Here is a 72,089-nt window from a genome sequence, read left to right as displayed (position 1 = left end):
TTGATAGAGTCTCGTGGGCCTTCCTCTAGCAATGCATGCATATCTACAACCTGGGGGAGCGGTACATCAGGATGGTGATGGCATTGTATGGGGACCCAAGGGTACATATAGAAATAAATGGATCACACTCAGAACCCCTCACCCTACAGCGCGGCACCAGACAGTGATGCAGACTATCCTGTTCCTAGAACCCCTGATCAGAGACATTAAGGCTAATACCGAAATAAAGGGGATCAGCATAAGGGATGTGGAAATTAAGTTAGCCGCCTATGTGGATGACGTCCTCATTGTAACAGAGCAGCCTGAGTCCTCTTGTAGTGTAGTTCCTATATTCCCAATAGGCTCTGCACATTGGAATAGTATATCCTATACATATCACGTAGAACTGAGGTCGACTAGGTCTCTATAGAATATAATAAACTTAATATTGAGTGCTAGATAGCTCAGAGGTCACTAGAAACTTTCTCGAATTCACAAGAAGGGATTCGTTTCTGACAACTGCAAAAACATGACAACATTGTTTCCCAAGAATAAATCTTATCTCTATAGTTGCTGAAACAATAGATAAGTATTTCACTCAGTCAATCATGCATGCTTTGTTTCACCAGAGGTGTAGAGAAAATAGAAAAGATGGGCGTTTTTCAATAAAAGGTTTATTGAACAGTCTTCTTTCTCATACAAGAGAAGTGAACTGCTACAATTGTTATGCAGGCTGCAAAGTATAATGCGTATATCGTAAACAGTAATATGAAGAGCACTGTATGGTTTCCAAGCCATATAAAATAACATACATAAATAACGAAGGCTAAAAGTACTCAACTGGTGCTTCTAAATTACGTCTACCTCAATGTACCTAACCTAAGTCTAGTACCAGGGAAGAAGTAAGTAATGTGTAGCATAGGTTTAGTTTTTCTTTGCCAAGAATCTATCCAAGATTTCTCTTAGGGTCTAATCAGCTTCGTACCTTGGTTTTAGAATGAAGGAGGTCTGGTATCTCTGTCTCGGGACTCGATTTCCCAACACCCCGCAAGGGGAGCTCGGAAACACTAAAGCTGGATTCTCGCTGAGAGAAAGGCAGCCTCTCTGTCAGTGCGTTACCTGGAGGGTCGAAGTATTTCGGCACTTGCTGTAGCAAGCTGTTTCATGCAAGTAGATGGTTGAACTGCTCCAAAACGCTGTGTGTTTGCTAGAGCAAGTGAAGGCATATTTACACTTTGAAGGTGCCTAGTTTGACCTAAAGTAGGACATAATAACATCATCAAAGAAGCCCAAGGGAATGGTATTTCTTTGAAAACTCCATGGTTCTTTGACAAATCAATATTCAAGCAAGGGGAGGTTCCCTAGCAGCTTAAGCCGATTTTCTAAGAAATGGTTGTGGCTTTTCAGAACTGGTGGAAGTAGCCATGTCTGTATTTGGACTGCATGGGATATGTCTAAATATGGGTATGACTTCTATGCCTATATTAGGGCAATGTGAATTGTACCTATATAAGGGCATGAATCGGGAAAATTACACCCGGGTCCTAAAACGCGACACTTTATTATGTTCAATATTACTAAATTCTAAGTAAAAAACATATCTAAAGCATGATGTGTAAACACCGCACCCAAAATACATGCAAAGCATTCGAAATGGTTGTACACATTTTTAAAGCAATGAGTCATTCAAAGCATATAGTATGACATTGTAAATGCTATCTGAATGAATAATGAAATTCAATTTATGAAATGGCTCCTAAATACAGAACATATAAGTGGGGAACATATGTATGCTCCGCTCCCAGTCGCACTGCTTCGAGGATGATTGATCCACTTCTGAAATCCATACATGATTTACTCCAGTTTACTCCATTTTTAATCTAAGTTTATCCGTTATATTTTGCCAGTTTCCTTTACGTATTCCACATGCATAGTTTATCTCTCGCCTTTTGACTGCTTCCCATATTCCAAATGTGCCCATCCGGACCTCGTTTAAGAATACGATCCCAACACAAGATTCTTCCAAAACAGCATAACTTTATTGGCACTCAATGCATTTCGGGCTTAAATTAGCCCTTCGTCAGGGGTAACTGCAATTTAAACATCGCAGACAACATTACTACATCATACTACGTCAAACTTTATCCAAAATATAACGGATAAACTTGGATTAAAAATGGAGTAAACTGGAGTCAATCATATATGGATTTCAGAAGTGGATTAATCATCCTCGAAGCAGTGGGACTGGGAGCGGAGCATACATATGTTCCCCACTTATGTGTTCAAACTTTATGTCAACAGGGCAAGGCATATGCCCAGTTCACGCACACAATTTATTGTGGAATCAGAAACGCAGGATTAAAAGTGATAAACAAATGGTGTGCACACCACCCCCTTTTTTTATTTAAAAAAACGAAGCCCCGGGGGGTGGCGGTCCCCGGGCTGCGGGGCGGCCGTGTGCCCCCCTGCATACTTCATAATGAAGCCCCAGGGGGTGGTGGTCCCCCGGCTCAGGGGGCCTCTGGCCCCCATCATACATTTACAAGCCCAAGGGGTGGCGGTTCCCGGGGCTGTGGGGGGGCCATGTGCCCCCCGCTATTATAATTACTTTGCCCCGGGGGGTGGTGGTCCCCAGGGCAGTGTGGGGGGGATTGTGGACAGCCCCCACACTTTTTTTTACTATGACCCCAGGATTTGGTCCCCCAGGGGGCTAATTTGAAAAAAAAGCAGACTGCTTTTTTTTTTTTAAAGAGGTACGCGATTTAAAAAAATAAATAAAAATGTTTTGGCCTTGGGGGTCCTTGTGAGACCCCCTCAGCAGGCCTAGGGGTCAGCGTGTTTCTACCCTGCCCCCTTTGCGTGTTTTGCACATTTGTTTTACTGTTTTCTTGTGCCTCAGTTCTATCGAGGCACAAGATGACTGCCAACACTTCCTGGTTTGGAGTGTTGACAGCCAATGACCATGCAGCTCGTGCTCGGGAAGGTACAAAGTACAGTACAGAGTATGGTACAGAGTACGTTACAGAGTACGGTACGCGTACCCCACAATAAAAAAATAAAATTTATTTGGGCCTTGGGGGTCCTTGTGGGATCCCTGAGCAGGCCTAGGGGGTCAGGGTGTGTCTACCCTGCCCCCTTTTTGCATTTTCCATGTTTGTTTCTCTGCTTTCTTTTGCCTCTTGGGAAGGTACAGAGTACAGTACAGAGTACAGAACAGAGTACGGTACAGAGTATGGTACGCGTACCCCATGATTTTAAATCAAAAAAAACAAAAAAAATGCGGGACCCCCCTGAGCAGGCCTAGGGGGTCAGGGTGTGTCTACTCTGCCCCCTTTTTGTGTTTTCCACGTTTGTTTCTCTGCTTTCTTTTGCCTCTCGGGAAGGTACAGAGTACAGTACAGAGTACAGTACAGAGTATGGTACAGAGTACGCTACAGAATACGGTACAGAGTACGGTACACGTACCCCGTGATTTTTCAAACAGGCCTGCATGTTTTCCACCTTTGTTTCCCTGCTTTCTTGTGCCTCAGTCTACCGAGGCACAAGATGGATGCCAACACTTCCTGTTTTGGAGTGTTGACAGACAGTTGACATCCAATCAGCATGCAGCTCGTGCTCGGGAAGATACAGAGTACAGTACAGAGTACAGTACAGAGTACGGTAAGCTCCTCTAGATATTCTTATGATTTTACTTATGATTTTCTCAGGAACTACTGAACGGATTTAAACCATTTAACAAGAAGGCCCATCTGCGAACAGAACTCCACCTTTTTGCCAAATTTGGTGTAATTCCGTTCAGCCGTTTGGGCTGTAGCCCCGGCTAAAGGTCCTATGGGAAATTGCATGGGGAAAACACGTTTTGGGACCCCCCTTTTTTCTCGGCCCCCGCTTTACGAATCCCCCCCAAACTTTCAGGGAAGAAGCGGAGCGGAGCAGGCCATCTTCTTGGAGAAATTCCAAATAGAATGTTGCAGATTTCCTATGGAGCCTAGGTTTTAACTATAACTACCTACTGGCGACCGCCAGTTGGTAATATATATATATATATATATATTTCGAAAGAATGCTGATACCATCCATCCGTTGAACTTTGGATTGTGCTAGGCGTACTCTTCCTCCTACTTTGGCTAATATTTGTTCTAACTTTGGTAACGCTGATAAGTGGAAGATACAGTAAAATGGACACAGCAAGTAAGAACATCAACTTGCTCCTGAAGCCACATAAATCCTCTCATCATGAACAAAGAGACTTGTCATCAGTGAACATCACAGCCGTTCCCAAACCTGGTGGTATAGCCTGGGACAGAACTGATTATGACATTTTCGGTCCTGCAGAACTGTTGAAGATTCCACATCAATTCAAGGTTTCCTTGAGTGACTTTGTTTCACCCAGCACATTTTCTGATGATTGGGATTTTGAGACTGTTAATAATATGATGTCGGACTTAGAGATGTTTGCAAAATTTACAAAGCATGATTACTTAGAAGGTTCATCGGATTTTGAACAAATGTATTGTTATAATCATTATGGTCATCATTATTTGCACAAATCTGCAAACCCTAGAAATGTTTATACTTATAATCAATGGGAACATTGTCCAACGCCACCAAAGGGTAGCTCGAAAACATTCTATGAAAAATGTCCATACTTCTCAGGTTTTAATGTTTCAAATCCTTTAAAAATGTCAATAAGACAGGAATGAAAATGATGTTGACTAATACTATGCAAATTTATTCTGCGGCCTTTTATGCTCAATTGTCTACTTTAGGCTTTGACTTTTGGAAAGTCAACATTGAGACAAAAACTGTCTGGGGCACAAAGTTGAAGTTGAAGTTGAAGGGTTTTGTAAAGCGCTCTACTACCAAGCGGTTTCTTGGCGCTGCAGTAAGACAGTCCTGAGGGAAAACCAGAGGGAAACTACAATGGGTAAGCTAAGGAAAAGAGATGAGTTTTAAGAGTTTTACGGAAATCCATGTAGGTGGGAATGGATCGGATAGCAAAGGGAAGGGCATTCCAAAAAAGAGGGGCGAGAGTAGAAAACCTTGTACCGCCAAGATTTTTCCTTCCATAGCGGGGAACGCTAAGGAGGATTTGGGTAGAGGAGCGGAGGCTTCTGCCAGGGACATAGGCACTGATCTTTGATCTAATAAACACTAGGGCAGAGCCCGCCAGGGACATGAAGATCAGGCATCCCATCTTGAATAGGGAACGTTCCAGAATGGGGAGCCAGTGAAGAGTCATTAACAGGGAAGTAGTGCGATGGGATTTGGGCAGCCTATAGATAAGGCGAGCTGCCTGGTTTTGGATTAACTGTAGGCGACGGCGCTCGTAAGCAGGAATACCTACGTATAGGCCGTTGCCATATCCAGGCGGGATAGAATCATAGCCAAAACAATAAGTTTAAGGGCTTCAACAGAAAAATATCTGGAAATTTTGCGTATGATTCTAAGGGACAAGAAGCAAGAAGAGACCACCGAGCTGATCTGGGGGCGCACTGAGCTGATCTGGGGGCGCATAGAAAGATCTTGACTAATTTTAATGCCCAGGGTTTTCATAGATGCGGAGGGTCGGGGAGGGGAACCAAAGGCTGGGGGCCAGAAGGCGGAAGACCAGGGCTTAGATGTGCCGCCGACAAGGACCAACTCCATCTTGTCGGGGTTCAGTTTTAACTGATTAAGGTTCATCCAGTCGAAGATGGCAAGTGCAGGGATTAGAAGCCTTATTTAGAGCCTGCATCATCCCAGAACAAATCATGTTTTTAAATGACACTGTTCAACAAACATCTTGTCTTGGCTTAGCTAAGATAAAAGATTTAAACAGACCATCTACACCAACACCTACACCTGATAGTAAGAACACTTCAGAGGGGGTGGTCGACGTAAAGACAATTTTACTTAAAAACAGAACTGATCCTGATTGGAAACAATGGTTAATCTGGCCCACAGACACAAACAACTGTCAAGATAGATTCCTGAATAAACCACAATGGTTCATTTTCACTAGGCCGGATCCAAGATCTCCGGAGACAACATCCAGGGATAGTAACATCATACAGTGTAGGAAAACTGTGACTTGAGTGGCTACAAAAATCCACACTAACAGATATAAAACAACACTTAACTTTACTTAAAGATGGCGTTGATCTGAGGAACTTCTTACAACCTCATCATAAACGTTTCATATGCGCCAGTATATAGGTTGCTTATAATGAAGCATGGAAAATCACGCAAATGGAAACTGCAGAACGAATACAAGATATTGATCGTATCAATTTAGAGAAATCACTCTCTGTAGTTGACAATGGGTTAACAACTCTGTCATCCAGAATGTATTCTTTGGACAGTATTGTATCCTCTGCCATAGAGATAATGGAACAGGACGTGCTCATGTTACAACATGGACAATCACAATTGCGTACTATAATGCTGCTAGGATGGACGTTGCAAAATCTTTGTTCAGGCTATGTGCCTTGGTGTCTAATCAACACCACGTCATTGTTTTCTGGATTTAACCTTACAAATAAACAAATCTCTTTGGCACAGAGGGGAGCAGACTATACGGTGCTTAGCATAGAGAAACTGGAAAGATTACCATTAACTGTTTCTGAGAAACCAGCGATAGAATTGACAATTCATGTCACCATTACTTTGCTAGTGACGATTTTCGATTTTCAGTATTGCTTGAAACAAATACCAGCAGGCCTGTATGAAAGGTTGGGTAAAGAATACATCAAGTCAACCAGGGATTTAGCATATACACACAAATGTTGGAGTGGGGGAAAAAAGTATTTCTTAGTGGTACAAATTTAAAAAATGCACTTTTATGTCAGGGTATTAATCTAAAGGGAAGCCTGTGACAGTTCTTCAAACAACTTATCCTGCCACCTGCAACGTTCTCCAGGTGCAGTGATAGATCCAATTTTTGGGCAACTTTCTAATGGAAGTTATTTAATGTTGAATGATCACAGCTGCTGTTGCATGTTGCCAGGAAAAGCCTATCTCGTAACTGTGTCAGCCAGGGTCAATTGCTGTATGCAAGTTTTGTTTCCTAAAAGCAAGGCAGGTGGGGAGTCGCTGTTATGGCCTTCACTGAACATCTCTTCTATACAAATTGATACTTTAAGCAGAATGAAAGCCATTCTTTTACAAAAAACTGTGCCACTGACCTCGTCCAAAGAGACGTATGATCTGCAAGTTGCAGGGCTCAAGCCCCCCCACATGCCACGGGGACCGCCACCTCCACGTGGCAATAATATTTAAAATAGGGGGGTCCATGATGGACCCCCAACCCCGGGGACAACCACCCCGGGGCTTTACAATTGTTGGGAGGAGGGCCACGCGGCCCCCCTCCTGGAGCCCTCGATGGCCCTGGGGACCGCCACCCCCCAGGGCCGGCTCCTGCAGTGTTGCTACTGCCTATGGTTGGGCGGGAGCCAAACTGCTTTGATTTTTGATAGAGAGAGCAGGAAACCTGCTCTCTCTTTCAAATATCAAAGCAGTTTGCTTTTCTGCATGGAGAAAATCAATGCCGGCTCACACAGGATGCGGGGAGCTGGCAGGGACTGTGGGGGGCTTGGGGACCCCCCCACGGTCCCAACAGAGACGGCATGCACTGGGGTATGGGGTCCCCGGGGCCATATGTTGCCCAGGTGTGGGGCCACTCAGCCCCCTCCACCATTAAAATAAAAAAAAGCAGGCATGCCCCTGGGGATGGGGTCCCTGGGGATGGGGTCCCCGGGGCCTTAAGGAGGCATAGGAGGGGGCTATGCAGCCCCCCTCCACACAAAAAAATAGAAACGTTGGCCATTCCCCATGGGATGGGGTCCCCGGGGCCGGAATTTGCCACGGGAGGGGGGCCATGCGGCCCCCTTCGCATAAAAAAATAAAAAAAGAGAATTAGGGGCAGGCCCTGGGGGATGGGGTACCAGGGCCCAAAAAAAAGAAAAAGAAGGGGGGCTACACAGCCTCCAGTATGGGCCAGGGGGCTCCCTTGCAGGGAGGTGTAATGAGGCCACGCCCATTTTTACACCTCTCTGCAACAAAGCCCCCAGGCGCATACAGGAGGTTCCTGGTGGGCTAGTTGGCCCCCAGGGACCCCCAGTATGCAAGGGAACTTAATCCCCAAACTTAGAACACGCTACAGGGCGCATTTGCACAGTGGTGAAGGTAGGGGCGGGGCTTGAGGTGATGTGTTTGCAAACATGCCCTGTGGCGCGTTTTAATTTTGGGAATTAATTCCTCTTCAATCCAGAGGTGCCCTAGGGGGCAACTAGTCCAACAGGTATCTCCAGTAAGCGCCACGGAGCTGTGTTGCAGAGTGTTGTAAAAAGGGGGCATGCCCTCTGACTCAACTTTTGAAAACAAAAACTATGGACCTGGAACAAAAATTTAAAAAAAATGTACTTCTGTTGGCATTGGTGGTGCTCCTGTCTCTTAACAATCAGATCCACTGACTGTTCTCCGTAGCAAAGCAATTCATTGCAATGCTTTCAGAGGAACTTTATCTCTGCAAACTGGGGAACAATTACAGGACTTGCAGTGTTTACAGGTGATGGTGATGCACTTGAGGTGCTCGCCACTGCAGGTGGTGGATTATCCTGCAGGCTGCGTGTTGCCTCCCTCGCATAGTTCACTGCATGCACGTTTTTCACATGCCCATCAATACGCGCAGTCCCGAACGAGTATTTTTTTGTTGGGTTACCTCGAGAGAGTGTCACATTGCATAGCTTGCAGGTGACCTTTGGTGCATTGACCTTCTTTTGATGCTCCAGAAAGGTAAAACATTTCAAGATGAAGGCTTCCTTTTTCTTTTTCTGAGGAGGCTCCGGTAAAAAAGTATTTTCATCAGATGAGTGGCCTGAGAGTGTTGGAGACCGATCAGCCATATTAATGAAAAACAGTTCTACAGGACTTCACCACCTAAGAAAAGATCCTGCTCCTCAGAAAGTCCAAGTAGAATGATCAAAATGGGAGGGGTCTTTCAACAATTGTAGTAAGAAGTATTATGAACCAATCAAATCTCTTCTTTTGAAGTCACATGGCTTTGCGTACACTTACGGTGCACTTACGGTGCTCTTACGGTGCGAGTACGTACGACGTACCGCCGCGATTTGCGTAATCGCTTTTAAAAGCAATATACGCTTATTAAAAGTTTAAAAAACTTGTTTCATTATTATCCTACATAATGTCTTCCCTCAATATGTACATTAAATACATAAATATATGTTTTTGAAAAATTAGAAACTTTCGCGGTGTACACGTACGGTGTGTTGTACATGATGTCATGTGGAAGCGTAGATGAGACGCTCAACGTCAAAGTGTATGCGTAAAGTATGCTCTGATACGCGCATAGGACAATGTACAGTACATCGTATCGTGCGATTACCATATGCGTACGGTGCGATTACCCAAAAAAAAATATATATATATATTTAGAATAAAATGTTAATATATTTAAAAAAAAAAATTATTAGAAAAATAGTTTTGTTATTATTTTACATTAAAAATATAAAATATAATTTATAAAATACAAAAATATAAATATTTATAATAAAAATGTAAGAAATTAGTATAAAAGAAAGAAATATAATAATTAATACATTTAAAAATTATCATTTAAAAAACCTTAGAAATTCACTGAAAAAACTATAGGTTTCACCCGCGTTATAGTTAAAAATTAGCATTTAAAAAACCTTAGAAATTCACTGAAAAAACAATAGGTTTCACACACATTATAGTTAAAAATGAGCATTTAAAAAACCTTAGAAATTCACTGAAAAACCATAGGTTTCACACATGTTCTAGTTAGCTGGACATTTCACTCATACAAAACCATTGAAATTCCCCCATTATTCATGGGGGAATTTCTACTAGATCATTCTACTTGGATAGTTCAGCTAACTATAACTCGCGCGCCCGCAATGCACTGCTGATGATGTCACGTATTACATTACTCATGACATGGTCAGTGACACCACTCATGACATCACTGATAACATCACAAATGATATCACTGATGACATCACTGATGACATTATCCAGTGAATGTGTGTTTTTCTGAAAATTAAATATGTTTTATATATGTATAGCTCAAGGTCGATGGAAGACTAAATGTGTATATAAGTGTCTAAACAGATGATTTTTTTGTGTAAAATTGATTGTATAACTGACTTAAGTGTATCTTAGTGAATACATGTGTTATCGAGTAATGTTTAAATATTTAAATATCTGTATCATGTCTTACTTTGTGTATAAGTGGCTGCATGGCTTGGCGAGTAGCTTCATGAGTGTCTATATAGGTATTAGTTGTTTTTTGGAGTATCAGTATGAGTGTCTGTATGCTTCAGTGGGGGATATTACTTAGCGCATAGATGCATGAATGAGTGACTCACTGTTTGTATTGGTTTGAAAGACAGCTTGTGTACAGGACTGTATAGGTGGATGAGTGTGTGTATGGGTGTGTTAGTGAATGAATGACTGTCTCAATAGTGTCTTTATGAGTAAGTACATATGCTTTATTCTAGCTGGACATTTCACTCATACAAACGACCACACCCAACAGCTGCCACGTCACTGCAGGGGAAGGTCACTGAGGACCAACTGACGACCACCCTCGCCCGGAGACCACCCACCAACCCCACCGACCCAGACACCGCCGCAACCAACCTCACACAATGGATCAACGACTGCACCAACACCCTCGCCCCTCTCAAGACCTCCACAACCAGCCACACCATCAAGAAAGCCGCATGGTTCACCGAAGACCTCCGGACCTCCAAGCACACCTGCCGGAAGCTGGAGAAGAAATGGCTCCACGACCGAACACCAGACAGCCACACAGCCCTCAAGAGCGCCACTCGCAGACACCACCAACTCATCAGGAGCGCCTTCAAGGACCGACTGGACAACAACGCACACAACACCAAAGAGCTTTACAGCATCGTGAAAGAACTCTCCAACCCCAGCTCCAAAACCAATGACATCCCACCATCACAAGACCTGTGCGACTCCCTGGCCACTTTTTTTCACCGCAAGATCACCGACATCCACGAAAGCTTAAACTCTGACCGAACGAATACCACCTGCACCAACCGCCTGACCACCTGGTCCTGCATCAGCGACGAGGACACCATCAAAACCATGAACTCCATCCACTCCGGATCCCCATCGGACCCCTGCCCTCACCACGTCTTCAACAAGGCCAGCACTACCATTGTGCCCCACCTCCGGAAAACCATCAACCACTCCTTTGAGACAGCCACCTACCCGGAAATTTGGAAACATGCCGAGATCAACGACCTTCTGAAGAAACCCAGGGTGGACCCCAAGGACTGCAAGAACTTCCAGCCCATCTCCCTGCTCCCATTCCTGGCGAAAGTAAAAGAGAAGATCGTCAACAAACATCTAACCCGTTACCTTGAAGACAACAATATCCTGGACCCCTCCCAATCCGGCTTTCGCAGCAACCACAGCATCGAGACCACCCTCATCGTCGCCACTGACGACATCGGGACCCTGATGGACAAAGGAGAGACAGCCGCCCTCATCCTCCTGGACCTATCAGTAGCCTTCAACACAGTCTGCCACCGTACCCTATCATCACGCCTCCAGGACGCCGGCATTCAAGAGAAGGCCCTGGCCTGGACCACATCCTTCCTCTTCGAAAGAACCCAGAGCGTCCGTCTCCCACCCCTACGCTCAAAAACCACCGAGATAATCTGCGGCGTTCCACAGGGATCCTCCCTCAGCCCAACGCTGTTCAATATCTACATGGCTCCTCTCTCCCACGTCGCACAACAACACAACCTCAACATCATCTCCTATGCCGACGACACCCAGCTGATAATATCCTTTACCGAAGACCCCCACACCGCCAACGCTAACCTCCACAGAGGAATGAGGGCTGTAGCCGACTGTATGAAGGACAGCAGACTGAAGCTGAACTCAGACAAGACGGAGGTCCTCATCCTCGGACCCGCCCCATCGGCCTGGGATGACTCCTGGTGGCCCCCCTCACTAGGCACAGCCCCGGAACCACGGACCACGCACGCAACCTGGGGGTCATCCTCGACTCCACCCTCTCCATGACCAGGCAAGTGAATGCCGTCTCCGCGTCCTGCTTCATCACCCTCCGTATGCTCCACAGAATCTTCAAATGGATCCCTATTGACACGAGAAAGACCGTCACCCAGGCCCTCGTCACCAGCTGACTACGGGAACACCCTCTACTCAGCAACTACCAACAAGCTCCTGAGACGACTACAACGAGTCCAGAACACCTCAGCTCGACTGATCCTCAATGTCCACAGTCGCAGCCACATCACCCCCCACCTGAGAGGCCTGCACTGGCTCCATGTCAACAAGAGGATCACCTTCAAGCTCCTTATCCACGCACATAAAACACTCCACAACACCGGACCTACCTACCTCAACAACCGACTCAGCTTCCACACCCCCTCCCGAAGCCTCCGCTCATCCAACCTCGCCCTCGCCACAGTCCCCCGCATCCAGAAAACCATAGCCGGCGGAAGATCCTTCTCCTACATTGCCACCAAGACCTGGAATACCCTCCCAACCAACCTACGACATACTCAGGACCTACTGGCCTTCAGTAGCGGCACCCCTCCTAGCACCTTGAGAACCTAACGGGTATGTAGTGCGCTTTAGAAATGTATTGATTGATTGATTTACTTGACTAATTTATATTGGCTCCCAAAATATATTGGATAGTGACTAAACTGTGTGAATATCTGTATCACATTGTCAGTTGTTGTGTAAACTGCTGCACCAGTTGGTTACTACCTATGTGAAAGTCTATATTAGTTATTGATTAGGTAACTGAGTAATTGTATGGGAGAGTGAATGTGTGTGTTTCGGTGGGGGGGGTGTGAATGCCTAAAGATGTGTGAATAGTTGATTCAGTAGGTATATGATGTGAAGACTACATGTTATAACAGTTGTTTGGGTGAGTGAACATCTTTATGGGTGTGGTGATGAGCAAATATATCTCTCAATGGTATATGTCCAACAAACTAGAAAAATAAAAGGCAGTGTATGTGACGGATGTTATATATATGTATAGGTGGAGAAGTGTGGCTCACTGGTTAGAGGAGGTTGACCTGGAAGCAGAGGTCAGCCCAGGACCAGGGTTCAATTCCCGGCTCGGCGGGGTCTTGAGCCCTAAAATGTCCATGGACTCGACAATTCTCACTCCGGTGCCTACTCGATTCACGGGTTCACACTGTGCGACTCTTGGAAATAGCTTGCTTAATCTCCACAACGGCCCCTCGCGGCGGGATGCCTGGCTTTCACCTTGCGGATACCCTGCTGGGGTTATCCCACAGGGGAATACCAGGACGGGTTCTCTAAGCAAGCGCTTAGAAACCGCTCGGTGATTTGCGCTATATAAATTCCTGTACATTTACATTTACATTTACATTTACATAAGTATACATGAGACTCAGTGATTGTATGAGTGACTATATGGATAACTGATTAGTTGTACCTCACTATAACATGTCTGAAACCTATGGTTTTTTTCAGAGAATATCGAAGGTTTTTTAAATGATAATTTTTAAATGTAATAATAATTACATGTATTTTTCATTCAGATTTTCTACAGTTTTTTAACTTTATTTTTACATATTTTATTTTTAAACTACATTATATATTTTTATTATAAATGGAAATAAAAACATTTTTTAAATATTGAAACTGAAATATTGTTTTTTTGTTGAATGTATAAGTGCAGAACTATAAGTGTGTTGGTTAGTTAGGGTACAGCATGCATAGTGGATAGGGGTTTGAAGCCGTCATTGTGCTAAAGGCTGGCTCAGTGCATAAGAACTTAGGTACTGACTGAATGATTAGAGTACTACAAGGAGAGTGCCTGGGTGAATTTATAAGTGTTTGGCTTTTGACGCAGTGAATGGATTAGTACATGGTGCTGAATAGGTCACAAGAGGAGTGCAAGGGGAGTGACAGGGTGTTTGCTGGAAGTGTATGGATACTGACATAGGAATTGAAGGTGTGAAAGACAAGTGTGTTGGTGGTTAGAGAACTGCATGCATAGTGGCTAGGCATTTGAAGCAGTCCATGTGCTAAGGACTGGCTCACTGCATGAGTACTTGGGTACAGACTGAATGATTAGAGTACTGCAATGAGAGTGCCTGGGTGAATGTATAAGTGGTCGGGTTTTGGTGCATTAAATAGATTAGTACATGGTGCTGAATGGGCCACTAGAGGAGTGCAAGGGGATTGACATGGTGTTTGCTGGAAGTGTATGAATAGTGACTGGGGAATTGAAGGTGTGAAAGGCAAGTGTGTAGGTGGTTAGAGGACTGCATGCATATTAGGTAGGTGTTTGAAGCAGTCCTTGTGCTAAGACACGCGCATTGATTGTGCTGCGCGAACCTGACCTTACGCTTTGTGTATATGATTGAAATTTGCACAGAGAGCGCAACCACGAGATTTTATCCATTGTGTGTATAGTTGTGTGTTTTAACTGCACAAAGGCACTTTGCTTTTTAAAATTGTACTTAACTTGTACTTAACTCGACTCGCAGACCTCTCTGAGGCAATTCTTGCTGTCCCTGACACCCCGGTCCACTGCAAGCACTCGGCTTGATTGTTGTGGAGGGTGCAGGGCGTTACCTTTCTTCCGGGTTCCCTCCCGGTGACGGGCAGCGGTTGGTGGAGAGTGTAGGGAGGTGGTGCTGATCGATAGCACGGCCCCGACAAAGCCCCAGGGAACCAGGCATTCGCCCTAAGACACGCGCATTGATTGTGCTGCGCAAACCTGACCTTACGCTTTGTGTATATGATTGAAATTTGCACAGAGAGCGCGACCACGAGATTTTATCCATTGTGTTTATAGTTGTGTGTTTTAACTGCACGAAGGCACTTTCCTTTTTAAAATTGTACTTAACTTGTACTTAACTCGGCTCGCAGTCCTCTCTGAGGCAATTCTTGCTGTCCCTGACACCCCGGTCCACCGCAAGCACTCGGCTTGATTGTTGTGGAGGGTGCAGGGCGTAACTTTTCTTCCGGGTTCCCTCCCTGTGACGAGCAGCGATTGGTGGAGAGTGTAGGGAGGCGGTGCTGATCGATAGCACGGCCCCTACAAAGCCCCAGGGAACCAGGCATTCGCCCTAAGACACGCGCATTGATTGTGCTGCGCGAACCTGACCTTACGCTTTGTGTATATGATTGAAATTTGCACAGAGAGCGCGACCACGAGATTTTATCCATTGTGTGTATAGTTGTGTGTTTTAACTGCACAAAGGCACTTTCCTTTTTAAAATTGTACTTAACTTGTACTTAACTCGACTCGCAGACTTCTCTGAGCCGATTCTTGCTGTCCCTGACACCCCGGTCCACCGCAAGCGCTCGGCTTGATTGTTGTGGAGGGTGCAGGGCGTTACCTTTCTTCCGGGTTCCCTCCCGGTGACGGGCAGCGATTGGTGGAGAGTGTAGGGAGGCAGTGCTGATCGATAGCACGGCCCCTACAAAACACTGATGTCACCTAAGACGCGCAGCGATGACGCACAGCAAAAGCGCCGTATCCGCGCCGAAGTCCGGGACAGGACGGGGCTCGGGCAGAGGGCTATGTCTCACTCTCAATGCCACTACAAAGTTGGTCGTCCGCCCAGCTGAAAGCACTCGAACCCAGCAAGCATGTCGACTGTACCTTGCTAGACATTCCACATACGGGTAAGGCTGTCTGCCCTAATTGCGGTCTGTCACTGTCTTCCTTTCAGCCATATCCTCCACGTAGAGTTAGAACCAGGAAAGATCAAAAACAGTGCTCCCCCACTGATAAAGTATTTACATTTTATTACATAAATTGTCGATCCTTGCCCAAACACAAAATTGGACATTTTTAACCTGCTGCTAGAGGAAAAACTTAGCGCACTGTTCCTCACTGAGACCTGGCTACATGAGGGCTCTGGCCCAGATGTGGCCATCGCCCTGCCTACTACATATGCGATTCTCAGACAAGACAGAACCTGGAAAACCGGGGGTGGGCTTGCAATTATTTACGATAAAACTTTCACATGTGCACTCGAGATGCTACGGATCCCTGACTGCGAATCCATACTTTTTAAACTCTGTTTAAATCCTAATTTTACATTTTCTGGCTACTTAATTTATCGGCCTCCTGGGAATAGTACCAAATGGGCTTCTGAATTTGCAGACCATATCTCCCCTCCTTTATTGGCCTGTAAAAACTTCTCTATTATTGGAGATCTAAATCTACATTTAGAGGATCCTTCTAACACCGCCTGTGTGAACTTACTAGAAGATCTGTCAGCATTAGGTAGTAACCTCATAAATTCTGGACCCACCCACAAAGCGGGGCATCTGCTCGATCCTATTTTTTCAAATCTCCCAGAACTTATCTGGCAGGAAAATACCCCGGTTTGTTGGTCTGATCATTACCTGATCAAACTTAATCTGAAACCACCGTCCAATTCCCTTTCTCTTCCTATACCCCAGGTCTTATTCAGAAAAAATTGGAAAAAACTAGACATCTCTAAACTCAACACGGCACTCTGTGTGAATGTACCTAATAAAATCCAAGACATGGAAGACATTGAAATCGCCACTCAACAATGGGTCGCCAAAGCAGCTGAGTCGTGTCTGCCTACATCAAACACTAAGAGAAACAGACACCGCCCTCCGGTCCCTTGGTTTACTGACTCCCTTAAAGAGGAAAAAACCAAATGCAAGGTACTAGAAAGATTGTGGCGCAAAGACTTTGCTCCGGACAAGAAAAAACGATATCAAATTGCCAGAAACCTATATCATACAGCATGTAAGAAAGCACGCACCGTATATGTTTCTAACACCATCACGGAAGCTGTGAATAAACCTAAAACGTTATTCAATACGGTAAAAGATTTAGCGGGAGCTCAGACCATTTCCCCGGCCCGCCCATTGAACAAAAAGCAATGTCAGGACCTTGCCCAATTTTTTTATGATAAAATAGAGAAATTAATCAATGGAATAGACAAGAACAACGCTGACAATACCACTAAACAAGATCTGGTAAACACTCCCACTGTCAATCAAACCCTACACAATTGGCCGTCTATAACAATTGATACCCTTCAATCCATCATGAAGTCTATCAAATCCGGCTCTCCGCAGGATCCTATTCCTATGAATATCATGAAAGAGCTAGACTCCTCCTCCCTTAAAATCATTGTTGACACCTTAAACTCATCCTTGGAGCTCGCCGAAGTACCCAGTCAATGGAAACATGCTATAGTAACCCCTCTCCTGAAAAAACCAACAGCAGACCCTGATATCTTAGCTGATATCTTAGCTAACTATAGACCCATCTCTCTTCTCCCAGCCTTCTCCAAATGTCTGGAGAGACATGTACATTCTGCCCTTACCACATTTGCGGAAGAAAATTCCCTTCTCCATCCAACCCAATCGGGCTTCCGAGCGGGTTTCTCTACAGAAACCGCTCTGTTGGAAGTCTCTGAGACTATCCGGAAACATCTTGACGATAGTCAAACGGTTGCGCTTATTCTACTAGACTTAAGCGCAGCCTTTGATACTGTGTCACACAAAAAGCTGCTTAGCATGCTAGAAAATAATGGAATTCAAGGCAATGCCTTGAAATGGATCAAATCCTTCCTGGACCAACGGACCTTCCAGATAGCTTCATCTATGGCATGCTCGGAATCATTCAACTCCCCACATGGAGTGCCACAGGGATCAATTTTGAGCCCTCTTTTCTTTAATCTGTACTTAAGACCCCTGGCAGATTTAGCCGAAAAATCTGGGCTGACTTTTATGACGTATGCGGATGATTCCCAGATTATCTTCAGGCTATCAGAATCCCACCCTTCATCTCCGTCTCTGCTCAAACAAGCTCTCCAGAACATCTCCAATTGGATGAATGTGAACCAGCTGAAATTAAATGGAGACAAGACAGAGATTCTTTTAATGGGAAAACAACCTGACCTATTGAATGCCTCACATTGGCCTTCCCAGATAGGAAATCTTCCAACACCAGTCGCTCATGCTAGGAATCTGGGGGTAATCCTGGACAATGCATTGTCCATGAAGCAACAGGTCAGCAAAGTGGTTGGACTCTGCTTCACCATCCTGAGATGGCTCAAAAAGATATTATGGATGCTGCCCACCTCTATGCAGAAAACAGTAGTCAATGCCTTAGTTACATCCCGGCTTGACTACGGGAACATCTTATATCTAGGTGCCAAAAAAGGAACAAGAAAAAGACTTCAGATGATACAAAATGCGGCTGCCCGGATTCTCTGTCAAATACCCAAAAATACCCATGTGACCCCTTACTTGCGCAAACTTTACTGGCTCAGAGTGGAAAACCGCATCAAATTTAAGACCCTAAACTATATGTTTAAAAGAAAAGCAGGCACTGCACCCAAATACCTTCAGGCATTAGTGCACCCCTACATCCCTAAAAGAAACATACGGTCACTCTCAGCAGCAACATACTGTGTGCCCAGATTTAAGCTTTCTAGAATGGGAGGGAGATCTTTTGCCCATCAGGGTCCTTCTATGTGGAACACCTTACCTATCCACATACGCAAAGAAGAGAGCTATTCTAAGTTCAGGAAAGAAATAAAAACCTGGTTGTTCAATCAATAATTCTGAATGACCTGTGACGTTTCACTCTCATTGTTCTTGCTGTGTCTTTTGGCGCCGGGAAACCCTACCTGGGTAGCTGTTGCGCCTTACAAGTTAATAACATGAATAAATAAATAAATAAGGTCTTACTCACTGCATGAGTACTTGGGTACAGACTGAATGATTAGAGTACTGCAATGAGAGTGCCTGGGTGAATGTATAAGTGGTCGGGTTTTGGTGCATTAAATAGATTAGTACATGGTGCTGAATGGGCCACTAGAGGAGTGCAAGGGGATTGACATGGTGTTTGCTGGAAGTGTATGAATAGTGACTGGGGAATTGAAGGTGTGAAAGGCAAGTGTGTAGGTGGTTAGAGGACTGCATGCATATTAGGTAGGTGTTTGAAGCAGTCCTTGTGCTAAGACACGCGCATTGATTGTGCTGCGCGAACCTGACCTTACGCTTTGTGTATATGATTGAAATTTGCACAGAGAGCGCGACCACGAGATTTTATCCATTGTGTGTATAGTTGTGTGTTTTAACTGCACAAAGGCACTTTGCTTTTTAAAATTGTACTTAACTTGTACTTAACTCGACTCGCAGACCTCTCTGAGGCGATTCTTGCTGTCCCTGACACCCTGGTCCACTGCAAGCACTCAGCTTGATTGTTGTGGAGGGTGCAGGGCGTTACCTTTCTTCCGGGTTCCCTCCCGGTGACGAGCAGCGATTGGTGGAGAGTGTAGGGAGGTGGTGCTGATCGATAGCACGGCCCCGACAAAGCCCCAGGGAACCAGGCATTCGCCCTAAGACACGCGCATTGATTGTGCTGCGCAAACCTGACCTTACGCTTTGTGTATATGATTGAAATTTGCACAGAGAGCGCGACCACAAGATTTTATCCATTGTGTTTATAGTTGTGTGTTTTAACTGCACGAAGGCACTTTCCTTTTTAAAATTGTCCTTAACTTGTACTTAACTCGGCTCGCAGACCTCTCTGAGGCGATTCTTGCTGTCCCTGACACCCCGGTCCACTGCAAGCACTCGGCTTGATTGTTGTGGAGGGTGCAGGGCGTAACTTTTCTTCCGGGTTCCCTCCCTGTGACGAGCAGCGATTGGTGGAGAGTGTAGGGAGGCGGTGCTGATCGATAGCACGGCCCCTACAAAGCCCCAGGGAACCAGGCATTCGCCCTAAGACACGCGCATTGATTGTGCTGCGCGAACCTGACCTTACGCTTTGTGTATATGATTGAAATTTGCACAGAGAGCGCGACCACGAGATCTTATCCATTGTGTGTATAGTTGTGTGTTTTAACTGCACAAAGGCACTTTCCTTTTTAAAATTGTACTTAAATTGTACTTAACTCGACTTTGAAGCAGTCCATGTGCTAAGGCCTTGCTTACTGCATAAGTACTTGGGTACTGACTGAATGTTTAGAGTACTGCAAGGAGAGTGCCTGGGTACATTTATAAGTGTTTGGGTTTTAGCGCAGTTAATGGATTAGTACATGGTGCTGAATGGGTCACCAGAGGAGTGCAAGAGCAGTGACTAGGTATTTTCTGGAAGTGTATGGATAATGACTGGGGAATTGAAGGTGTGAAAGACAAGTGTGTAGGATGTCAGAGTACTGTATGCATAGTGGAATAGGGGTTTGAAACAGGCCATGTGCTAAGGCCTGGTTCAGGGCATGAGTACTTGAATACTGACTGAATGATTAGAGTACTGCCAGGAGAGTGCCTGGGTGAATAGATAAGTGTTTGGGTTTTGGTGCAGTGCATGAATTAGTACGTGGTGCTGAATGGGTCACTGGAGGAGTGCAAGGGGAGTGACAGGGTGTTTACTGGAAGTGTATGGATACTGACTGGGGAATTGAAGGTGTGAAAGACAAGTGTGTAGGAGGTCAGAGTACTGTATGCATAGTGGAATAGGGGTTTGAAGCAGTCCATGTGCTAAGGCCTGGTTCAGGGCATGAGTACTTGAATACTGACTGAATGATTAGATTACTGCAAGGAGAGTGCCTGGGTTTTGGTGCAGTTCTTACAATTTTATCAGAGGGGTACCGGTGGTAACTGACTCTTACTAACCAGTTCTAGAGCCAGTGCTATGCTAAAAGACACTTAGAATACAGTTAAAACACATACTTATACTAGGGAACACTATGCTTTGCGTTAGCCCTGTGATTAGAATGACCTCCTCTGTAAGCTCCTAATACATAATAGGGCAGGGGGATTAAAACTACCTCCTAAAACACGCCACTGGGTGCGTTTGCACACTGGTGGAGGGAGGGGGGTGTGAGCTGACGTGTGCAAACACACCATGTGGCCGTTTTAATTTGGGGGATTAGGTCCCCTTGAATCCTTAGTGTCCCTTGGGTCCAACTAGCCCACAAGGTATCTCCAGTTAGCACGACAGAGCTGTGTTGCAGAGAGGTGTAAAAAGTGGCATGGCCTGGACCACGTCTTTGCAACGCAGCGCTGTGGCACTTACTGGAATCACCTGGTGGACTAGTTGGCCCCCAGGGGCCCTCAGTTTGACGACAAATTCTTTCCCCATCTTAAAACGCGCCACAGGGCATCGTCACCTCAGGCCCCATCCCCTCCCTTCACCACTGTGTAGACGCGCACTATGTCTGTTTTAATTTGTCAGTTTAAGTCCCCTTGGATCCTTAGTGTCCGTAGGGTCCAAGCAGTCCTCTAGATACCTCCAGTAAGTGCCACAGAGCTGCGTTGCACAGAGGTGTAAAAAGGGGCAAGGCCTGGGCCAACTCGCTGAAACACAGTGCAGTGGTGCTTAGGGTCAAACTAGCCCACTAGGTACCTCCGGTAAGCGCCACAGAGCTGCATTGTAGAGAGGTGTAAAAAGGGGCACTGCTTGGGCCACCTCTCTGAAACACAAAACACACAAGATGATGGACGGAATGTTGCACAATGGCAAAACATTCACCCCCAGTCACATATCTGGGTTTAATCCATCGTTATTTTGCTCACCAAGCAACCCCAGTTCAGACATGGCCATATGCAAATCAGACCCTCATGGGAACAGTCCAGCCCGAACTGCCACTCTGAAACACAGTGCAGTGGTGCTTACTGGAAGCACCTGGTGGGCTAGTTGTCTCCCTGGGGCTCTCAGAATTGAAGGGGAATTATTTCCCCAACTTAAAATGCACCACAGGGCGTGTTTTCACTTATCACCTCAGGCCCCATCCCCTCCCTTCACGACTATGTAAACGTGCCCTATGTCCATTTTAATTTGGGAGCTTAAGTCCCCTTGAATCCTGAGTGTCCCTAGGGTCTAAGTAGCCCACTAGGTACCTCCAGTAAGCGCCACAGAGCTGCATTACAGAGAGGTGTAAAAAGGTGCATGGTCTCTGAACACCTGTCTGCAACGCAGCTCTGTGGCGCATACTAGAGGTACCTGGTGGGCTTGTTGGCCCTCAGGGACGCTCAGTATTGAAAGATAATTAATTCTTCAACTTACAACTCACCACGGGCATGTTTGCACAATGGTGAAGGAAGGGGGCATGGCCTGAGGTGACATGTCTGCAAACATGCCCTGTGGCGTGTTTTAACTTGGATAATTAATTCCTACTCAATCCTGAGGGTCCCTGGGGGCCAACTAGCCCACCAGGTACCTCCAGTATGCACTAGAGAGCTGCATTGCAGAGAGGTGTTCAGATGCTACGCCCCTTTTTACAATACTCTGCAACACAGCTCCGTGTTGCATACTGAAGGTACCTAGTGGGCTAGTTGGCCCCCAGGGTCCCTCCGGATTGATGAGGTATTAATTCCTCAACTTAAAACGCGCCACAGGGTGTGTTTCCCCCAGAAAATATGTAAATAAAGCCTCGGGGTGGCGGGACCCGGGGCTTGGAGGGGTCTTTGAGCCCCCCACCCATTTCATAAAATCCCCAGGGGGTGGTGGTCCCTGGGGCTGGGGGCCCATCTGGGTCCCCACTTACTATAACATATTGCCAATGGGACTTGGTCTCCCGGGTGCTAATTACCAACAAAGCGTTGGGAGCCCGCGCTTCGGTTTTTGTTTCAGCAGCGGGATGCACAGATCCTATGCGCATCCCATGATTTAAAAAAAATAAATACAATTTTTTGGGCCTTGGGGGTCCTTGTGGGACCCCCTGAGCAGGCCTAGGGGGTCAGGATGTTTCTACCCTGCCCCATGTGCGTGTTTTGCGTGTTTGTTTTTCTGCTTTTGTGTGCCTCGGTTCTTCGAAGGCACATGATGGCTGCCAATACTTCCTGGTTTGAAGTGTTGACAGCCAATTAGCATAAAGCTCATGCTCGGGAGAATCCGCGGCCCTCGATATATATATGATTTAACTTTTGATTTTCTCAGCAACTACTAAACAGATGTACCCCTTTTAACAAAAAGGCACAACTCTGAACCAAGGGCTACCTTTTTGCCAAATTTGGTGGAATTCCGTTCAGCAGTTCGGGCTGTAGCTGCGACTAAAGGTACCTAAGGGAAATTGCATGGAGAAAACACGTTTTGGGACCCCCCTTTTTTCTTGGCCCCTGCTTAACGAATCACTGTGAAACTTTTAGGATAGGAGTGGACTAGAACTAGATAGGAGTTTTGCAAATTTTAGGAAGATTCGTCACTCGGCGCCAAAGTTATTGGGAATAGAATGTTGCGGATTTTGCTATGGAAAACAGGTTCTAACTATAACTACCTACTGGCGACTGCCAGTAGGTTATATATATATATATAACCAATTAGGTTTCCGGGCCCCCGCCCGCTCCGACGTTGTCCGTGGGTCCCCCGGAGCCTTCCTCCATATATTGCAGTATTATACCTCTATGTTAACTTTGTACACTTTTGTAACCTGCACACGTAACTTTTTCCTCCTGTAATGCACCTTTTGGCTCACTTTTTTAATGCTCCGTTTGCTTCCTCTTGCTACCTGCACACGTCACTTTTTCCTCCTATACCTCTATGTTTACTTTCTACGCTTTTGTAACCTGCACACGTAACTTTTTCCTCCTGTAATGCACCGTTTGGCCCACTTTTGTAATGCTTCGTTGGCTCACTTTTTTAATGCTCTGTTTGCTTCCTCTTGCTACCTGCACACGTCACTTTTTCCTCCTATACCTCTATGTTTACTTTCTACACTTTTGTAACCTGCACACGTAACATTTTCCTCCTGTAATGCACCATTTGGCCCACTTTTGTAATGCTCCGTTTGCTTCCTCTTGCTCACGATGTACGCTTTTGTAACCTGCACACGTAACTTTTTCCTCCTGTAATGCACCGTTTGGCTCACTTTTGTAATGCTCCGTTTGCTTCCTCTTGCTCACGATTTTCATTTTTGCTTCATTTTTCCGCCGCTCACTGCTCCTAAATAAATAAATAAATAACCTACCACATCCGCCGCTCACCGCTCCTCCCCGCCTGTCCGCCGCTCCTCACCGCCTGTCCACCGCTCCTCCCCGCGCCATGTCTGCTGGTCCTCCTCGTGCTCCTGGACACCGCTCCTCCCCGCGCTCCTCACGGCGGGCACGCACGTTGCGGCCGTCACTTCTTCCAAGGGGCTACTTTTTTTTCGGTAACATTTTTAAATAACGCATATTTATTAAGTTTATATAGCCTATGTCCATCTACACACCCTGACGATTACAACGATGTATCGGGTGTGTGGATTGGCGCTGTGGTTCCCGAGTTTACCCGCCTCAAAGGTTCAAAGTTCTTCCTTTATAATAGTAGTATAGATATATATATATATATATATATATCTATATATATATTCACTGAAAAAACCATAGGTTTCACACCAGTTATAGTTAGGAATTAGCATTTAAAAAACCTATTAAATTCACTGAAAAAAACATAGGTTTCACACCAGTTATAGTTAGCTGGAGGTTTTACTCGCATAAAACCATTGAAATTCCCACGTTATAGTTAGTTGGACTCACTATAACTTGCGCGTGCAATGCACTGCTGATGACGTCACATATTACATCACTCATGACATGGTCAGTGACATCACTCATGACATCACTGATGACAACATCCTTGTGACACAGTGACTGACCTCCTTTCACTGTAATGTAACCCTTGAAACACATATTCAAAAATACAAACTAAAATTTTCAAAACAATGCAGATACCCATACCAGTTACAACAACCAATTCAGTAATTCCACCATCTATATACACATCCACTCATTCACCAACAGTTCTATATAGTCACTCATACATGTACTCACTAATGATATGTAGTGATACACCTATACATCCTGTTACACACCAACAGTCACCCAAAAGTTACTCACACACATACTCACACATACAAATAAACTATTGAACATCCATTTATTTGCACATACAGCTATACACACACTACCACTTTACGTCTAAGGAAACTTACATATACTTACTCTCTTAAACAATCACTTATAGAAACACATACTAATTTAAACAGGAACTCTTACAATCTCTCACTCTCACATGTACTCACTTATATACATCAATATTCACATATACTAGATTAAAACATATATAGTTATTGATAAAGACACTAGTGATACAGTCATTCACTCACTAACATATACACACTCATCAACCCATACAGTCCTGCACATATGCTGTCTTCAAAACACATACAAACACAAAATCAGTCACTTATGCATCTATGTGCTAAGTAATACCCCCACCAAACCATATAGATACTCATACTGATATTAAAAAAAACATCTAATAACCCATCTACATACACATACAATGTAACCCATGCACTCAGTGAGACACATTTAATCATTTACTCATACAGTCAGTCATGCACCTACTAAATCCTTCATCCAGACACTTATACATCCACTCATTCTTCAATATGTAAGACATATTTTAACTTTACAGAAACATGCAGTCACTGGATTATGTCATCAGTGATGTCATCAGTGATGTCACTGACCATGTCATTAATGATGTAATATGTGACATCATCAGCAGTGGATTGCGGGTGCGCGATATATAGTTATTGCATCTAACTATATATGCGAATTTCTATGGTTTTGTGCGAGTATATTAAGGTTTTGTAAATGCTAATCCCTAACTATATATGGCCTAAAACCTATGGTTTTTTCAGTGAATTTCAATGGTTTTTTAATAGCAAATATCAAAAGCTGTCAAATGTGAAGTACGTGATAGGTAAAAACATTTTCGTATTTATGCACGCTGATGTACTTTGAACGCTGCCCCCTCCCCCCTCCCCCCCCCCTCTTTTCTCTTAGCAGTACTCTCTCTTTGCAGATAGTGAAGGGTAGTTAACGCAGGCCTATGCCCCCGTTCTAATCCGTCGTGTCTGCTTCTCTCTCCATTTGATTGATTGTTATCCAAGCATTTACTGTTTTAGAATTGGTTCTCTTTGGTTCATTCTCTATTTACAAACAAGCACAGAGTCACAATACTCTGTTTAGTCTTTGCAGATAGTGAAAAATCGTTTTTAAAAACAAAAGGAATCGAGCAAAATCAGTAGGCCACTAATGGGATCTCTTTTTGACCTAGCTAAAATAGAAACATTAAGAACAACCCCTCATGAGAAATACGAAACTAGTGAGATGAACTGAGCTCCACACGATGATGGCTGCAATACAGCTGGCTACGCCACCCACCCCACCCAAAATAACGACAAACCCTATGCAAATATTATAAATATATACAACACACCAGCAAAGTAACAGGGTAAAACATTTTATTAAATAACTATTTACATAACTATTTTATACTTTTAGTTGCCCGATCCGGCTACCTCAATCGATCGAGCATGAAACTCATAAACTCTGATAGCAAGCTTTGCTGCTGATGCTATGCAGACAAAAACTGGTTTTCAGTTTGTACATTCATCAAGATTTTTCCATGCAAGGCTGGTTGAGAGTTTGTAGAACGATGGCTTCAGATTTTCAACATACGATGTGGTGGCGCGGACTGGGAGGGGGCGCTTGGCTCCTGCCCCCTCCCCAAGTCGTGTTGCCCTGGTGTGGCCTAAGATCGCCCCCGACATAGGCGGCCGGCTCCCGGGGTCCGGCGGAATTTTTTGCCTTTTGATGACTCTTCCATTCTGGACCTTGTCCCACAATCCGTTTGACCTGAAGACACGCTGTAGTGGGGCGCCCCTTTACCGTTTCAGTTACCATTCCGCCCGCTTTTGCTACACTGTGCCTCTTCCGCCATTCAGCTGTTTACCGCCCGCTCTTGCGACTACAGCGTCTCACTCACCATGTAGTTGAGTTGCTCCCGCTCTTGCATTGCAGTGATAGGCGGCTGCCACAAGACTCTCAAAATGGCGGCCGGCTCTTCAGATTTGGGCGTGATCCACTAAAATGGCCCTGGGACACCTTGGAACTCGGACGCTTGTCTGCTAGGACTTGGGCCCCATTCTCGAAAGCGTCCCCTGAGCCTTGAAGATTCTACAAAAGTCTTGGGGGCCCCCGACTCCCGCAGGCTTCTGGTGGGGAGCGGCTGCCATGATTGCTCGTGGAATGGCCACGACTGAGCTACGATATGGTGGTGCTCTCATGCTGACGCCAGCTTCAGTCTGAAACATCCAGAAACACTGTAGACTACCAATTCGATCAGTTCCGGTAGCGCCCCAACGTGACCCGGTAGGGAAGAACTTGCCCTCCCCTCTTTGACTGATGGTTCTTGTTGCCTGTCCCTTCTGTTGTCATTTAACAGAACTTTTTAGACTACTGAAAGGGGTTGTGTTCCGACCGCTGGTTGGTGGAGACATTTTGACTATATTCTGGACCTACGTTGTCGCGTAATGCGTTATATGACACATCGCGTTAGCGCACCCGGAAGTGCTCCGGTGCGCGAAGCGCAGCTTCCCGGAAGCGATCCGTAACGTAAGCATAACAGGTCATGTGACTTGTTTATAAAACTTTTCATTGGTTCATTTTACTTTTGTTATTCTAATGATGAAAGGCTTGGTCATATGACCTAAAAATTACGCTTTTTATTGCTTTCGAACATTATTTTTTCTTAAACATATATGTTATAATGTTCCAGGCTAATGTAATTTCCCGGAAAATTTACAACTGTCCTGCAAGTAAAATATATTCCTTTTCCTAGCAAAAGGGCGTTTCTTCGTCCCATGACGGAGCCGTTGAGCAAAAGATGCTCGGCCTGCTGTCTTAGTCGCCGATACGCCTGAATATCAGATTCTTATCGATCACTTTATGTTGCAGGAGTAGAAAACACAACAGCCCTTGACCATTTATCTTTACTGCGTTCCTGCGTATTATACCTTTTATCCGTCATGTAATTGTACTGCTTTATTTCACTTGCCTTTTACTGATTAGAAAACAGTGACTAAAATTAAAAACTTTACCAATGTAAATACTACTACCATGTTTTGTTTTAAAAACCTTTATTGTGAAAATGTCAGTATACAAATACGGGCCTACAACCACGTTTGCCAGCCACGTAGCAAACTGGAAACGTATATGATGAGGAAACATTTACACTGTAGAGGAACGTAATGAGCTGGCCATTAGGTTGCAAGAACTAAGGTGTCTAACAGTTGCGGAATCGGTGGACGTACATTTTGTAATTAAAATACAACAGGGCCACTAACAATAACATTTTCTAGATATACATTTGCGGGCAAGTACCATGGGTGACGTTAATTCGAACTTACAATAGTTCAGTAATCAATAACACATCAGAACTTAATATCAATAAGGATGTCGAAATATTCAATCAATTCTCGTCCCCGCCCGCCATGTGCTTCAAAACTGCATACGTATCTCGTGATATCAAGGTTGTTCAACCAGTACACAACAAGGAGTTACGAGTCCCATTTATACCGGCGCCATTTTGGGCGAGGCCGGGCAGGTCCAGGATATAGTCAAAATGTCTCCACCAACCAGCGGTCGGACCAGAACCCCTTTCGGCAGTCAAAAAAGGTTCAGTTAAATGACAACCGAAGAGATAGGCAACAAGAACCAACAGTCAAAAGAGGGGAGGGCAATATCTGAAGCCATTGTTCTACAAACTCTCAAGCAGACTTGGATGTAAAAATCCTGAAGAATGTACAAACTGAAAACCGTTTTTTGTCTGTATAGCATCACCAGCAACGCTTGAGTCAGCTTTGTGTGAAGCCGCCATTTTGATTCAATCAATAGCGTCCCCCTGCACACATTCAGGGACCTGGTCGTGTCTTCAGGTCAAACGGATTGTGAGACAAGATGCAGAAAGGAAAAGGAAAAAAGTTCCGCCGGACCATGGGAGCCGGCCGCCTATGTCATGGGCGATCTTTGGCCACACCAGGGCAATAGTGAAGCTGCAGCAGGTGCAAATAAGCTTCAGACAGTGTTACAAGCACTGCTCAGAACTCTCAACTATGGCACCCAACATCCAGGACTTGCCATCCGGATCTTGGCTCTCAACTATGGCACCCAACATCCAGGACTTGCCATCCGGATCTTGACGCCTTGTGCTGGTTCCGACCTATTCACACATCGGTCCGCTACTGACACCACCTCATAAGCCAACGGGGCACCCCACGCCGACTTTCGGCGCAGCATTGTAGGATGGCCACACCAGTGCGGCAACTTGCTGGACACCACCTCGGTGCCATCCAGATCTCGGCGCGTTGTGCTGCCTTCGGTCTACTGTAGCCGCAAGTGCGGACCCAACTCAGCTGGATAGCGAGTGAAACACCAAGGGGCGCCCCACTACAGCCGAGGAGCCTCCATCTTGGGGGCGACGCACAGCATCACATTGCTTTCTCAAACAGCCCCCACTGACTGACGCGACCTCACAGGCCAACGGGGCGCCCCACGCCGACTTTCGGCGCAGCATTGTAGGATGGCCACACTGGTGCAGCAACTTGCTGAACACCACCTCGGTGCCATCCGGATCTTGGCGCGTTGTGCTGCCTTCGGCCTATTCGCACATCGGTCCGCTACTGACGCCGCCTCACGTGCCAACGGATTTTCTACGCTTTTTATACCAGCGCGTAACGTAAGCATAACAGGTCATGTGACTTGTTTATAAAACTTTTCATTGGTTCATTTTACTTTTGGTTTCCTAATGATAGAAGGCTTGATCATATGACCTAAAAATAACACTTTTCATTGGATTAAAACATTTTTTTTTCCCAAACGATGAAAGCCCCACCTTGTTTCTGGATGTTTCAGACTGAAGCTGGCGTCAGCATGAGAGCACCACCATCTCGTGGCTCCGTCGTGGTCATTCCGCGAGCAATCATGGCAGCCGCTCCCCACCGGAAGCCTGCAGGAGTCGGGGGCCCTCAAGACTTTTGTAAAATCTTCAAGGCTCAGGGGACATCCGAGTTCCAAGGTGTCCCAGGGCCATTTTAGTGGACCAGGCCCAAATCCGAAGAGCCGTCCGCCATTTTAAGAGTCCTGTAGCAGCCGCCTATCGCTGCACCGCAAGAGTGGGCGCAACTCAACTACATGGTGAGCGAGACGCTGAAGCCGCAAGAGCGGGCGATAACCAGCTGAATGGAGGATGAGGCACAGTGTAGCAAAAGCGGGCAGAATGGCAACTGAAATGGTAAAGGGGCGCCCCAGTACAGCAGACAAGCCTCCACCTGGGGAGGCCCGTTCACGCCGCCCCCCCCCCCCCCCCGGGGCACCCCACGCCGTTTTTCCGAGCAGCATTGTAGGATGCCAAAACCAGTGCGGCAACTTACTGGACATCACCTGGTTGCCATCCACATCTCAGAGCGTTCTGCTGCCTTGGGACTATTCGCACAACAGACCGCTACTGACGAGGCCTCCCCCCGCACCACCCGGGACGCCCCACGCCGTTTTTCGGAGCTGCATTGTAGGATACCAAAAACCAGTGCGGCACCCAGGTAACATCACCTGGGTGCCGTCCAGAACTCAGCACGTTGTGCTGCCTTGGGACTATTCGCACAAAACACAGCTACTGACCATTGTTGCTTCTTTTTTTAAAAAATGTTTAAATGTATTTACTGTTTTTGTTCCGTTGTATATATTTATAAGTTATTAAAGTGTTATAATCCTACAACTTTGTTGGAGTGCTATATATTTTTAATGTGACACATAATTGTGAAGACTTTGATGTACAAAAAGGCATCCCTGGAATCTTCCGCTTCAGGCTCGGACCCACACACCCTCACAGTGAGAATCCCCTCCCCAAGCACAATACAGGATGGTTATCAGATAGTAGGAACGCGTGTGGTGTGACGGATCTCATCGGGTGGGGGCCTTGATCTACTGTAACTCCTTTGAAGAGGGGTGATTCTCTACAGCTGGGGCCATAAACTACACCTGCAGGACTAGGTGATAGCCTGGGACCGGTCTGGACAATCGGACACAGAGGAAGAGGAGTGTCACAGGGTGCAGTAGTGAATAGGGTGAAAGGGAGGTGTCGGGCGGGCACAGGGTGTGATTCTCAGAGAAGAACAGCGCAGATGGGAGGAGGTTTCTGGGCCATGCATGAGAGAGAGAGCGGGGGTGACCAGTGCGTGGGGGAGATGCTTGCGAGGGAGGGAAGCCATGCTGAGGATCAGCGGCGTGCAGAGAGTGGATCTGGTCAAGGCATCTAAAATGGCTGCCGTGCTCAACAAAAGTGTGGCATTGCAAAAAAGGCAAGATGGCGCAGACAATGTTTATCAATAAGGATTAATTTATAACAATTATTTTTATCAAAATATTTAATCGCAGTGACAAAATAGCGGTCAACAGTTCCTGATTTCCATCAAATCGAACGTTAACAGACGTCACGCAGCAAAAAAAAAAAACGCTCACGAACAGCGCAGATGGGAGGAGGTTTCTGGCCCATGCATGAGAGAGAGAGCGGGGGTGCACGCAGCAAAAAAAAAAACGCTCACGAACAGCGCAGATGGGAGGAGGTTTCTGGCCCATGCATGAGAGAGAGAGCGGGGGTGACCAGTGCGTGAGGGAGATGCTTGCGAGGGTGGGGAGCCATGCTGAGGATCGGCGGCGTGCAGAGAGTAGGTCTGGTCAAGGCATCTAAAATGGCTGCCGTGCTCAACAAAAGTGTGGCATTGCAAAAAAGGCAAGATGGCGCAAACAATGTTTATCAATAAACAATTATTTTTAACAAAATATTAACTCGCAGTGACAAAATGGCGGTCAACAGTTCCTGATTTCCATCGAATCGAACGTTAACAGACGTCACGCAGCAAAAAAAAAAAAAGCTCACGCACAGCCGCTGGAAGACATGTATCAACATATATGAGCCTCCTCAGCCACCCTCAGAAAACATAAGGGATCAGGATACGTCTCCCGTACCCCCTTATACCTAGTAATTTAATTAAATTGAAACACAAAATGGCGAATTCCCGTTTCGCTACCAGTTTGCGGCCCGGTTCGCGAACCGAGAAGCGCTTCTACCGCGAAAAATCAAATTTTAATTATTTGCCCCACGGGACCCTTTAATAACCCCAACATCATTCCTAGGGGGTCAAGAGGAGTCTACCTTGCCCCCTTTCATTAAATTCCCCCTTCGTTTTTCTCCTCCTCTTGTCTCTCGATCCTTCCGAGAGACAAGATGGCGGCCGCACCGGACTGTTTAGAATGTTGACAGACACCGGAGAGCCAATCAGCTTTGCTACGCAAAGCTCCGTAACGCGAAAAGTACGCGATCTGGTGCGCTATCTAGGACGCTGTCACAGATATATCTGTTTTTTTAAACGTTAATTTCTCAAAATCCACTGGAGCACATATATTGAGACCCAGCAAAGGCACATCGGGCTAACAGTCCCTACAATTTTGCCAAGTTTCGTGTAAATCCATTCAGCCGTTCGAGCTAAAAGTGAGGCCAAAGGCCCTATGGAAAAATGAATGGGAAAAACGCGTTTTGGGACCCCCCTTTTTTCTCGGCCCCCCCTTGACGAAACCCCCCGAAATTTTCAGGGGCTGCTCAGAAACAAAATGTGCCATTTTCCTGAAAATTTCAGCCGATTCCGTCCACAAACGCCAAAGTTATTAGACATAGAATTTTCAAAAGTTCCATAGAGAAAAAATCCTAACTATATATACCTACTGGCGACCGCCAGTAGGTAATATATATATATATATATATTTATATATATATATATTCACTGAAAAAACCATAGGTTATACACTATATATAGTTAGGAATTAGCCTTTAAAAAACCAATGAAATTCACTAAAAAAAACATAGGTTTTAGGCCTTATATAGTGAGGAATTAACATATAAAAAACCATTGAAATTCCTCCTATATAGTTAGCTGGACATTTTATTGATATAAAACCAATGAAATTCGACATATAGTTAGTTGCACTAACTATATATTTCGCGCATCCACAATCAAATGCTGATGATGTCACATATTACATCATTCATGACATGGTCAGTGACATCACTGATGACATCACTGATGATATCATCCAGTGTCTGTGTGTTTTTGTAAAGTTTAAATATGTTTTACATATTGAAGAATGAGAGGATGTATAAGAGTATGGATGAAGGATTTGATTGTATAAGTGAGTAAGTATGTGTTAGTATATCTGTGAAAATGTAAGCTGTTCTGTGTTTAACTGTATAGATGAAGAAATCAAAGTGTGATTAATTCTTTACAGGACTGAGTAGGTGTGTGAGTAACTCCATGGATGAGTGGTAGTGTGTGAGTGTCTGCATAGGTGTATGAGTGCATATGATAGTGTTGCAATGATGAGTGACAGTATGTACGAATGACCTTATGGGTGAATGAATGAATGTGCATGTAGACGTAGGAATCAGTGAGTGGGTATGTAGTAAATGGTATTGGTGTGTCAATAGTTTCAAAAATGATACTCTGTCTTTTACACTAGGTGTATTAGAGTGTAAGGAGGTGCATTGTATTATCACATGAAGTATATCATCAGTGGTGTGATTATTGATGTTAAATGAGCTGTCATCAGTGATGTCACTGACCATGTCATGAATGATGTAATATGTGACATCATCAGCATTGGATTGCGGATGCGCGAAATATATAGTTAGTGCAACTAACTATATGTCGAATTTCATTGGTTTTATATCAATAAAATGTCCAGCTAACTATATAGGAGGAATTTCAATGGTTTTTTATATGTTAATTCCTAACTATATAAGGCCTAAAACCTATGGTTTTTTTAGTGAATTTCATTGGTTTTTTAAAGGCTAATTCCTAACTATATATAGTGTATAACCTATGGTTTTTTCAGTGAATTTCATTGGTTTTTTAAAAGCTAATATATATATATATATATATATAAGGCCAGAAACCTATGGTTTTTTCAGTGAATTTGCAAGGTTTTGAAAATGCTAATTCTATTAGCGGATAACGTTTAAATATGTTAATATCCTTGTGGGACCACCTGAGCAGCCCTAGGGATCTGATTTTTGATGCATGAACGATGTTTGGATGCATGATGGATGAATGATTGTTGGGTGGATGAATGGATGGACTGCCCACCCTGCATTCAGTTCGGTGCTCTTCTGCTAGACTGGACGTTTTTCATGTCTGGCTATATAAGGAAAAGCATCTTGCACCTGCTGCCCATCCCACACCCACCAGCAGGCCAGTGCCACACAAAGCACAGGGTCATACAGTGCGACCATGTCTGGTGCAGCATACACACCGGAGCAGGAAAAACACTGCCTGCTCCAATCATCAACATAACGTATCTTGGAGATGAGTAACAGATGTTTGTTGTTATCCAACTCAATGGCTACCCATCCACCCACCCATTCATCATGTATCCACCATCCATCCTGCATACACTCCCAGCCACCCATCCATCATGCAGCCACCCATCCATCCATCCACCCATCCACCCATCCATCACGCATCCACCACCCAGCACGCTCAATGCTGACATTCAGGCTGTTTCTTCCCTTCACCCTCTTCAGGTAATGTCTTTATACCTATACATGAATCACAGAACATTTCTGTTTTAGCACCTATGTATGGGCGGATCATAAACTGTAGATCCCCTGTCCGTTGGCTCATTATCAGTTCAGGGGATTTTATACATACCTATTTAGGGCTGTAGTTTCACTTTTGTTGCCAGAGATGCAGCGTTATATACTATTCAAGGCGCTGTGGAATACAATGTCGGATGGGGTGATTTTCAATTATATTTACTCCCAACCTAAACAATGTGTAAGTTATATTCAGTGTGGTATCAAAATAAATGCTTTTAAATCCACTCATTGCCACAATTAGTTCTTACAAGTATGGTCTTGCCTCGTGCAAAAATTAAGTTATATTTAGTTTGGCATTATGGACCATTTTCAAGATATATACTTGGCACCACTATTTACCATGTTTACTGCTGACAAATGCGGTCTTGCCTGATGCTTATACAAGCTGGGTGGTCTATAACTGTCTTACTGGCATGTGGTCCCTCTCATTAATACCTCTGCATGTTTATTACTAGCACGTTTTACCACCTCCTTGTTGCTCGTGGTTTGTAGACGTTGTCACAGAGTGGGCTTGACTATCTGATTCGATTCTATAAACTGCTTACTCAGTAACCCTAACTCTACCAATAGGGTTTGTGTCTCTCTAAGTTCTACCTGTGCTGATAACAGAAACTTAGAGCAGATCCCCTGGCTGATTGATTTATAATGAAAAAATGCTCTAGGGTTGAAGTCATTTGCCATACAGCATAGCGCTGTTTCTACTACTGATATTCTTTCCTAAGACATTCTCACCGCCCCTATTAACTCACGCCCAACTCCTGGGTCCTTACCTTAAAACCGGCCTCTCGGCGAACCTGCTTGTGACGGACTCCTGCTTTCACCGCTACTGATGGAAGCAGTGAAACACATAGGTCTTATATACCATTTCCATTTATTAATTGGGTACTAATTGCCCCCATAATTGGCGTGATACAGTTAATTAAGGCACCCGTGTGTTTGCGCCATTTTGGTAGTTTTTCGATGTGAGTCCTATAGGGACTACATAATCACGGGTTCGATTCCCGGGATCCCTTTATTGTCTTTGGGTCCATAGTTTATGCCCCTGCCAACTTATTAATTGGTTTGTTAGCGGTGTGCTCGTAGTTATTATTTACCGCTCGTCACTTGCATGCGCCGGCGTTACGTTGGTATTTTCGAGCAATACCACTTAGTTACACGGTTCGCTATTTTAAGCGCCATATTTGTAGTTCTTCTCTACTGTTTTTCATAATCTAAAGAACTACAAAAATACGGGATTGGTCCTCGTTCTCCTATAAATGCGTATTTTGTAGTCGCTATCGCTATAGCCATTTTGGTAGTTTTTCGATGTGAGTCCTATAGGGACTACATAATCACGGGTTCGATTCCCGGGATCCCTTTATTGTCTTTGGGTCCTTAGTTTATGCCCCTGCCAACTTATTAATTGGTTTGTTAGCGGTGTGCTCGTAGTTATTATTTACCGCTCGTCACTTGCATGCGCCGGCGTTCCGTTGGTATTTTCGAGCAATACCACTTAGTTACATGGTTCGCTATTTTAAGCGCCATATTTGTAGTTCTTCTCTACTGTTTTTCATAATCTAAAGAACTACAAAAATACGGGATTGGTCCTCGTTCTCCTATAAATGCGTATTTTGTAGTCACTATATTCATGGGACTACTATTTGATAAAATGTAAGCTTCCATCGCAATTATTGGTACTTATGTTGTGCCTGCGGAAACCAGGTCCTCCCGGCCCCACCCACAACCAGGCGGCGGCCATCTTAAGGCAGCTCGGGCGGCGGCGGTGATCTCGGGGGGCAAAACGAGGCGTGGGCACCCTCGAAATTAAATTAAAAACATTTAAATGAAAGAGAAAAGCCCCCCAAGCCCCCCCCAGCAAAAAAAAATCGCAAAAAATCGCGGGGTGCGCACACCCGTGCGCGCTTATAGATATATAATTGATTTCTCTTCTAATTTTCTCAGGAACCACTGGAGGGATTTACACTATTTTACCAAAAGCGTGATCTGCATACCAGACACTACCATCTTGACAAGTTTGGTGTCATTCCCTTCAGCGGTTCAAGCTGTAGCTGAGTCTAAAGGTCCTATGGAAATTAACATGGGGAAAACACGTTTTGGGACCCCCCTTTTTTCTCAGCCCTCACTTGACGAATCCCCCCCAAATTTTCAGGGAAGGAGCGGAGCGGAGCGAGCCATCTTCTTTGAGAAATTTGCGAAGATTCATCAACCAGGGCCAAAGTTATTCCCAATAGAATGTTGGGGATTTCCTATGGAAACAGGTCCTAACTATATATACCTACTGGCTCCCGCCAGTAGGTAATATATATATATATATTACCTACTGGCGATAGCCAGTAGGTATATATAGTTAGGATTTTTTCTCTATGGGATTTCTGAAAATTCTATGTCTAATAACTTTGGCGTTTATGGACGGAATTGGCTGAAATTTTCAGGAAAATGGCACATTTTGTTTCTGAGCAGCCCCTGAAAATTTGGGGGGTTTTGTCAAGTGGGGGCCGAGAAAAAAGGGGGGTACCAAAACGTGTTTTTAACATTGAGTTTTCCATAGGGCGGTTGGACTCACTTTTAGCTCGAACAGCTGAATGGATTTCCACAAAACTTGGCAAAATTGTAGGGACTGGTAGCCTGATGTGCCTTTGCTATGTCTCAAGATATATGCTCCAGTGGTTTTTACGAAAATTAACTTTGAAAAATATATATTGGGCTACATTGGGCTATATATATGTTGGAGCCCAATGTAGCCCAATGTAGCCCAATGTAGCCCAATGTAGCCCAATGTAGCCCAAAGATGGCCACCAGAGACAAAAGAGCCCAAATGTAGCCCAAATATCAGCCAGATGTAGCCCAACTATAGCCCAGTGACAGAATGTCCCAGAGTGTTCTAAAGAACAACTAGAGCGCTAACAGTCTTACTTATGACAAAAGTATGGCACACCTGAAGTCATCTTGATTGGAATAAAGTGTTAACACTTAAAACATTTAATTTGCAAAGGAACAAAATGAGGGGTTTCATTTTGCCATAGAAATGTTTTATATATATATCACTGAAGAAAATATCGTTTAATATTTTTCGCTGCAGAAAAACGAACTCATTTGAGCTGCCACGTAAGAACTACAGCGACCAGAATACTCGGGGGTGGCCCACACCCTCGTGTAGGAGGTGGCTATAACTAAAGAGACTGTGATCAGCTGCAGCGATACTACAAGCCTCTGAGGAAGTGCGCTTGTCGCACGAAACGCGTCAGGCTTTGGATACTTTTAAGGTGAAGACTTGGTTGCAGCGCTCTGTACCCCTCTCCTAAATAAACACGTATTGGAACCAACCTGCTGGGCTTCTCTATAGTAGGGCAACTTTTGGATGGATGTTATACGGCCCGCCCAGGTCGAGGAGAAGCCTGACCATGACTCCGTGGACCCTGGCTGCATCTTGAAGCGGCCGCGAAAGGGCAGGCGGCCCGTGTGGAGAGGTATCACGTTGCAGAGTTAAGCGAACTGATTTCTTCCCAACTCACTGAAGAAAATATCGTTTAATATTTTTCGCTGCAGAAAAACGAACTCATTTGAGCTGCCACGTAAGAACTACAGCGACCAGAATACTCGGGGGTGGCCCACACCCTCGTGTAGGAGGTGGCTATAACTAAAGAGACTGTGATCAGCTGCAGCGATACTACAAGCCTCTGAGGAAGTGCGCTTGTCGCACGAAACGCGTCAGGCTTTGGATACTTTTAAGGTGAAGACTTGGTTGCAGCGCTCTGTACCCCTCTCCTAAATAAACACGTATTGGAACCAACCTGCTGGGCTTCTCTATAGTAGGGCAACTTTTGGATGGATGTTATACGGCCCGCCCAGGTCGAGGAGAAGCCTGACCATGACTCCGTGGACCCTGGCTGCATCTTGAAGCGGCCGCGAAAGGGCAGGCGGCCCGTGTGGAGAGGTATCACGTTGCAGAGTTAAGCGAACTGATTTCTTCCCAACTCACTGAAGAAAATATCGTTTAATATTTTTCGCTGCAGAAAAACGAACTCATTTGAGCTGCCACGTAAGAACTACAGCGACCAGAATACTCGGGGGTGGCCCACACCCTCGTGTAGGAGGTGGCTATAACTAAAGAGACTGTGATCAGCTGCAGCGATACTACAAGCCTCTGAGGAAGTGCGCTTGTCGCACGAAACGCGTCAGGCTTTGGATACTTTTAAGGTGAAGACTTGGTTGCAGCGCTCTGTACCCCTCTCCTAAATAAACACGTATTGGAACCAACCTGCTGGGCTTCTCTATAGTAGGGCAACTTTTGGATGGATGTTATACGGCCCGCCCAGGTCGAGGAGAAGCCTGACCATGACTCCGTGGACCCTGGCTGCATCTTGAAGCGGCCGCGAAAGGGCAGGCGGCCCGTGTGGAGAGGTATCACGTTGCAGAGTTAAGCGAACTGATTTCTTCCCAACTCACTGAAGAAAATATCGTTTAATATTTTTCGCTGCAGAAAAACGAACTCATTTGAGCTGCCACGTAAGAACTACAGCGACCAGAATACTCGGGGGTGGCCCACACCCTCGTGTAGGAGGTGGCTATAACTAAAGAGACTGTGATCAGCTGCAGCGATACTACAAGCCTCTGAGGAAGTGCGCTTGTCGCACGAAACGCGTTAGGCTTTGGATACTTTTAAGGTGAAGACTTGGTTGCAGCGCTCTGTACCCCTCTCCTAAATAAACACGTATTGGAACCAACCTGCTGGGCTTCTCTATAGTAGGGCAACTTTTGGATGGATGTTATACGGCCCGCCCAGGTCGAGGAGAAGCCTGACCATGACTCCGTGGACCCTGGCTGCATCTTGAAGCGGCCGCGAAAGGGCAGGCGGCCCGTGTGGAGAGGTATCACGTTGCAGAGTTAAGCGAACTGATTTCTTCCCAACTCACTGAAGAAAATATCGTTTAATATTTTTCGCTGCAGAAAAACGAACTCATTTGAGCTGCCACGTAAGAACTACAGCGACCAGAATACTCGGGGGTGGCCCACACCCTCGTGTAGGAGGTGGCTATAACTAAAGAGACTGTGATCAGCTGCAGCGATACTACAAGCCTCTGAGGAAGTGCGCTTGTCGCACGAAACGCGTCAGGCTTTGGATACTTTTAAGGTGAAGACTTGGTTGCAGCGCTCTGTACCCCTCTCCTAAATAAACACGTATTGGAACCAACCTGCTGGGCTTCTCTATAGTAGGGCAACTTTTGGATGGATGTTATACGGCCCGCCCAGGTCGAGGAGAAGCCTGACCATGACTCCGTGGACCCTGGCTGCATCTTGAAGCGGCCGCGAAAGGGCAGGCGGCCCGTGTGGAGAGGTATCACGTTGCAGAGTTAAGCGAACTGATTTCTTCCCAACTCACTGAAGAAAATATCGTTTAATATTTTTCGCTGCAGAAAAACGAACTCATTTGAGCTGCCACGTAAGAACTACAGCGACCAGAATACTCGGGGGTGGCCCACACCCTCGTGTAGGAGGTGGCTATAACTAAAGAGACTGTGATCAGCTGCAGCGATACTACAAGCCTCTGAGGAAGTGCGCTTGTCGCACGAAACGCGTCAGGCTTTGGATACTTTTAAGGTGAAGACTTGGTTGCAGCGCTCTGTACCCCTCTCCTAAATAAACACGTATTGGAACCAACCTGCTGGGCTTCTCTATAGTAGGGCAACTTTTGGATGGATATATATATATATATATATATATATATATATATATATATATATATATATATATATATATATATATATATATATATATATATATATTCACTGAAAAAACCATAGGTTATAGACCATATATAGTTAGGAATTAGCATTTAAAAAACCTTATTTTACTCACACAAAACCATTGAAATTCCATATATAGTTAGTTGCACTAACTATATATCGCGCACCCGCAATCCACTGCTGATGATGTCACATATTACATCATTCATGACATGGTCAGTGACATCACTGATGACATCACTGATGACATCTCAAATGACATCACTGATGACATCACTGATGACATCATCCAGTGATTATGTGTTTCTGTAAAGTTTAAATATGTTTTACATATTGAAGAATGAGTGGATGTATAAGTGTCTGAATGAAGGTTTTAGTAGGTGCGTGATTGACTGTATGAGTGACTGATTAAATGCGTCCTACTGAATGCACGGGTTAGTGACTAAACTGTCTGAAAGTGTGCATCAGTATGTCTGTTGTTGTGCAAGCTGCTGCATGTGTTGATCAGTAGCTATATGAGTGGCTATATGGGTTATTGATTGGTTGCACAAGTATTTGTATGGGAGACTGAGTGTGTGTATGGCTGGCTGGGAGGTGTGTGACTCTGTGCAGATCAATGTGTACTTGTATCAGTGATTGTATAAGAGAGTAAGTATGTGTTAGTATATGTTTCAAAAATGTAAGGTGTTCTGTGTTTAACTGTATAGATGAGAAAATGGAAGTGTGATTGATTCTTTTCAGGACTGACTAGGTGTGTGAGTAACTCCATGGATGAGTGGCAGAGTGTGAGTGTCTGTATAGGTGTATGAGTGCATATGATAGTGTTTTAAAGATGAGTGATTGTATGTATGAATGATTGTATGGGTGAATGAGTGAATGTGTGTGTAGACATAGGAATCAGTGAGTGCGTATGTAGTAACTAGTATTGGTGTGTCAATGGTTTCAAAAATTATACTCTGTATTTAACACTGGGTGTAACGGAGGTTATATTAGAGTGTGAGGAGATGCATTGTATTATCACATGAATGATATCATCAGTGATGTGATCATTGATGTCAAATGAGATGTCATCAGTGATGTCATCAGTGATGTCATTTGAGATGTCATCAGTGATGTCATCAGTGATGTCACTGACCATGTCATGAATGATGTAATATGTGACATCATCAGCAGTGGATTGCGGGTGCGCGATATATAGTTAGTGCAACTAACTATATATGGAATTTCAATGGTTTTGTGTGAGTAAAATAAGGTTTTTTAAATGCTAATTCCTAACTATATATGGTCTATAACCTATGGTTTTTTCAGTGAATTTTCAAGGTTTTGTAAATGCTAATTCCTAACTATATATGGTCTATAACCTATGGTTTTTTCAGTGAATTTTCAAGGTTTTGTAAATGCTAATTCCTAACTATATATGGTCTATAACCTATGGTTTTTTCTGTGAATTTCATTGGTTTTTTAACAGCTAATATCTGTAGCTGTAAAATGTATTCTTCTTTAAATCCAAAAATATATTTTATATGTTTATGAATAATTTTTTTTTTAAAATATTTTTTTTTCTTCGTTCCCGCTTCGCGAATCGGGAAGCTTCCCGTTAGCTGACCTTGATGCCGCGAAATAGACCGCGAGCCGGTAAACGTTTCTTTACCGCAACTGCCGCGTTAGAAAACAACATCGTGACGCCTCCCGTCCGCATGACGTTTCGCGTTGTCGCGTGATACGTCATATGACGTGCTACGTTAGCGAACTCGTACGCTTACCGAGTCGCAAAGCACAGGTTTCTGGAAGCAAACCGGGAGGCCCTGCAAAGCGCGTAACGTAAACACAGCAGGTCATGTGACTTGGTAATAACACTTTTCATTGGTTCATTTCACTTTCGGTTTCCTAATGATGTAAGACTAGGTCATATGATCTAAAATGAACACTTTTCATTGGTTGAGAACTATTTTTTTTTCCCAAATGGTGAAAATCCCTCCTTCTTTCCTCACTCTGACTTTCATCATTGTGAGAGAAAGACCCTTTGTTACCAGTGAGCAATGGCTTCTTTACTAGCTTCAGCTGGTGCTTCCCCACCACCTCCACCACATCCAAGGAAGAGTGGACCACCTGCTAAAGTTATAATTCAGCAAGAAGAGGAAGAAGAGGAACAGGACGACCTAGATAATCTCCCTATTATGGCCAGAAGATCTGTTGTACCGGAAGTAACGGGACCAGAGGGCAGGGAGATGGTGCCAAATATACAAACGAGATTTCGTGAAGTAAAACAAGTCTGCGTACATTGCAGTGGAATCATTTGCTACGCAGAAAGTAGCATCACTCTGATCAACAGAGCTATTAACAATCATGCTCATGTTTGTCCGAAACTCCCCAAACAATAAATTCTTTTTTTTGTTTTCTTCCTCCTGTTGAGCCCTTTACAATGAATCGTTTTCGTTGCCCCCTCCGAAAAAAAAACAAAAAAAATATAAAACTGTTCAGAAAAATTCAAAAAAAGTAAAAAAATGTTCAGAAAAATAATAAAAAAAATATAAAACAACAAAAACAATTTAAAAAAAAGTTCTTTTCAGAACTACCTCCCCGTTATAAAAAAATTGGTTCAATATTTGCAACTGTGCCAACCTCTATTTCTCTTAGTTCGCTTCCCAGTTCGCTCCCCGGTACGCGAACCGGAAGCGAACCAAAAAAATTTTTTTATAAAAAAGAACAGTAAGTATAAGGGAAGGAAACAGACAGTTATGTTAAAAGAAAGACAGCTATAGGGGAGTAAACTAGAGATACTATTACCCGTAATCCACTGCTGATGATGTCACATATTACATCATTCATGACATGCTCAGTGACATCATCAGCAGAGGATTGCGGGTAACAGTATCCCTAGTTTATTCCCTATAGCTGTGTTTCTTTTAACATAACTGTCTGTTTCCTTCCCTTATACTTACTGTTCTTTTAAAAAAAAATTTTTTAGATCTGTCAGAAACAGTGAAAGTAATGAAATATAAAAGACTACGTAGAATATGAGCACTGTATGCAACAACTTTGACACTGACAGAAGCCTCACCTTCTCCATGCCTCCTACACAGTTCTACATGTACATCATAAATGCAAACAGAACAGAATTAATTATACATGTTAAATGGTTTATTTTTGCTGTTCTCAGAATGTATCAAATTTCACTAAAACAGTGACTTGAACGTATTCATCATATAACAGCGGGGAAAAAAAAACACAATCAAAATGATTGTGTTTAAAAAACCCATACATTACAAATCAGAATTCAGAACTCCTTAAAGTTAACTTACTTTCCATGACGGCCAAGGATGTCCTATGAACAGCTTACACTCTGTTGTGCTGTTATTACTTTCAACCCGCCACTTTCTGAAAGAAAACCTCCATCGTTTTCAAAAACATGTTACATACAATAAATGACTTCTCGCTCTCTACCACACGATTCCACAAGGCCAAATCGTGTCAGAGCCATGTATAACTCTTGGATTTCTTGTAAGCCAATCCCGTCTTTTCGCATTTCCGCAACTTTCAGAATTAAAATGTTGAAGATCATTTACACAATCCTGGACTAGTAATATCTTCCCCTTCTTGCTCAATCATGTTCTACATTTCCTATCACACTGATACTGCTTACTATGAAGCAGACTTACACTACCTTTATGACTAGTACAATTATTTAATTCTCTACATCACTTTTAATCACAAAGCAATGTAAAACAGTAGACAGCATTGCAGACTTACATTCCCTCTACTCCATGTTTTGATTCGCTGCTTCAATTAGCTTATAAAAAGAAATAGTTTTTCTGAACTCATTCAAAGTGCACGTATTTCTCAATAACGTCCAGTGTTATGGTAAAAAGTTATGTCTCTGTACTACACTTATCCTCAAGGCCAAATAGTGTAGGAGCCATGAGAACTTCTTGAAATTCCTCAGAGCACATCCCGAGATTCTTTCCCTAAAATTTTGGTTTTAAAAACACCAGGTAAGAGTTTTTAAGGTCATATGGCAATTTTTTTTTGAAAATTAAAACAGAATTATTGCAGAATGACCAGCCATTTCTACACTTTAAATAAGCTGTATAATGTCCTGATGTTATTGAAGGACCATCATGATATATAATTGCTACAGTTACAAAAGTCCTTCCTGATATTGACAACTGTGAAGCCACAAAATTTTTAATTAAAGTTGTCAATTTTGTTCCATCAGGCCTACATCGTTGGAACATTAAAATGACATACTGGCCATATGTTCGTATAAATAAAGTGGACATCATTTCAGATTTACATTGGCTACACTCCATGTTGTGATCAGCTGCTTTTACTAGCTTATTAAAAGAGACTGATTTACTGTCTGGCAAAGTTAAATATATAAATCTTTCTGAGTCTACACTAGTAGTAGCTGATACCCTACAGTTCTCGCAGTCATGCTGCCATTGATAAGAAAGCCCAAACAGGTGATCTACATCTACACCTTCATCATGCAATACATCAAGCATATACATTAAAAACTCCTGACAATCTTGCTGACTATTTTGAGAGAATTGTGTTTGGCCTGAACATCTGTCTAACAGATTTCGAATTTCAGACACACTTTCTATGTTTGTTCTATCAGTGCTACATTTCTCTAACACAGAATTTAACAAACTGCAAAATCTTTGATCCAAATTGACCACAATCTGTTCTTTTAAAGTTTCTAGAGAAAAGACAACATTAACCACTACATTAGCATAGCAGTTGACACCAGAACTGTTTTCAAATTGAAAACCAACAACATCTTCAACAGAATCCTTTTTGTTTCTGCTTATAATTTCAGGTTCATCAACTTTTCGTCTTTTTGCTACAACCTCCCCAGTATTGGTCACATTTCTTCGTTTCCGGCCTACCACACGTTTCTCAAACAAAGGATACTGAGGCAAATGTGACGCATACTCTCTTCTCAACCTATTGTATTCCTTAACACAATCTAGATCCGCACAAATGTTTGTGACATCACACTCAATCAAGTACAATCCCGATAAAGTTCTAACTCGTGACAATGCCACATATGCCATACCCTCCTTGAACACAGAACTGCCAATATTCACCAATGCACAGTCTACACTTAAACCTTGCGATTTATGGATTGTCACCGCATATGCCAAGCAAACAGGAAACTGCTTACGACGAACATATAAGTCTTTTACAAGCAAAAATCTAGCAGAACAACGAGCAATTAGCTGTACTTCCTCAATGCCATCAAATTAAATTTTTAAAAATTCAATTCCATCTCTATTTCTGTATTTCACAAAATCAACAACATTACCCATTGATCCATTTACCAGACCTCTTTCAACATGTAAATTCCTTCTTAAAATTATACGGCAGTTCAAGCACACATTCAGAGTCTTTTCAAAACCCGCAGTTTTAGATATACTCTTCTCTAATGAATCCAATTTTGTTTTCAGATTCTCAGACAAAATAATTGTTGATCCCATATGCTCTACTCTGTCAATAGCTTCCAATTTCACAATCTCTTGCTTTTCTAAATGCAACATTTTGTTGTTGAATTTGGCACATTCTGCAAGAGTTGGCATCAAACATATTCCAGATTTTTTCTCAGTAACTTTCTGAAAAATATTCTCAGGCACAACATCTTCGTCTGGATATAAATTTGTCAGTAATCGTGCATGTAAAGCTTCTTTCCCATGCTCGGTCACTTTTCCAATTCTAACATCTTGTAGAATAGTCTTGTAAACTTCATCCTTTGCCTGACGCATATTTTCATGCAGTTCAGCATAATTGAAGTTTAACCATATATTGACGTTGCCAATACTCCCTAAGCACTTCCTGGTATCTTCATGCGTGAGCATTTTGAACACAGGTTGCCCTTTCACTGGTGTCAGCTGCAGAAGATCTCCAAAAACAATGATGTGTTTGCCACCAAATAACACATCATACTCTGTTTTGAGAACTTCTTGCATTCTCAAATGCACAAAGGCAAGCATGACATTGGAAACCATGCTTACTTCGTCAATGATAAGAAGTTTCATTTTCCTCAAGACTCTTGAAACTTCAAAACAAGCATCTCCAGATAGCTTGTGATATTCTAATTTGTTGTCATGCTCCACTGGCAGCATCAGTAAACGATGTAAAGTAATCCCTTTAATGTTATGTGCTGCCAGTCCAGTTGGAGCGGTGACAACACAAGACAGCGATGTCCTTTCCTGCAAATAACATGAAATTGCTTTAATAAGGAAACTTTTTCCAGTTCCCGCTTCTCCACTCACGTACAGTCGGACAGGCTTCAACGACGTACATGAGCACTCTTTCTTATCATGACTTAATCCATGATCAATTTGCATGGTAAGTTCGTCATATATTTTCCTCTGCTCAACGTTGAGTTGTCTTTCCAACTCTTCTAAGTTAACCGCATCCTCCTGAGCATGTGCCATGGCTCTTTCCACTTCATTCATAGCAGTGGCAGCTTCATTTTCGATAAGAGGTCCTCCTAGTGGATCCTGACTCAATGAAGCAGAACTCTGACTGTCCTGAGAACTGTCTCTGGCAATCTCGGCTGCAATCGTTGCTTCCTGCTCAATTTCCACATTCAACATTTCTACATATTTGGGAAAAGCAGGACATTCTATGGTCTCCTTGGCAGCATTGAAAGAGTCTTCGTAACAGAGGAAATCTCCAAGCAGTTCCTCTTCTGCACGCCAAGGCTTAAAAAGTTGCAAAAGTGCTAAATAGAAAAACTCCTTTTTTTCAGGAGATTCGCCACTCAATTTTCGATGGTTTATCAAGTGGCATTTTCTTTGCTTGACCAGACATCCCTCACTTCCTATTACAGCATACACTCCTTTCTCAGTATCTTCTTTGATGTTCCTCTTGAATATGTAATTTTGCAGAACCTCATACAGACAAACATTCTCGAGGTGACTGCTTCGATTTGGATAATATGTATCCAACATGTTGCTCTTCAAAATGTCGGTACTGTTTGGCTCCTTTTCCGCCAAATACTCAATTTCCCGCACAGGTTTCAGAACTCGATTACGCGTTGCAGCAAGACCAACACTCGCCCAAACGATACTCCTGGACTTGGCATAGAGACTTGCTGAAGACAACCGGTCAGAACATTCGTAAGCTCCGATTTCTCGATGCGACAACATCTTCAGACTGAAACTGTACAACTTCTTGCTGAGGCTCTTTTCATGGGAAATGTCCTCCCACATATCCTTCAATTCTGTCTTCTCTTTTTTGGTGATGTAAGATGTCACATACCTAGCCACAGCCATACAGTTATCAGCCACAAACTGTATATCCATGTTAGCATTCCACATGGACAAAATCACCGGGTTGTAGTCGTTGATGTACTTAGACTCTTCGTTCCTCTTCAAATTGTATGTGTTTTTAGGTGATTTCTTCATCACATTATGTCGCAGCGAAGACATCAAACTGTTCACTCTTCCTTTAGAAATCACCGATCGTGGAAAGCCGAAACGACATTTGGTGTAGAACTTGTCTTTGTTCCAGAATTTACGACGACAGTACTTTCCACATCGATGGCTTTGGAAACGTAGAACTTTTTCTCTTAGGCTTTTTTTCTCCTTTGCGTTTGGAACAGCACACGTAGAATACTGTTCTATGAAACTCATCACTGAGTCGTCTGCATCCGTTCCAAATTTAGGTGCATCCTTGATCCACAGCAACATATGTATATGAGGAGCACCTCTTGCTTGGTACTCCTTTCTCCAGAAGAAATCCAACACCTCTCCAAGAGGTGGATTCTTCTTATTCATGATGAAAGACATCATAGCTTCAAATCTATGATTGAAGTACCTGCATACATTCACTGGATCCAAAGAGCACAGTTCTCCGGGTGTCTTGAATTCGATATTTTCAATGTTTCCATTTGCCTCTCGTAGAAATTCAAGTAAGTCTTCCCAGCCATACTCGGCACAGCTCAGAGTGAGGAACCATGTGGGAGTACCTAAGTTCCTCAGCATACATTTTAAATCACCATGACGACGGTACCAGTACTCATTAGTACCACGCTGACACGCCATGAGATTAATCAGGTGAGAATCCAAAATACTGTCTTGGACATTGACTTTATCCATAAAGTCACTTGCCGAGATGTTTTGCATGTGTATACCACTTTTCAAGATGTGGTTCACTGCATATGACAGTCCAGACAGATCGCTTTCAAACAGGAGATGAAACAAATAGGGAATGCATTGTCGAAACCTAGCATCTCCTGCATACAATCGCAAAGTCCGGTATTCAGAAGCAGGAATTTGATGAGGTCGCTCATCATATCTTCCTCCCTGACCTGTTGGAAAAAGCTGTGGGAAACACCGAGCTTCCAAACTTTCCTCCCAAACACTAATGGGACTCCCTTTGGCTTGTTTCATTTGAAACAACTCAATAGCATTCCCCATGACTTCCTTGGAATGCAAAGGATGAACACTATAATGTTCATATATTTCTTCACTAGTACAGGGTTCTACTTTCCCAATTTGACCAGCACACAAATCGCTATCCTCTTCCTCACTTACTTCCTCTTCTGCAACATATACATTTTTATAGTATTTATTATATTTTTTCAAATACAATGTTGCCCTTTTGACTTTCCTAACATCTACTAAATCTTGCCATATTTTCTTATTCTTTGTCGGAACCCCATTAACTAAGATAACCAGAGGTTCCTCTTCCACTTTTTCTACTCCAATTGTGTTAATGTTTTTCTTCAAATCTAGAGGCAAATAAACAACTCTTCCCTTTAATCCTCTCTGTAAATCTGATGGAGGCAATTTCCCTGTCTTTGGCTCCATTCTTACAATAGCCTGAAAGGGATGGATACTTTGAATCAAAATAGATTCATAAGTATTTAAATCCTTCAATTCAGAAGGAATTTCAACCAATTCCAGATTATTATGAACTGCTCTAGAAGGCATCTGGTTTTCATTTAATTTGTTACAACAATAAGTACACACACGTTGATCCAATCCCAAATCAAAACAATTTTCTACCATCAAGTATGTTGTAAAATCCTTCCATTCACTATTATTTTCCCTTTCACTTTTTCCATATAAATCCACTAACTTAGTCTGATTCTTATAATAAGTGCGTCGACAACACACACAAGTGAAATTTGGCCTCTCACTTGATTTCACCTCAAACGTCGCAATTTCCCTCTGGAAATTATCTGTACTGGAAACCTGTACACTATCTTCCACATTACTCTCTTCTTCTTGGTCAATTTCAACATTCTCCTCTTTACTTCCAAAGTAACAAAACTCAATTTCTTCACATATATTCTTCACATCTATTTCAGAACCATGCAAAAGAGCAGCGCATAATTGTTTTAGAATAATTGCTGGACTCTTAGCATAATACAACATTCTAACTAATTTCCTCACTTTATTATGATGCACTGCTAGCATCCTGAAATGATGAAAAACACTCTGGCCTACTCTCCTGGAAAGACAAGCCAGTGAATGACCATGCAAACCTATCACTTCTCTCACTCTGCAAGGATCTAATTCTTGCAACAACTTCATTTTCTGCTTCAAACTTTTCTTACTAAATGACCGTATAAAATCACAAAGCAAATTGATGGAATCCTGTCGTACACTGCAAATACTACTACACTTCCAGGTGTACACAGGACCCTTAGGACGTCTCCCTAAAACCTCATTACCTAACACCTCTTCTATCTCTGTTCTCACAAGTTTTTCTTTTTCAACTGGACAACCATCTTTCACTTCATAAGCTCGACCACTGGTGTCAACTGCATGCACCAAATCATTATCCTGGAAATAACTCTCCTCATTAAAAAATGCCTCAGAGCTTGAACTATGCATCCATTCTCCAGAAAAAACTTCACAAAAATTACTACGATTAACTATTCTCTTCCATCTACTATTTCTTTTGAAATCATAAATTACCTTGTTTAGCTTCCTAATTCTATTGATTGTCAAAATAAATAACTTACGTTTAATTTCAAATGCCTGATCAATAACTTTCTCAACTATTTTTTTTCTCTTATAAAAAAACACTTTCTGCTGACCTTTCTTAATATTTTTTAACAAATTCCCAATTATCCTGTTGCGGAACATTCGTTTACGAATATCCCTAAACTGTTGTTTCCTTCTACTTTCATGCATAGAGTTATCTCTTACTCTAGCAGTAACATTTCTCATTGGCCTTTCCTTACCATTTGAATTCTGTCTCCTTTTCTGGAGTGAAACATTTTCTGTAGTAATATTTTTTTTACTACACATATTTCTTATGACTGTTTTTCGACTCTTACCCGGTGCTTTCTTGGTGACTTGACAAATCTTTTTGTTAGAGGACTGCTGCAATATTCCATGCTCCTGCTGTCTTTGACGTTTTCCAGCCTTTCTTACTCTTTCTTTGCTAGGCATCCTAAAATCTTGAAATAATCTGCAGTTGAATCTGTGGTAAAATATAATAAAAAATGTTATTAACCACTATTACCCAACAGTAAATTAATAACAGTCATCAAAAACTTAACACACTACTTAAGTATATAATATACTGAAGCCTATCTCCAATTTTTCACTGAACAGGACTCATCTCTTCTTAACCTTGGATAAACCTCACCTACTCTGTGTCCCCTGCACATAATTAAATGTAAAGGGGCAGATTTATATTAACTAGCACATCCCCAGGGATGCACCAGTTAACGTGCACCGCTGCTCTGCCACCCACAGTGTGCCGCATTTACAATCAGATAGGACAAAGCTACATCAAAACCCTGCGCCTGCTTGAAGCAGGCATAGATCTTGACGCAGGTAGGCTGAAAGCTAAAGCAACAACTAAGTGTCGTGTGCAGAAGTTACAAAAAAGGAAAAATGGCGTTTAAACCAGTAATGAGACCATGCTAACGTAATACAGAGTAAAAATATCCAGGATCTACATCAGTTTGGGGTTCACGAACCTGGCAGGTACAAGGCACTGAGGCTTTCCACCGTGCATGTCTCATCCCAAAACATATGTTGTTTGTGAATGAAACAATTTCCCAGACCAAATGCTTTGGATTGGCTACTTCTAAAAAATTAAACACCCCTACTATCCCGGAGTTAGAGGAATACGATGGTTGGAGTAATTTTACTCGTTGTCTATTAAAGATTTACAGGCCCTACTCCGTAATTCTTCCTTTAACATTTCCAGTATAAATCCAAAAGGTTGACTGCTTTGGCAACGTGCCTTATCCACGGTTTAATAACGCTGCCTTTTGCTTTATATAAGTTTTCAAATTGTATGAAATATATACCAATAGGTCGTTATTAACCTTTAGGTAGTGGTTTTCTTCATCAAGTCTGGTCGCTTCCATACACATACAGATTTTCAAAGATGATCAAGAACTTTATCTGAATGGAGAGGAATGCACTGAGACGCCAGATCATTCACTAATGTGTAGGCACAGACAGTTACACGGTTCATGCAACAAACACCGACCAAATATGGCTTGCGTGTTGCAAGGCACGCCAGTTCCTGCTATCATCCCCACGTTCAAGTTCTTCGAAAATGGTAGTTATTTGATGCTCAATAATGAAGATTGTTCTGGGTTAATTAAAAGTATTCATTTTATCGTAACAGTAAATGAACGGGTTATTTGCTGCAGAAATGTTCTATTTCCTCCCACACATGAACATAGGGAGTTTTCAATCTGGCCACAAATACCAACCTTGGGAGCACATTTCAACAGCATGGCAAGAATAAGAGCTCTTTTGTCTCAGAGAGAGGTGGCCTTGAGTTCGGCCCGTGAAACTTTCGTGCTTCACATAGCGAACACCCGTACAGAGGTGCAGACCCTTTTAAATACAGATTCGACTTTGCATTTCAGCAAGATTACCCATTCATTTCCATGCAGCAGGAGGCCCATAGGAATGAAGGTGCAATTTGCGATTAGCAATTACCTCATCGCAAATTACGAATTTTTCCGACGGTGCAGGGGTATCTCAAGAACACCCTGCTGCACCCCTGAAAAAAAAATTTGGGGTCATATGGCGCACATAAATTTTGAAAACATTCCTTTACCTCAAAAACGATTTTCAACTCATATTTGAAAACACTGCACATGGGGAAATGACTTAAAATGTCCTTAAGACACATAAAAGCATTTTTTGATTGCCTTTGCAGCATGTTTCAGTCACCTTTAACATGCCTATGTAACGGAAACATTCAAAATCTAAATTTGCCATGCACAGGTGGGAGCATATTTACAAGCAATTTGCTCCACAGACAAAGTTCTTACATTGAAATGGGAAAAATAACATCAGAGACTCTCAATTACCTTATAAAGAAGCAGACACCATTATGTCCTTCTCATCAATATTAAAACCATTGCTTTTTCTCAAAAACGATTTACAAGTCATAATTTGAAAACACTCCACAGCTCCTATGCACATAAAAGCCCTGTCAGTACTAATACTTCACATTTTCTCCAATTACAATTTCTCAAAGAAACAAAATCTATTTGTGAAACACTTGAGACAAAGCAACATTTGAAAAACACAACTTTCTTCATAATTTTCTCCTTAAAGCACACTATTTTCTATCTAAATTAAAGAAATTTTTTCTCACCTTAGCAAATACTTTGAGTTTCAAAACAGTCTCAGAAACACACCAATTTGTCTTCAGCAGAGCAAAAGGTATGCACTCCAGAGTCTGCAGCTATCAAAAGCACAGAAATGCTGTAATTCCTCACACAGATCTCTCATGTCACCCAATCAAAACTCTTCCCTCACTTTTTTTCAAAGCAAAACCCTTCCCCCCTCTGCCCCCTCTCTGCTTTTTCTGCATAGCAACCACCTCTTGCAAGACCTCTCACACAACAATGTTGCAATTGAACTCTGAACTCTCAGTGCACCTGCATATCCAGAGCATTCTTTCATTTAATGATTTTTTCTTCGCCACTCAAAATACATCTTTCAACGAACTCATCCATGCACCCTAACTTTCTGTTTTCAGCAATCAAAATCCACCAATCACTGTTACTGCTTCATTAACACAGAAACTCCTCAGTTTTTTTCATTTTACACTCTCATTTATTCAACTGCCATTTCATTGCCACACTTCATCTGACTGCAGCAGAACCTTCTCTCACCATGTTTTCTGTCTGGATTGTTGGACATAGTTACATCTATTGGGCTCAAAGGTACGCTGAAAACAGGAATTTACCTAACCTCAATTTACAAGATGTGGAAATTAAGTGGTTTGGCCACAGAGGATTAAAATGTCACCAATTGATACCATTGGTGAAAACCTTTATGCATTTGCCAAAACCTGACCTGTTAATTGTGCACTGTGGAGGTAATGATTTGGGCACTTTGACTGGGGTAGGTCTGGAAATGCTTTTAAAGGACACCTTTGAGCAATTGATGGCACTTTTTCCTCAGACTGCCTTGGTATATTCAAATATATGCCAAAGACAGAAATGGAGGTGGTCGAACCAATTTTGTCCACAAATTGAGAAATCGAGGAAGCATGTAAACAAATCTGTTTCAGCTTACATGAGAGACCATGGAATGGGCTCCCTGTACAACAATAACTTGCGTTACTACATGCAAGATATCTACAGAGGAGATGGAGTTCACTTCTCAGATGAGGGCAACAGAGTTTTCACTCTGAATTTAAGAATGTGCATTGGTACCTACTTATAAGTACCTAAATGTACCATAAACCCAAAAGCTCTTCTCAGAGCTACCCTACATCTGATCACTCACAATTATTATTGTACTCTAACTTTTTTCACTAATTTTCAAGAAAGTACGCTCCCCAGAACGCTTCCCGGTTCGCGAACCGAGCGCACTCCACGCAAAAAACCTAAAAAAACGGTATATATTTTTTTGCCCTGCGAGAACCTTTCAAAGCCTCCACATCAAACCTAGGGGGTCAGGGACGATCTACTATGCCCCCTTATGGTCATTTGCCCCTTCGCTTTGGCCTCCTCTTGTCTCTCGATCCTACCGAGAGACAAGATGGCGGCCGCTACGGACTGTTTGGAATGTTTACAGACGCCGAAAAACCAATCAGCTTCGCAAACCTCCGTAACGCGAAAAGTACGCGAAGCGGAGCGCTGTTACAGATATATATCTTTTTTTGAACGTTAATTTCTCAAAATCCACTGGAGCACATATATTGAGACCTAGCAAAGGCACATCGGGCTACCAGTCCCTACAATTTTGCCAAGTTTCGTGCAAATCCATTCAGCCGTTCGATTATTATTATTATTTTTTTTTTTGCCCCGCGGGGCCCTTTTAAAACCTCCACATCAAACCTAGGGGGTCAGCGAGGATCTACTATTCCCCCTTATGGTCATTTGCCCCTTCGCTTTCGCCTCCTCTTGTCTCTCGATCCTACCGAGAGACAAGATGGCGGCCGCTACGGACTGTTTGGAATGTTGACAGACGCCGGAGAACCAATCAGCTTCGCTTCACAAAGCTCCGTTGCGCGAAAAGTCCGCGAACCAGAGCGCTAACCGGTCCGCTGTTACAGATATATATCTTTTTTTAAACGTTAATTTCTCCAAATCCACTGGAGCACATATATTGAGACCTACAAAAGGCACATCGGGCTACCAGTCCCTACAATTTTGCCAAGTTTCGTGCAAATCCATTCAGCCGTTCGGGCTAAAAGTGAGGCCAACCGCCCTATGGAAATTAACATGGGAAAAACGCGTTTTGGGACCCCCCTTTTTTCTCGGCCCCCCCTTGACGAACCCCCCCCAAATTTTCAAAGGCTGCTCAGAAACAAAATGTGCCATTTTCCTGAAAATTTCAGCCAATTCCGTCCACAAACGGCAAAGTTATTAGACATAGAATTTTCAAAAAACCCATAGAGAAAAAATCCTAACTATATATACCTACTGGCGACCGCCAGTAGGTAATATATATATATATATATATATATATATATATATATATATATATATATATATATATATATATATATATATATATTCACTGAAAAAACCATAGGTTATAGACCATATATAGTTAGGAATTAGCATTTACAAAACCTTGAAAATTCACTGAAAAAACCATAGGTTATAGACCATATATAGTTAGGAATTAGCATTTAAAAAACCTTATTTTACTCACACAAAACCATTGAAATTCCATATATAGTTAGTTGCACTAACTATATATCGCGCACCCGCAATCCACTGCTGATGATGTCACATATTACATCATTCATGACATGGTCAGTGACATCACTGATGACATCACTGATGACATCTCAAATGACATCACTGATGACATCACTGATGACAACATCCAGTAACTGTATGTTTCTGTAAAGTTAAAATATGTCTTACATATTGAAGAATGAGTGGATGTATAAGTGTCTGGATGAAGGATTTATTAGGTGCATGATTGACTGTATGAGTGAGTGATTAAATGTGTGTCAATGAGTGCATGAGTTAGTGACTAAACTGTCTTAATTTGTGCATCATTATGTCTGTTGTTCTGTAAACTGCTGCATGTGTTGATCAGTAGCTATATGAGTAAGTATATGGGTTATTGATTGGTTGCCCAAGTATTTGTATGGGAGACTGAGTGTGTGTGTGTGGGTGGCTGGGAGGTGTGTGACTCTGTGCATAGATGTGTGAGCAGTTGATTCACTAGATGTATGGGTTCAAAAGTGCATGTGGAAACAGCTGTATGGGCGGTTGACTGAGTGCATTGGTGAGTGAATGGATATCTCAGTGCTACATGTCAAAGTAAGTACATATGTAAAACACAGTACATGTGACATTTGACATATATAAATAACTGTGCATAAGAGCCAGTGAATGTGTGAGTGGCTGTATGGATCATTGTGTACTTGTATCAGGCATTGTAAAAGAGAGTAAATATGTGTTAGTATATGTTTGAATAAGTAAGGTGTGTATAACTGTATAGTTGAGGAAATGGAGGTGTGAATGATTCTTTGCATGACTGACTTAGTGTGTGAGTAACTCCATGGATGAGTGACAGTCTGTGAGTGTCTGTTTACACTGAGGGTATCTAAGGTTATATTAGAGTCTGAAGAGGTTCATCGTATTATCACATGAATAATGTCATCAGTGATGTGATCAGTAATGTCAAATGAGATGTCATCAGTGATGTCATCAGTGATGTCATTTGAGATGTCATCAGTGATGTCATCAGTGATGTCATCTGAGATGTCATCAGTGATGTCATCAGTGATGTCACTGACCATGTCATGAATGATGTAATATGTGACATCATCAGCAGTGGATTGCGGGTGCGCGATATATAGTTAGTGCAACTAACTATATATGGAATTTCAATGGTTTTGTGTGAGTAAAATAAGGTTTTTTAAATGCTAATTCCTAACTATATATGGTCTATAACCTATGGTTTTTTCAGTGAATATATATATATATATATATATTCACTGAAAAAACCATAGGTTTCACACCAGTTATAGTTAGGAATTACCATTTAAAAAACCTAATAAATTCACAGAAAAAGTGATGTCACTGACCTTGTCATGAGTGATGTAATATGTGACGTCATCAGCAGTGCATTGCAGGCGCGCAAGTTATAGTGAGTCCAACTAACTATAACGTGGGAATTTCAATGGTTTTATGTCAGTAAAATTTCTAGCTAACTATAACTGGTGTGAAACCTATGGTTTTTTCAGTGAATTTAATAGTTTTTTTAAAAGGTAATTCCTAACTATAACTGGTGAGAAACCTATGGTTTTTTCAGTGGATTTCATAGGTTTTTTAAATGCTAATTCCTTTCTATATCGAGTTTCTAACCTATGTTTTTTTTTTAAATTTGCTGTTTTGTGTAAGTATTAATTAATTTTTAAGTTTTTTTTTTTTAATCATTTTTTTCTGGGGCGCTCTGGGTGCGCGCTCCAGTAAGCTCTCCGGAAAGCGCACCCTGAGCGCTACTTTCGTTTGTGAAAAAAATATGATTGAAAAGTTAATAATAACGCAAAACATTTCGTACCATACAAATAAAAGCAGTTTTTATTTATAAGGAAATGAAAATGATTTTGCATTTCCGTGAAACTATCAAGACGTCTCTTCGGCGCGCCCCCGGAAGCGCCTACGTTCGCACCGCGTATGTGTCCCGGAAGCGCCTACGTTCGCGCCGCGTATGCGCCCCAGAAGCGCCTACTTTCGCGCCGCGTATGCGCCCCGGAAGCGCCTACGTTCGCGCCGCGTATGCGCCCCGGTAGCGCCTACGTTCACGCCGCGTGTGCGCACCCGGAAGCGCTCCGGTGCGCGCAGCGTCAGCGCGTCAAGTCATGTGACCTTAAAATAACACTTTTCATTGGTTGCTAACAGTTTTTTTTACAAAGAATGAAATCCCCACCCATTCCCTTCACTTCTTCTTTCACTTTTGTGACTGAAAGACCTGTTTTTTGCTCCTGGATCTTTCTTGGTTTACCATGGCTGCCAGAGAATCCAGCAGTGATGAAGAGCCTGAATTCATCAATGAAGAGCCTCCTCAGCCAAAGGTGAAGGAGCATTTTATTTGGAAATTTTTTAAAACACCACCTAACCAGAAAAAGGTGAATGCTCCAAAAGTGGAGTGCAGGATCTGCAAACAAGTCCTGTCACGGGGTGACCCCCCAAAAAAATACTCTTTTGGGAACTTTACAATGATCCGGCATGTGGAGAGGAAGCACCCCCAGAATTTTGCCCGGGAAAGTGTCAGGGCTCTGGCACAAGAGGTTCCCAGTGATGGGGCCTCTACATCCACCGGAGGAGCAACTACTTCTGGCAGGGGGCAATCGCAGGAGCTTGTGCCAAATATTCAACCTGCTTTTAACAATGCTGTCCGGAGATGCAGATACTGCAATCAACTCCTTACCTATGGGGAGCAAAGTGTCCTGCTCATGGTTCGAGCATTGGAGAACCATCACTGCCGTTCCCAGCCCTAATTTTTTTTGTTTTTTTTGCTCCTGTTGAGCAGTTTCCATTCCCTGTTTTTGTTTCTGTTCTTAAAAAAAAGAAGAAAAAAAAAAGTTCTTTTCAAAACTACCTCCAATTCTCATCAAAGAGCTATATTCTTAAAAAAATTAAAAAGAGTAAGTGAAATGGAGTGCATTGATAATGGAAAGGAAAATGAATAGGAAAGAACAGAAAGGTATGAGAGGAGAAAGGAAGTGAAGTAGGGGGACTGAAAGAAGGTGAGTGTTGGGAAAGAAAGTAAGGAGAAGAAGAGTGAATATGGGGAATGTGGATATTCAAAGAAAATATTGAAAAGGAACGGGGGTGTGGAAGGGTAAGAAAAGATGCATTGCTGGAGTTGAAGACTGAAGGCTTCATTTATGAAGCCATGCGTCACTTTAACGCCACCAGAGCGTCACTTTTTGTGACGCATCAGTCCAGTAAAAAATGCACCTTATTCAGTGATATTTACAAAGTGGCGCATCTAGGTAGATGCGTCACTTTGTAAGCCCCTGCGCCACATTATTCCTACGTCAGGTGTAATGTATGCAAAGGGACGTATTTGCGCAAGAAAGGGTCGTAGAGGTGACGCAGTGAAATCTATGAGATATCACTGCGTCACTTTTATGACGCTGTTGCGTCCAAATCTTACGCCTGTTTCACAGCAGGCGAGCAGACCCTTTCACATGGGGCTTGGCCCCATGTGAAAGGATACATTGCTGGAGTTGCTTCATTTTTGAGACACACTCCAGCAATGCATCACTTTTGCGCTTACAGATACGTCTAAAATATTGACGTATCTGTAAGAACTTCCAACATAATACGTCATAAATTTAATATGACGTATGAGTAGAAGACTAAAGGCCTCATTTATGAGGCCATGCGTCACTTTAACGCCACCAGAGCATCACTTTTTGTGACGCACCGGTGCTGTAAAAAATGTACCTTATTCAGTCATATTTACAAAGTGACGCATCTAGGTAGTTGCGTCACTTTGTAAGCCCCTGCGCCACATTATTCCTACGTCAGGTGTAATGTATGCAAAAGGGACGTATTGACGCAAGAAAGGGTCGTAGAGGTGACACAGTGAATAAACTGGGGGCCTCATTTATGAAAAGTGACGCATCGCTGCGTGAAAACAGCGATTCGTCACTTTTCAGTGCGCACTCCTTACGACATTCCTGATGCGTCATATTTAATGTATGACGAATCATGTTGCAAGGAGTTACAGATACGTCAGTATTTCTGACGTATCTGTAAGCGCAAAAGTGACGCATTGCTGGAGTGTGTCACAAAAGTGACGCAACTCCAGTAATGCGTCCTTTTACCTAGGGAAGCCCCATGTGAAAGGGAGGCAGGCTGTGAGGCAGGCGCAAGATTTTGACGCAACAGCGTCCTAAAAGTGACGCAGTTAAATCTCATAGATTTCACTGCGTCACTATTACGAGGCTTTTTGCGGGGGAACGCCCCCTCTGCATACATTATTCCTGACGCAGATATAATGTGGCGCAGGGGTTTAAAAAGTGACGCATCTACCTAGATGCGTCACTTTTTAAATATGGCGCAACGAGGCGCATTTTTTACACCACTGGTGCGTCACAAAAAGTGACGCACCGGCGGCGCAAAACTGTCGCAAGGCCTTCATAAATAAGACCCTGGATTTTCCCAATGCTTTGCTCCCCGGTGTGCTCCCCGGTGCGCGCACCGGGCGCTCCCCCCACGCAAATCGATTTTTTTTTTAAATGCCCCGCGGGACCCTATTTTAGCACCCACATCAAACCTAGGGGGTCAGGGGGGGGTCTACCCTGCCCCCTTATAGTCATTTCCCCCTTTTTCTTATGCCACCTCTTGTGTCTCGATCCTACCGAGACACAAGATGGCGGCCACTCCGGACTGTTTCGAATGTTTACAGACACCTGTGAACCAATCAACTTTCCGTGCGCAAGTCGCGTAGCACGCCCGGTGCGCTCCCCGGTGCGCGTACCGGGGCGCGCCTATAGATATATATATTTTTTTGAACCTAAATTACTCAAAATCCACTGAAGCACATATCTTGAGACATAGCAAAGGCACATCGGGCTACCAATCCCTACAATTTTGCCAAGTTTGGTGGAAATCCATTCAGCCGTTCGGGCTAAAAGTTAGGTCGACTGCCCTATGGAAATTAACATGGGGAAAACGCGTTTTGGGACCCCCCTTTTATCTCGGCCCCCGCTTGACGCATCCCCCCCAAACTTTCAGGTATGGTAACAGGTAGAAAGGGCTGAGGGGGGGAAGGGTGTTGGTTTGAAAATACAGAGGGAAGAGTTTTGATTGGTTACCATGAGCAATATGTGTGTAGAATTAGAGGTTTTCAGTGCCATTAATGGTTGCAGTGCCTGGAGAACATACCTTTTGCTCTGCTAAAGAAATATTGGTGTGTGTATCTGACACTGTTCTCAATCTCCCAAAGCATTTGTAAAGGTGAGTTATGATTCATTTGATATAGATAGAGAGTTCAGATTAAGAAGCACATTGCTTTTCTTTGCTGTTGGTTTGTGTGATGCTTTTTGAAAATGCATGGTTTCAAAATTTGCAAGATAGAGGATTTGTATTTTGAAAAATAGTGAGGTTTAGTAGTGTAGTTGAATGGTTGTACATAGAACCTGCGCTCTGTATCTAAAATGTTAATGAAAAAACGATTTTAGGGCAAATCAATGGGTTTGAGTAGTCAAATTGAATGCTTGTACATAGGACCTGTGCTCTGTTCCTAAAATGTTAATTAAAAAACGATTTTAGGGCAAATCAATGGGTTTCAGTAGTGAAAATGAATGCTTGTACATAGGATCTGTGCTCTGTTCCTAAAATGTTAATTAAAAAACGATTTTAAGGCAAATCAATGGGTTTCAGTAGTGAAAATGAATGCTTGTACATAGGAGCTGTACTCTGTTCCTAAAATGTTAATTAAAAAACGATTTTAGGGCAAATCAATGGGTTTGAGTAGTCACATTGAATGCTTGTACATAGGATCTGTGCTCTGTTCCTAAAATGTTAATTAAAAAACGATTTTAAGGCAAATCAATGGGTTTGAGTAGTCAAATTGAATGCTTGTACATAGGAGCTGTGCTCTGTTCCTAAAATGTTAATTAAAAACGATTTTAGGGCAAATCAATGGGTTTGAGTAGTCAAATTGAATGCTTGTACATAGGAGCTGTGCTCTGTTCCTAAAATTTTAATTAAAAAACTATTTTAGTGCAAATCAATGGGTTTCAGTAGTGAAAATGAATGTTTGTACATAGGACCTGTGCTCTGTTAATAAAATGTTAATTAAAAAACGATGTTAGGGTAAAACAATGGGTTTGAGTAGTCAAATTGAATGCTTGTACATAGGAGCTGTGCTCTGTTCCTAAAATGTTAATTAAAAAACGATTTTAGGGCAAATCAATGGGTTTGAGTAGTGAAAATGAATGTTTGTACATATGAGCTGTGCTCTGTTCCTAAAATTTTAATTAAAAAACGATTTTAGTGCAAATCAATGGGTTTCAGTAGTGAAATTGAATGTTTGTACATAGGACCTGTGCTCTGTTAATAAAATGTTAATTAAAAAACGATTTTAGGGTAAAACAATGGGTTTGAGTAGTCAAATTGAATGCTTGTACATAGGAGCTGTGCTATGTTCCTAAAATGTTATTTAAAAAACGATTTTAGGGTAAATCAATGGGTTTGAGTAGTGAAAATGAATGCTTGTACATAGGAGCTGTGCTCTGTTCTTAAAATGTTATTTAAAAAACGATTTTAGGGCAAATCAATGGGTTTTAGTAGTGAAAATGAATGTTTGTACATAGGACCTGTGCTCTGTTCCTAAAATGTTAATTAAAAAACGATTTTAGGGCAAATCAATGGGGTTCAGTAGTGAAAATAAAGGCTTGTACATAGGACCTGTGTTCTGTTCCTAAAATGTTAATTGAAAAACGATTTTAGTGCAAAGCAATGGGTTTCAGTAGTGAAAAAGAATGCTTGTACAAAGGACCTGTGCTCTGTTCCTAAAATGTTAATTAAAAAACGATTTTAGGGCAAATCAGTGGCTTTTACATTTTTTAGAAGGAATAAATAGTGTCTGTGTGATTAATTAAAAATATTTGAAACTTTCACAATCCTGTCACCTGTGTTACCTTAGGTTAGGACGCACACTGAGGGCATTATTCATGATTGCCTTGTGCCGCCGGTGCGTCACTTTTAACATGGGAAAAAGTGACGCACCGGTGGCGCAAGACCTTCAGAAATAAGGCCCTGAGTATCTTTGCTGTGGGTTTGTGTCTTGCTTTTTGATAATGCTTGCTATCAACATTTGCAAGATAGAGGATCTGTATTTTGTGAAATAGTGAGGTTTCAGTAGTGAAATTGAATGCTTGTACATAGGACCTGCGCTGTGTTTCTAAAATGTTATTCAAAAAACGATTTTAGGAGCAAATCAATGGTATTTACATTTGGGCCTTATTTATGATTGCCTTGTGCCGCCGGTGCGTCACTTTTAACATGGGAAAAAGTGACGCACCGGTGGCGCAAGGCCTTCAGAAATAAGGCCCTGAGTTTCTTTGCTGTGGGTTTGTGTCTTGCTATTTGATAATGCTTGCAATCAACATTTGCAAGATAGAGGATTTGTATTTTGTAAAATAGTGAGGTTTCAGTTGTGAAATTGAATGCTTGTACATAGGACCTGTGCTGTGTTTCTAAAATGTTATTCAAAAAACGATTTTAGGAGCAAATCAATGGTATTTACATTTGGGCCTTATTTATGATTGCCTTGTGCCGCCGGTGCGTCACTTTTAACATGGGAAAAAGTGACGCACCGGTGGCACAAGGCCTTCAGAAATAAGGCCCTGAGTTTCTTTGCTGTGGGTTTGTGTCTTGCTTTTTGATAATGCTTGCAATCAACATTTGCAAGATAGAGGATTTGTATTTTGTAAAATAGTGAGGTTTCAGTTGTGAAATTGAATGCTTGTACATAGGACCTTTGCTGTGTTTCTAAAATGTTATTCAAAAAACGATTTTGGGGTAAATTAATGGTATTTACATTTGGACCTTATTTATGATTGCCTTGTGCCGCCGGTGCGTCACTTTTAACAAGGGAAAAAGTGACGCACCGGTGGCGCAAGGCCTTCAGAAATAAGGCCCTGAGTTTCTTTGCTGTGGGTTTGTGTCTTGCTTTTTGATAATGCTTGCTATCAACATTTGCAAGATAGAGGATTTGTATTTTGTGAAATAGTGAGGTTTCAGTAGTGAAATTGAATGCTTGTACATAGGACCTGCGCTGTGTTTCTAAAATGTTATTCAAAAAACGATTTTGGGGTAAATGAATGGTTTTTACATTTTTGAGAAGGAATAAATAGTGTCTGAAAGAATAAATAAATATACCTTTAGACAAGCCTTATCTAATCTGGGCCCCTTGGACAGGCCTCAATATATTGGGTATAATTGATGGTAACAGGGTGCAGATGAGATGAGGCGTGTCCAGGGCTGTATATGAACTGAGGCCTGTCTAGGGGTGCAGATGAGTTGAGGTCTATTCAGGGTTGCCGATGAGGTGAGGATTGTCCAGGGGTGCAGAGGAGGTGATGCTTGTGTTGAAGAGTGTACTGCAAGAGAGGTCTTTCCAGGGGTACAAAGCAGGTGAGGGCTGTGTTTAAGAGTGCAGTGGGGGATAGGCTTCATGAAGTCCAGTCCAGTGCAGTCTTAGACACTGCCTCCATCACCTATGCTTCCGAGGACAGGCTTCACCTCAATCTGCTTACTAATCTGAGGAAACACAGGTGATATGATTGTGAAATGTGCTAATATTTTTTTATTCACGCAGGTACTATCTCATCCTTGTCAATAATGTAAAACCAATTCATGTATCCAAAATATTTTTTTAGAATAACATTTAAAAAACAGAGATAAGGTCATATGTATAAGCATTATAGTGTTTATATCGTTTACTTATTGTCATTGCTTTGTTTTTTGGTAATAGTGGTCTATAAAGTGTTTTTTTGTTTACCACAGATTTAAATCAACATTTCAATAGTAAAGAAATATGCCCTCAAGGCAGAGGAGAAGGAAAGATGGTTATCGGAAAAAAAGAAAAACAGCAACGGAATTAAAGCAGTCTTCTACAACAAATACTACAAAAAACGCGAAAAAAGCTCCTGGTAAGACAACGAAGTCTTTTTTTCGGAACATATGTACATAAAAAAAAAATGATAATCTAAATGTGAATTTAGAGAAGGAGAGACCAGATTTGAAGAGAAAGGAGAGCCCACCCAAAATCTTACTACTGCAGCAGGAGACAATAATTTGTATAGGAATAGAAGGAAAAATCAATTTAGGGACATTCGTAAACGAATGTTTCGCAATAGGGTAGTTTTAAATTTATTAAAAAGCATTAAGAAAGGTATACAGAGAGCTGCTTTTTATAAGAAAAAGAAAAATGTAGAGAAGATTGTTGATCAAGCTTTTGAAGTTAAGAACAAATTATTTATTTTAGTAATCAATAGAATTAGGACACTTAACAAGACAATTGATGTTTTCAAATCAAACAGTAGTTGCAAAAGGGTAATTAATCGAACTAATTTTTGTAAAGTTTTTTCTGGAGAATGGATGCATAGTTCACGTTGTGAGCCATTTGTTAATGAGGAGAGTTACTTCCAGGAGAATAATTTGGTGCATGCAGTTGACACCAGTGGTCGAGCATATGAGGTAAAAGACGGTTGTCCGATTGAAAAAGAGAAACTTGTGTCTAGAGATGTAGAAGAGGTATTAAGTGAGGAGGTTTTAGGAAGACGTACTAAGGGTCCAGTGTACAATTGGAAGTGTAGTAGTATTTGTGGTGTGCGATAGGATTCCATTGATGTGCTTCGTAATTTCTTACGTACATATAGTAAGAAAAGTCTAAAACAGAAAATGAAGATGTTGCAAGACTTATATCCTTGCAGAGTGAGAGAAAACACAGGTTTGCTTGGACATTCATTGGCTTGTCTTTCAAGAAAAGTATGTCAGAGTGTTTTTCATCATTTTTGGATGTTAGCTGTGTATCATAACAAAATGAGGAAATTAGTGAGAAGGATGTATTATGCAAAAAGTCCAGCACTTAAGCTTAAACAGTTAAACAGTGCTCTTTTGCATGGAACTGAATTAGATGTGAAGAAGATTTGTGAAGAAATTGAGATTTGTTATTTTTGTGAAAAAGAGGACAGTGTAGAAATTGACACAGTAATACAAGGTAATGTGGAAGAAAAGTTTGTCCAGGAAATTAGCAAGTTTCAGTTGAAATCAAGTGAAAGGCCTAATTTTACTTGTGTGTGTTGTCGACGGACTCATTATAAGATTCAGACTAGGTTAGTGGATTTATATGCAAAAAGTGAAATGGAAAATAAGAGTGAATGGAGGAATTTGGCAACTTATTTGTTGGTGGAGAATTCTTTTGATTTGAGTTTTGATCAGCGTATTTGTAAATATTGTTATAATAAATTAAAGGAAAACAGAATGCCTGCTAGAGCTGTTTATAATAATCTTGAGTTGGTAGACATTCCTGCTGAATTGATGGATTTAAATACATAAATACATATGAATCTATTTTGATTCAATGTGTCCATCCTTTTCAGGCAATTGTTCGCATGGAGCCTAAGACAGGGAAATTGCCTCCTTCAGATTTACAGAGAGGATTAAAGGGAAGAGTTGTTTATTTGCCTCTAGATTTAAAGAAAAATATTGATATAATTGGTGTAGAAAAAGTGGAAGAGTTCCCACAAAGAGTAAGAAAATCCGGCAAGATTTAGTGGGTGTTAGGAAAGTCAAAAAGGCAACGTTGTATTTGGTCAAAAACAATGAGTACTACAAACATGTATGTGTTGGAGCAGAGGAAATAGCTGCAGAAGAAGACAGTGATTGTTCAGTCGGCCAAATTGAAAAAGTTGATGTGTCTAGAGGTGAAGAAATATATGAACATTATACTGTTCATCCTTTGCATTCCAAAGAAGTAATGGGGAATGCAATTGACTTGTTTCAAATGAAAGAAGCAAAAGGAAGTCCCATTAGTGTATGGGAAGAAAGTTTGGAAGCTCGTTGTTTTCCACAGCTATTTCCAACAGGTCGAGGTGGACGATATGACGATCGACCAGTTCAAATTCCTGCTTCTGAATACCGGACTTTAAGATTATATGCTGAAGATCCAAGGTTTTGTCAATGCATACCATATTTGTTTCATCTACTGTATGAAAGTGACTTGTCTGGACTTTCATATGCAGTAAACCATATATTGAAAAGTGGAGCACATCTGCAAAATGTTTCGGCGAGGGACTTTATGGAGAAAGTCAATCTGCAAGATAACATTTTGGAATCTCATCTAATCAATCTCATGGCATGTCAGCGTGGTACAAACACGTATTGGTACCGTCGTCATGGGGAATTGAAATGTATGCTAAGAAACTTAGGAACTCCTACATGGTTCCTCACTCTTAGCTGTGCCGAGTATGCATGGGACGACTTACTTGAATTTCTACTTGAGGCAAATGCAAATATACAAAATATAGAATTGAAAACACCAGGAGAACTGTGTTCTTTGGATCCAGTGAATGTATGCAGATATTTCAATCATAGATTTGAAGCTATGATGTCTGTTATTACCAATAAAAAAATCCTCCTCTTGGAGAGGTTTTGGATTTCTTTTGGAGAAAGGAGTATCAAGCGAGAGGTGCTCAACATATACATATGTTGTTTTGGATTAAAGATGCACCCAAATTTGGATCAGATTCGGATGAAACAGTGATGAGATTCATTGCAGAGTATTCAACATGTGCTGTTCCGAAAACTACTGAAGAAAACAATTTAAGGCAACAAGTTTTACGCTTTCAATCCCATCATTGTGGGAAGTACTGTCGTCGAAAATTCAAAAACAAGGAAAAGTTCTACACAAAATGTCGTTTTGCGTTTCCACGACCAGTGATTTCTAAGAGAAGAGTAAATAATTTGATGTCATCTCTACGACATACTGTGACGAGGAAATCACCAAAAAATACATACAATTTAAAAAGAAATGAAGAGTCCAAGTACATCAACGACTACAACCGAGTGATTTTGTCCATGTGGAATGCTAACATGGATATTCAGTTCATTGCTGACAACTCTATTGCTGTGGCTCGATATGTGACATCTTACATCACAAAAAAGAAAAGACAGAACTGAAGGAAATGTGGGAGGACATTTCACATGAAAAGAGTCTAAGCAAGAAGTTATACAGTTACAGTCTGAAGATGTTGTCGCATCGAGAAATTGGAGCATATGAATGTTCTGATCGGTTATCATCAGCAAGTCTCTATGCCAAATCTAGAACAATCATTTGGGTGAGTTTAGGTCTTGCTGCAACACGAAACTGAGTTTTGAAATCTGTACAAGAAATTGAGTATTTGGCGGAGAAAGAACCAAACAGTACAGATATTTTGAAGACAAACATGTTGGATACATACTATCCAAATAGAAGTAGTCACCTTGAAAACACTTGTTTGTATGAAGTTCTGCAAAACTATAGTTATAAGAGGAACATCACAGAAGATATCAATAATGGAAAATATGCTGTCATTGGAAATGAAGGATGTCTAGTGAAGCAGAGAAAAGGCCATTTGATTAATCATCAAAAATTGAGTTGTGAATCTCCAGACAAAAGAGAATTTTACTATTTAGCTCTTTTGCAACTCTTTAAGCCATGGCGTACAGAAGAGGAACTACTTGGAGATTTTCTCTGTTACGAAGATTCTATTAATGCAACCAAGGATACCATAGAATGTCCTGTTTTTCCAAATTATCTGCAAATGTTGAATGAAGAAATAGAGCAAGAAGCCACAATTGCTGAAGAGATTGCTAGAGACAGTTCTCAAGACAGTCAGAGTTCTACTTCATTGAGTCAGGATCCACTAGGAGGACCAATTATCCAAAATGAAGCTGCCACTGCCATGGATGAGGTGGAAAGAGCTATGGAACAAGCTCAAGAGGATGTAGTTAACTTAGAAGATTTGGTGGAGCAACTAAACATTGAGCAGAAATAGATATATGACGAAGTCACAGAACAGATTGAACATGGATTTAGACATGAGAAAAAAGAGTGCTCATGTACATCATTTAAGCCTGTCCGGCTGTACGTAAGTGGAGAAGCGGGAACAGGAAAAAGTTTTCTGATTAAAGCACTAGCAACTTATCTGCAGAAAAGGACTGAATCACCGCTGTCTTGTGTTGTAACCGCTCCAACTGGACTGGCAGCACATAACATTAAAGGGATTACTCTACATCGTTTACTGATGCTGCCAGTTGAGCATGATAATAAATTGCATTACAACAAGCTATCTGGAGATGTGTGTTCTGAAGTTTCCAGAGTCCTGAAGAAAATGAAACTTCTTATCATTGATTAAGTAAGCATGGTCTGAAATCTAATGTTTGCTTTTGTGCATTTGAGAATGCAAGAAATTCTTAGAACAGAGTATGATATGTTATTTGGAGGAAAACACATTATTGTTTTTGGAGATCTACTGCAATTGACTCCAGTAAAAGGACAACCAGTGTTTAAAATGCTCACGCATGAAGATACCAGGAAATCTCTTGGAAGCATTGGAAACGTTAATATATGGTTAAATTTCAAATATGCAGAACTGCTTCAAAATATGCGACAGGCAAAGGATGAAGATTATAAAAATATTCTACAAGATGTAAGAATCGGAAAAGTAAGTGAACATGGAAAAGAAGCTTTACATGCACGATTAATTTCAAATTTGTATCCAAATGAAAACATTCTTCCAGAGAATATTTTCAAGAAAATTACTGAGAACAAATCTGGGATATGTTTGATGCCAACTCTGCAAGAATGTTCCATCTTCAACAACAAAATGTTAAAGTTCGAAAATGAAGAGATTGTGAAACTGGAAGCAATAGATAAAATAGAGCATATGGGAGCAACAATTATTTTGTCAGAAAATTTAAAAACAAAATTGGATTCATTAGAGAAGAGTATATCTAAAACAGCTGGTTTTGAAAAGACTCCGAATGTTTGTTTAAATTGTCGTATCATTTTGAGAAGGAATTTAAATGTTGAAAGAGGTCTGGTAAATGGATAAATGGGTCATGTTGTTGATTTTGTGAATTATAGAAATAGAGATGGAATTGAATTTTTAAAAATTAAATTTGATAGCATTGAGCAAGTACAACAAATCAGTCGTTGTTCTGCTAGATTTTTGCTTGTAAAAGACTTATATGTTCACCGAAAACAGTTTCCTGTTTGTTTGGCATATGCAGTGACAATTCATAAATCTCAAGGTTTAAGTGTAGATTGTGCTTTGGTGAACATTGGAAGTTCTGTGTTTAAAGAGGGTATGGCATATGTGGCATTATCACGAGTCAGAACTTTATCAGGATTGTACTTGATTAAGTGTGATGAGACAAAGATTTGTGCAGATCTAAATTGTGTTAAAGAATACAAAAGGTTAAGAAGAGAGTATGCTCCACATTTGCCACAATATCCTCTGTTTGAAAAACGTGTGGTAGGCCGAAAAAGAAGAAATGAGATTAATTGTAGTGAGATAGTAGCAAAAAGACAAAAAGTAGATGAAAATGTAATTGGAAACAGAAAGAAAAAGGATTCTGATGAAAATGTTGTTGGATTTCAGTTTGAAAACAGTTCTGGTGTCAACTGCTATGCTAATGTAGTGGTTAATGTTGTTTTTTTCTTCAAACTTTACAAGAACAGATTGTTGAAAATCGGGATCAAAGATTGTGCATTTTATTGAATTCTGTGTTTGAGAAATGTAGCAGTGATAGAGCAAAAATAGAAAGCGTAACAGAAATTCGAAATATTTTAGACATGTGTTCTGGTCAAGATAAATTTTCACAGAACATTCAGCAGGATTGTGAGGAGTTTTTAATGTATATGTTTGGTGTTTTAGAAGATGAAGGTGTAGATGTAGAAAATCGTTTTAGCCTTTCTTATCAATGGCAGCATGACTGCGACATTTGTAGTTTATCAAGTACTACTAGAATAGATACTGAAAGATTTATATTTTTGACTTTACCAGACTGCAAATCAGTGTCATTTAATAATCTAGTTAAAGCAGCTGATCATAATATGGTGTGTACCCAATGTAAGTGTCCAATGCTGTCCACATTATTTATACAAACTTATGGTCAGTATGTCATTTTAGTTTTCCAACGATGTAGACCTGATGGAACTAAATTGACAACTTGTATCAAAAATTTCGTGGCTTCTCAGTTATCAATTTCAGGAAGAACCTTTTCAACTGTAGCTATTATTTATCATGACGGTCCTTCGACAACATCAGGGCATTATACATTCTACCTAAAATGTCAAAAAGGTTGGAGTTACTGCAATGATTCTCATTTGACTTATAAACAACGTTTGCCATTTGACTAAAAAATTCCTACCTAGTGTTTTTAGAACCAAAGTTTTAGTAAAGGTAATTGGCCTATGAAGACGGGAGCAGTTAATAAAAGTTAATTAGTTAGTTAGTCTAATGTTTAAAATTATTTATCTCATATAGGTACTGTAAGTGGATCTCATAGTAAGTGATATCAATTTTATAGGAAATGTTGAACATGAGTGATCAAAAAAGGGAATACGAATATTTAAAGATTGTGAAAATGTCATATGAGCTTTTCTTTGAAAACTTCGGCTAAACGGTAATTTCAGAGTTTAATTAGGAAAATTTAAAAATATACTCATATATCTGACACTATTTGGCCGTAAGGAAAGTGTAAGGTATGATTAATGAGTCATAACTTAACACAAGGAGGAAAATGAAAACGTTGAGAATTAGTTCAGATGTTCTTAGATCTTTTGTTATAGAAAGTCGATGACATGGAAATTTAAAAGAACAGCAGAGTATTTTTCAACAAAAGGACCTTCACGATCTACTATTTGGCCTCAAGGAAAAGTAAGTGAATCAAAGATTATTGTACATATATGATTTGTTACTTTATATGTTTTTTTTTTAAACACAATCTTTTAGATTGTGTTTTTTTTCCCGCTGTTACATGATGTAGAGTTTGAACTCACTGTTTTTAGTGAAATTCGATATATTCTGAGAACAGCAAAAATAAACTATCTAACATGTTGCATAAGATATTCTATAGTTTGGATTGTGTAATTTATATTGTATTCCCATTGTCTCACACTCATTTCCCTTTGTCTACCCTTTTCAGCTCTCTTTACTCACTTACACTGCCTTTTTTCACTTTGTTTCATCGCTGTTCCTTTACTCCACTTCTTTCACAACCCCTCAATCCAATTTCAACTGTCTGCATTTCCTCTCTCCCTTGCACCACTTTTCAGCTTTCTCACATTCTCTCAGTACCACTGCTTTAATTCTCTTCCTCTCTCTTTCTTGCTTTTGCTCCTTTACTCTTTTTCCTTTCTTCACTCATTTTACTGCACTTCACTCAGTCCTTCCCTTAGTCTTTCTGTGTACTTACTTCCTCACTCCTTTTTCCTCTATCGTTCTATATTAACCTCATTCCCTTCATCCCTTCACTCTGTGACTCCCCTTCACTCACTCTCAGTTATCTTCTATTCCTCTTTCTTGTAAATGGATCCTCATTTAGACTCCTTTCCCTTTCACTCATTCTCCTTTTACTTACTTCTCTTTCCTGATTTCGTTTTGGTATCTCACATTCTTTTAGTATCTTACTTACCTTCAGTAATTTGCTCTCCTTCTATTTATTTTTCCCTTTTTTTGTCCTTGTACATTACTTTATTTCAGTTTCTGTATCCTTCACTCTTGCTTTATTTCTTAGTACATTTTTTTTTATTTTTTACCTCTTGACCTGTTTCTTCTATTTTAAAATA

This window comes from Lissotriton helveticus, chromosome 2_1, assembly GCF_964261635.1.
Source record: "Lissotriton helveticus chromosome 2_1, aLisHel1.1, whole genome shotgun sequence".
Lineage (NCBI taxonomy): Eukaryota > Metazoa > Chordata > Amphibia > Caudata > Salamandridae > Lissotriton > Lissotriton helveticus.
The sequence above is the reverse complement of the archived record's forward strand: the minus strand, read 5'-3'. Positions refer to the sequence as shown.